Here is a 72,089-nt window from a genome sequence, read left to right as displayed (position 1 = left end):
GAGCTCTTCTTGTTGAAATGAGCACAAGTATTTTTTATGTAGGTTTGATTTTTCTAATTAGTTAATTAATTATTAGGCCAGTCAATAGGGTATGTCATAAGTGAATTTGTTAATTGTGATCATTATTTAGTTGTTAAAGATATGAGCAAAATAGAGCAAAAAAGTTGATGTCAAAAGTATTTAGGTTCAAAAAGTAGAAGAATGGTAATGTCAAAGCATACATACTCTGGATATCATTAACATCTCTTTCCACTTGAAAATCATTATCAAAATTTTCATTAAAATTACTCATTTCGCTTTTTAGTTCATCCTAAAAAAGACATTTCTACATTTAACTTATCGATTCATCGAGGTAAACAGGAAAGAGTGATGTCGGTAGTGAGGAAGTGAAAAGTTATATCTAATTTTGGAGTAAACTTTACTTGTGAGACATGGCCACTACCCTCACAACCAATGCATCAAAAATAACTAGTAATTGTATTTGGCAACACCTTTAATCTAATCCGTCACAAAGACAAAGTTGTGATTTTTTTTTTACGACAAATCCACAATACATGCACTAAAACAAAATGAGAAGGTGAAGCAAAAAATTACGTTCCAGGATGTATATAATACTCGGAAAAACAATAAAACCTGTCAAACCAGAGCAATATGGGAGCTTTGGTGAAAATCTACGTCCCATATGAAAAAATATAGGTTTACAATGACAAAGCCCACAGGATGACTAACTTGGAAGTATTGGATCATAGAAGCAAACAAACATCCTGTTATTTCTATCTCCGACACGGAGATCTACAACCAGTACAGTAGTTATTCTCAATGGAAAAAGTTTCAAGGGATATGAGATTTCTTTAAGGGAGTGTACGCTGATAAAGAGGCAAAGCTCCCAAAGCCTCACGTTCTGCACTCTCCCTTTTAACCTGAAAATTATATAAACCAAGTGCATTAAGCTCACAGTATATAAGTCAGCAAATGAACATGGGGTATAATAGTCCTGAATCTACAGATCATAGAGCCGTAGCAGATGTACAGTATGGACCAAGCGACAAAATGTCTAAACCAAAAAAGGAAAAGAAAAAACTTGGCAGCAAGTCAACGTTTCACATGCATATTTTGCAGTTACTGAAAATGAAACAAATAAGAAAATGCAAAGTGGCTCCACCAAACAAACAACAAGGCCACTTTTACTCTAAGAGCATGCATCACAAGAAAATTCTAGGCACATACAGCGACCAGAAAACTGACCATTGGAAGCAGATACAAATAAAAGTAAGCTTTAAACTAAATTAAGAGATTGATGATCATATGATGCCTCTAGTTGACATGATGAGCAGTGATGTATTCTCATAGAAAGTGGAAACGCAACTGAACCATCCAGAGCTGAAACCAAAAGCAGAAAATGAAACTTACAAGAGTCAGCATTTCCTGAAGATAGCTCCTAAATGGTGTTTGCATTGCCTGCAAGAGTTGGTTAAAACTTTATGAATACTGAACAAGTTAAATACCAACATCAGCATCTAGTTCAGTTAATATTAGATTAAGAAACAATATAATCAACCCTGCTCTCCAAATCCAAACAATCCCCCAAAAAAACAAATGCACTTCTTACGATTGCTCTAGTTTCTTCGGTAACACCCTAACAGAAGGTCGACTGTTCGGTCTTTTCTTCTAGAAAAGATCAATATGAAGGCAAAGATAAACAATCAAGAGTAACAGACCTTCACAATATACAGAGGGGAGATGATCTTTGCCATTAACACCAACATGGCATTTGCATTGCCGGCAAAGTTGGTTAAACTTTAAAGAACATCTAGCTCAATAATATTAGAATGACGAACAATCACAAGTTTCCCAACCCAATGGATGGTTATAATCAACTGCTCCCTGCTCCTCAAATCAAAACAATCCCAAAAAGGACATGGAAGTTGTCTAAGAAGACCTACACTTGAGATGGTTCAATTGCCACAAACCCAAACAAAAACAACTATGCCACAAACCCAAACAAGTTCCACAGATTCCAAAAGATGGGATATATTGAAGAAAAATATCCACAAGGCTATAACAATTAGTCGGGAATATATGTTTCAGTCATGTTAGTACATTTTTTAGGACTGCTTTTTAGGAGTACTTTAGCCTTGTCATAAACCTATATAGCAGTAGAAGATAGAAATTTCTGATACTTACTATTTTTGTATAATTAGCTTGATAAGAGTTTCGACGGCAGATCATGATTAGTAAAGATTTATTATGAACACCATATTGAGGGCTCATCTAAATTAGTTAATTCCTCTGGACACGCAGTAAACCATGATTGCTGATGCTCAATAGTAAGCATATAAGGTAGGTAAATGGGAACTGAAAAGAGAGGCAAGAAAGGGTCAAAGAAGAATTCCAATCTTCATGTTTCCTTTACCTCCCATTTTTTGTCGGTTATCTTTTTTGGGGGGGTTGATTCTTTTCTTTTTTTTTTAACTGTGTCTCTGGTTTGGGGTCTTGTTTAAATGCAGGAAGGTGAACTTTGCAGAAGTGCTTATTTGATGGAAGTCTTGGTCACTAACAAATCGACTAACTAAACTCATGTTTGTCTAGTAGATTCGATCCACATATAAAATCGGGGGCAAACACCTTCCATTCACCCTATTGTTTGGAGTTAATAAATGATTGACACTTCTGAGTCCAAGCCTACGGAGGTGGAAGAAAAACTGCAATATGATTTCACCACCTCTGCTTCCTCCATCTACGAGTTCACCTTAAAAAATAAATTGAAAACACTCGCATTACCCTCCTGCCACCAATCAAACAATGAATTGCTAATAGTTTCTCTCTAATGGAACAGAAGATCTAGAGGATCATTTTCTTACCTTATAATTTAATTATTGCAAATAAAAATAGGGCAGTTAACCAACTCAGAACACCAGATTTTACACTGTTATTTACACCAGTTGAGTGTAAACCAACTCCAATGCACTACACTTTTAAAAGAATATTTGTATAATATTCTTCTCTCCCTTCAATATTATATTATTATTTTTTCAAAAATGTAATATAAACATTTTGTATTATATTCTTCTCTCTCTTCACTATTTTAGTATAAAATTTGGTGTTACGGGTTCGAGATGCTCTGCAACCCATCACTAAATCCTATTTTGACGTAATATTTGATGTTTTTCATCTCCAAGCCAATACTGAGGGATCATTTGGTAGTTGGTTACAGATAATCATGCATTAGTAATGTGGGAATTAGTCATGAGGAAATCTATGAATCATTTTTTGCAGGTATCAATTATGCAAAGATTAGTTATTCATGTGTATACGTGAACGAGTAATTCCCCCTTCTATCCTGCATAAAATAAGATATAGATTCTCTCAAAACTTAAACATGTATTACTTTGCGAATTTCCCCAGAAACATCTACCACCCCCCACCCCACCCAAAAAAAATAAAATAAAAAATTGGTCAAACACATGATTTAAAAATAAGAACATTTTGCCTCCCACAATCTTGGCCAAATGACTGTAGATGCAACATCACCGCCTTCACATGATTCCAAGTAAATGTTTTTGCTTTAGCTTGCTTCGTCAACTCCTAGCCCGCCATTTGTCAGTACATCTCTTTTGGTGACAAGAACAAAATAAGCAAATGAAAGAAGGCAGCAAAGTACAGAAGAGGGGAAAAAAGCACAGAGCCCCCGAAGTGTTCTTCAATTGTTACCATTTACATGACCAGGTGCACCAATTCTTCACATGGGGAAATTACATATAACTAATTTATCTTAGTGCAGCATAAGATGGAATTCTATTAAGTACCTGGAGATCCTCTGGGAGGTACTGGTGCTTCATTGAGAGGTCCATGGCACGCAGAAGGCGCTGGTTTCTGGCATCAACAATCTCCCTTGGAAGGCGATTAAGAGCTTCCTTCACGTCCAAATCATACATTGGATCATATAAATCATCATATCTGAGCCCTTTGTTTCACAAAAAAAAAGATAATGAGAAGTTAACAAGCAGCTCAAAAGCATAAGAACATAGGTGAAATTGTAACTCAAACAGAATAATTAAAATGATGATATTACAAAACACTCATTCTTTCTCTTTTGTCTACTTGCTTTTATTTGTTTTCTTTATTTATCGATTTATGTTGCTGAACAGTGCATCATAAGTCTTTAGAATGAACCTGTAAAATGATTTTTTTTGCAGAAAAAACAACACAAAAAACTCTCTCAACCCCTTGATTCTAAACAGGAATCCTAATAACTTTTGGTTGGAGAAAACAAACGACGAAGATTTTTGCTTTTGCACCAAACTTTATTGCTGTCAAAATAGCTGAAATGGTGATATATTTTTAGAATTCTGACATATGGTACAGATATAATTATTACAAGGTAGTGTTAATTGACAATCTCAAGCACACACATAGCAACACGAATACCATCGTCTACGTTGGACAGAAACCATAGACAGATGGAACTTAAGCATTCAACTTTAACTACTGGGTCAAACTTAAATCAAACACTTGGAATAATGATATAGCCGAGAAAGTTTGTATACAAGAAAGTATAGATCAATAAGTACCAATACCCCCAAATGCTAGAATATGTATTTATGCAGATCAAAAAGAAATTACCATAGAAATTGATAAAGTACATTAATTGAGCAAGTTGGACCAAAGAAAATAAAATCAGAACAAAATAAAGTGGTTATGAACATATGTAGTGAGGGTAAATCCATGGAAAATTTACCAAGATTTCTATTTTGGAAAGTACAAGTCCATCAGTAAAAAGCCCTGATGCTAAAATGCATCATTATGTAGGATCAATAAGCAATTCAAAACACATGATGGCCTTAAAGGGAAAAAAATGTAACTACTTATATTGTAGTAGTAGTAGTTCAGTCCAACTTGCTACCTCCTAGAAGCAAGGGTGTACCAGGAAACTATAACCACCCAAATCAGCAAATGGGAATAAATCCTCTATTTTTAATTTTTTCTTCTTTGATGATCGTGGTGTCCAGGCTAGCTTTCATACGGACTTGCAATAGGTACCAGGTAACTCTGTCCACCAAGACTACAACAGATAGGAAGAAACAAATGTTTTTGTCACCATATTAACCAGAAACCTCATAGTTTTCAACAACTCCATCGACTACCAGGTCACACCCCTTTGGTGCATAATCACCTATTTTATCTGCGTTATTCATAATAGACTTTTGAACAGTTTTAAACGGTGACATACATATGCAAATCGGAAATAAATTCACCTTTCAGTTTGAAAATTTTTATACAAGATCTAATAATCACTATCATTTTTCAGCTAAATCAGTTACATTAGCAATCACTGTGCTGATTAAATTTCAACAAAATATACAACAATCGCTTAAATCCAAACCAATTATATTAGAACATGAATGATTAGATCTGCATGATAACTGTTTTACCGTAATTACGGAGGCGAGAGGAGAGGGTTTTCATGTGGATGGCGGCGAGAGGGTTCTTCTTCGGATCCACGAGCCATCTAGAGAACGACGATGCCATTTTCAATCGCTGACACAAACAAAGTTTTTCTCTTCGATTAAAGATTAGGGATTTTCGTTTTTCTGGTAACTTCTTAGGTCTGGGCCAATATATACTCGGGCGCTCATGGGAGCTTTGACGCTTTTGCCCAAAGAAATACAATACTTATACATACTTTTTTTTATTTTCGAGTCTAAAATTATTTTATGGATTTATTATATATATATATATACACACACGAGATCAAATATATATGTATTTGATTCTAAATATGTCGTGTTCAAAAAAGGGAAAGAGGCGAGCACGAGAGGAGAAAGATGAGCGAGAAATTAATATTCCAAATACATAAGAATTACATTTTGTGTACCATGCCTTTAAAAAAGGGAAAAGGATTTGATTTATCCCTCAATTTTGTCATTTAGAGTTGATATACCCGTTTTATGAAAGTGACTCATATATACCCCTACTTATAAAGAAATGACTCACATGTATCCTTTTCCTTTATCGGATATGAAAAAAAAATTAATCTAAGTTTTTATTTTTTTCTAAAAAATATAATCCCATATGAGTAAATTTAATCCTCGTCAAACATATCTTTTTTGACTTTTTTTTTGTTTCAAAGACTAATTAGTATTTTGATAATCAAATTTATTTATGTTTTACTAATATTCTTGTAAAACTTATTGTAGATGACCAAATTTTTGTCTTTGAATACAAAAATTAAATTACAATATAGACATAAAAAATAGTTTTAAATATTTTTTCTTTACACTAAAGAATGAATGAAAAAAATAAGAATAAAAAACTCAAATAATTATGATAAAAGAAGTCAAAAAATAATTTATCTGTGAAAAAAATTAAAATATACCTTTAACTTTGATTGAAGAATTATATATATCATTAAATAATTTTTAAAAAAAAATAAAAGTAAAAAATATAAACTTAAAACTAACTTTTTCATTTTTGTTAAATGAAGGGTATATGTGAGTTCATTTGTAACAGTGGGGTATATGTGAGTCGTTTGTATAACGTAAGGATTTATATGAGTCACTTTCAGAACGAGGGGTATATCAACTTCAAGTGACAAAGTTGAGGATATATCAGACCTTTTCTCCTACAAAAAATAAGAGAAAATGGTCTGATGAACGTTTGTATATGTAAGCGTTTGTATTGTGAATCCTTTTACTTAAACAATTTATTAGCTAAATTCTTAAACTCAATAAAATATAATATATCAAACCCCTATGAATCCCATTGACCAGACTTATGTGACATTAAGATGATTGAGTTGGTAATGGTTAACTCAATAAAATACAATATACATGTAAAGACAAGTAAACTTTATAATACAAACACACACAAGTATGAGAGTCCACCAAACTATTTCACCTAAAATAAATTACACATAATTTGAATTTCTTATATCTAATCCTTTAGATATATATTGCCGTAACAATTAACAGACAGAAAACGTAATTTTAGAAACTATTGTTTCAGTGAGTATTCATATTTTTAGTACTAATAAGAGAATATTTTGAGTTATTTTTTTCTTCTTTTGTTAACAATATGAAAAAAATTGATATACAATATTATACGCTCAATATATAACATGTGAAAAAGTCTAAAATAATTTTTTATTTTTATTCTTTGGGTTAAATCTCAAAATTATTTCTATGTTTTACTTGAAACATTAATAATAATCCCTTATGTTTGCATTATTAGTGCACTTTTGTCATCCCTCAAACTATTGTTTATTTCTTAACATTATTTGAAAGTATTGATCAAAATAATCTATTATTTCATTCAATTCACCAAAATAATACGAAACTTTGAAATTTTACAAAACTAATATGAACGTTGTTGGTAGTAATGTATTAGGCTGTATTTCATTTTCAAAAAATAAACGGACCAAAAATATTTGACAGACGTTACTGACAGTAAAATTTTAGGCTTAACATTACCGTCAGTAACGTGTCTCTGCAAATCTGCCACTTTCAAATCTTTGTACCAAATTTCATCATTGCGAAGCACATTTTAAAGGGTAAACGTAATTTTTGGTGACGATTTTGTCAAAATAAAATCACAAGTCTGTCACTTGAAAATCGTTGTACGAAATTTGACGTCGAAGTCTTTACTGGGAGTCACATACCTATAAAACGTTACTTGGAGTAACGCTTATATCAAATCAAATCATAAGTCTGCCACCTTGAGAATCTTTGTACGAAATGTGACGTTAAAGTTGTTACTCTGAGACGTTTTAAGACTAAAATGTTACTATGAGTAATGATTCGATTGATCTTTCAATAAAATGTTACTGTACATTACATTTTAACTTTGAAACAAACTACTAAAGTGTTGACCTCAGAACATTATAAGAAATGGTCGTGTGGAATGTTTAGCATATTCAAATAATGTTCTACAAAAACTTCTGCTTATATGCTCTATTGCTGAATCAATACTTACAAAATTTCAATTGGTATGGCTTGTCAACTTATAACATATTTTTAATAACTATTATGCATCTTATTTTTGTGTGTACAATTTTTTGATGGCTAATTTTGAAGATATCGTGATGATAGCTTTGTATTAGGGCGGTGAAATAATTACTGAAATGAATGGATTTCGATATAAGGAATGTGCCAGAATGATTGTTAGCATATCTCTTTTGACCAACTACGTTAAATTAATTAGATTGTTGCATGAGAAAATGGGGACTGATGGAGAAAATATTCAATTGGATATTTCTGGAAAATATCCATGCTCATTTCAAGGTAACATTATAAGATTTATTGAGTTCAAAATTGAGCATGACCAATCTTTGGTACAATTTTTTGTCATTCCTCAGATTTTTTTATCAAGATTGATATAAATCTTTTGGAGATGTATATAAAGATTAGACCAATAAATCAAGATAATCTATTTCGAATGAATGACCAACATGGTTATCATATGAATTTATTGCCTCAAAATTATGGATTTACCACATTCAGTCAGTCTCATTTTACAACACATGGTATATATCAATCATTTGATGAAGTTCGGGTAGTCAAAGACATATTGAGATTAGCCACAATCAATATGAAATCAGGTTATCTTTTCAACTAATTCTATTTAATAGCATGAATCATTAATTATTTTCATTTCATATATTCCATGAATTTTTTTTTATAGAGAAGATGAAGCTACTTTTGATTTGTGTAATGATGCACATGCTCAAAGAAGCGATGAAATTCTGAGGAGGATGAACCTTCAGAAGATGATGGAGAGAGTAAAGTCATTGAAAGTGAACCCGATGAAGGTATTGAAGATTTAACTCAAAATGAAAGTGGGGTAAATTTTCAAAATCAATTAGATGAAATGCAAAATAATGATATACCTTACTTTATAATATTGGATATTAAGGAAGATATTTTTATCTCTACTTCGAAATGACATGTTGATCTGTTTTGGATCGAGGATGCAAAAAAATATTTTAAAAAAACTATGTGTTTTAATAATAAAGCTAAGTTGAAACGGGCTGTGACAATTTGGAGTTTGTGCAAAAATAAAGAACTTAAGGTTGTAATATCAACTAAGAGAGTATGGACTGTAATATGCAGATTTTATGATTCTTTGGCTTGTCCATGGTTTCTTCGAGGTGGGAAGATTGGAGGTAGCCTTTGAAAGATAGAAAAGTATTTTAATAATCATAGATGTTAGGCTGTAGGGCTTACAACATGTCACACTAACTTAGATACCAATTTAATTGCATCTCTATTTTTAAATCAAATAAGTAAAAATCCAAAATTGTTGATAGTGGATGTCATTTCTAAGGTTCATGAAAAATTTGGTCATCAAGTAACATATTGAAAAGCGTGGCTTGGGCGTCAACGCACATTTACATTGGTATATGTTAATTTTAAGAAATTATTTAGTGATTTTCCTAAGTTTTTTGAAGCTTTTCATTACTTTAATCCTGGAACAATTGTGGAATGGAAACACGAAGAGTCAATGAGTTCGCCAGAGGTAAAAACTTTCAAGTTTGTATTTTTGACTTTTAAGTCATGCATTGATGGATTCCAAACTTGTGATCCTGTTATTTTAGTAGATGAAACTCATATTTATGGCAACTACGAGATGAAATTGTTAATTGATGTTGGAGTTAACGAAAATGATAACATTCTTTCTCTTGCGTTTGGTATTGTTGACAAGGAGTCGAAAGAGGCAAGAAAATAGTTTTCCAGGAAATTGAGTGTACATGTGATAAAGAATAGAAAAATATTTGTATCATCTCTGATAGGGCAAAAGGAAGTTTGATTAGTTTATCGAAGTTGTGGCGATTTCAAGAGCCTCACACTTTTCATCGATTCTATTTAAAACATCTTAAAAGTAACGTTAAATCTCAATTTTCAAATAGAGACATCAGTAATCTTATGCAGAGGGCTGCTACAACTCATCAAGTAAGAAAATTTGAAGTTTTAATGTGGGAAATTCAAGAAGAAAATAGAGAAGCATATAAATACCTTATACGAATTTCATTGGACAAATTGATTGTTAGTCATGATAATGGAAAAGATGGGGAGTACTGACAACAATCTTTCAGAGTCTTTCAACGGACTTCTAAAGAAAGCTCGAGGCTTGCCCGTCACTATTGTGGTTAGACTTTCATCGGAGCAAATCGTTGAATGATATACTCGTAGATGTCAAAAAACTCATCAACTTGTAGAGCAAAAGGAATTATGTACAAACAGTTTCAAAAAGAAGTGGGAGAAAAACTATGAAAGTTAAAAAAAAAACACTTTGATTATATAATTGAAATATATCCACAGGGGTGTATGAGGTTAGATCAATACACATTGGTGGTATTGGTGGTAATCATTAAGTAAAAAAAAGTAATTATGAAAAATGGGCTAATTTGCACTTCCGTGTTCAGATGTCATAAAGGTTACTGAAAGAATTGGAGCACTAGCTAGAAATTTTGTCAACGAGCATTTCATAATAGAGAATTATGTTACAACATTGAGTCATTCTCACAGATTAGACACGAAGCATATTAGCCATAACCAGATTTTATAATGAGAAGTAATGAATTCTATCGACATATCAATCAATTAAGGACCATTAGAATTCATAATAAGATGGATCTTGATCCTGCAGCATATGGGCGGGCTTGTGCATTGTGTAAATAGACCAGGCATGACAGGCTTTAATGTCCAACTCGAAATCAAACTTAAGTGGGTAGTCTCATTAAGTATTTTTTTTTACTTTCAAACAACTCTAATTATGTATTTTTTTTTTAATTTTAAACAATTCTAATTATGTGTTTTGCTTCATTTCAATTTGTATTTTTATGAGAAAATTAATATTTCTGCATGTTTCACTCAACAATTACTTCGCCTATATCTGTTCAACTAACCTACCCTCATAAGTTAAATAAAATGGCAACACCTTTTAAAATAGGTAATATAAACTTACATCACCATTCTGAAGCCTTTATACTTTTGAAATTAAAGTAATCTATTCACAAAATAAAAGTAAATACCCAGACCAAAAAGTGTTGTGATTATAATGTTAGGTTCTAAAGAACCAAAAAATTTCAGCAACAAAAAGTTTCAGCAGAACTAGGCAATTTTCAGTAGCACAAAAAAACTTCAGCCTCACCAATTTTTAGCAGTACTAGCTACAATTTTCAGCAGCAACAAAAATTTTCATCTAAATTGGCTGCAATTTTCAGCAACACCAAAGAATTTCAGTAATACTGACACCAATTTTTAGCAATACTGGCTGCAGTTTTCAAGCAGCATCAAAAGATTTTAGCTGAATCAATTTTCATTACTTATTCTTTGCTATTTTTTTAACATGTTGGATAGCATAGTAACCGCCTATAAAGAAAATATAAAAGTTCTATTATTTGAAAAGAGAGTAAAACTAAATAAAAAACGTAAGATGTTAAAGTACCAGTCCCACAAGGCTTAAGTTTAATTTTATGCTTCTCCTTCCTTGATGGTTCACTATCTTGAATAGTCGTACACTAAACAAAATAAATGACACACCAAAATCAATAAAGACAAATGAATCACTTGGTAGCAACAACACTAAGCAATACTAATCAATAAATGACATACCACAATTTCATATGACGTCGAATTAGGCACATAACCTTGTTGATTTTGAGGACGTGAATTAGGATTACCAATAACAAAATGAGTAATGTGCCTGAACCAAATAAGATATTGAAAGAATATTGATTGTATTGAAGTGTTAACCTAATAAGGGAATACATGGGAGATATATATAGGGGATATAGGAAGGAGTACTAATCCTAATAGGACTAGGATTAAGGAGTACTAATCCTAATAGGACTAGGATTAGTACACAGTAAATACTAATATTATTTAATACTATTTATTTAATACTATCTGTTATTATCCCCCCTCAAGCTGAGCTGAGCGGAAGCGAACGGAAGCTTGAAACTGAGGTAATCGTGCTGTCGGCTTGGGAGAGGCTTGGTGAGAATATCAGCCGGTTGTTCTTCAGTGGGTACATACTGCACAGTCATGGTGCCGGCCTGAACTTCATCGCGAACAAAGAGACAATCGGTATCAACATGCTTCATTCTGGTGTGTAGGACGGAATTCTTGGCCACACAGATGGTTGATTTGTTGTCACAATAGAGAGCAGGAACAGTGTGAGTGGCGCTGAGTTCCCAATTATACCAACCTCCGCGTCTTTGGGTGTCTTGCCTACCCTTGGCTACGCCCTCATATTACTCACAAATTACAACCCCGATCCCGTCCTTGTATTTTTTTGGGCTATCATCCTACCTCCAAGGGTTATCGCTGTCTTGACCCACAAACTCATAAAGTCTACATATCTCGTCATGTCAAATTTGTCAAAAATTCGACTGAAGCTGAATACCGCGCCCTTGCTCTGATACCATGAAAGAATATTGATTGTATTGAAGTGTTAACCTAATAAGGGAATACATGGGAGATATATATAGGGGATATAGGAAGGAGTACTAATCCTAATAGGACTAGGATTAAGGAGTACTAATCCTAATAGGACTAGGATTAGTACACAGTAAATACTAATATTATTTAATACTATCTGTTATTAGATATAGATCATCATAGCGAAGTGGTTCATTATTAATCGGTGCATCACAACTATATTGGAGACGTTGGTTCCAAAATGATAACCAATGTGCACGTTCCAACTCCCAATTTGTATTTGGTGTTTCCCGGCGATCATGACAAATGTGGTTGGAATCAAATGGAAACGGAGTTGGTATAGCTCGTTGTAGTCCAAATTGTATCATAACACGATCTGACAAATGAAGCTCGACCACGTCCCAACAAAACATTGGAACTCTAACTCGCCATATGTCTCGTCCTGCATGACAATAGAGAGGAAGACTTCAATTAAGTCATCGGAATACGATTTTCAAATAAACTACATGAAAAAGGAAAAGAGCAAAGTGAGTTTACATTTACAATATTCATAAATAAGTAAAATCATTGTACCTGATCTTCTATCATAGAGTCAAATGCATTCTTATAAACTTCCAACACATGCTTGGTAGTATTCGTCCAACTAAGATGCGCAAACCATCTAGTAACATGTGGATCCCTAGGCAAACCAACAGGAGAAATAGTTCTCGTATTTTTTGGGCTACTATTTGCGGACTCCCACGCTCAAATCTGGGAGAAAAGTTTTAGGATTACATCTCTAAAAAATTTCATCCTCCAATAACACTAGACAGACAAATTAAAAGAAATATAAATAAATTATATATACAATTATTAGGTATACCTGAAGTAGTGGCAAAAATCGACTATCTCATTTTGGGTACTCTGTGAAGCTTTGCAAAGAAAATGACGCATGTATGTCAAGGTCGCACTCCCCCAACTATAAGATCCAATTTTATCGATGTTTTCGATCACAGACAAGTACATAAGCTTCAAATAACCACCACACATATCCGCCATCATCATACCTGCAATCATCTAGAAAATGTAACATCTTGCCTTCTAATTGATCATATCTTATGTTGCCATGTTCGACAATTGTGGTTTGCTTAACATGTGTGAATTAAATGCAGCGACCTTGATGAAATTTGTTTTGAAGCCTTCACGAGAAGGAACAAAACTTAATAGTCTTTGACAAATGTTTTGTCAATCCCCAATGGTTCTTATCATTTCATTACCAAGTATTGGATCACCATTCACAGGTAATCCATACAACACCTTTACATCCTGCAAGGTAATTGTTGCTTCGCCTGTTCTAAAGTGAAAAGTATGAGTTTCGGGACGCCACCGCTCAACTAGTGCAGTGATCAAACTATGGTTAATAGCAGGCTGATTAGATTTGTAAACACCATATAATCCAGATAATCTAATTACTTCAAGAACTCGTGGATGGATGTGATATTTCTCTATTAGTTTCCAAAAATTTCAATCTTTTTTCCTTGTATTAAGAATCATATTAACATTTCCTTCGCATATATATTGTGATTTATGAGTAAGTTGTCCTATTAATACATTCGATTCCAATAGACTGGGATCCAACTTGTATTCAATATTATTAGCCATAAAATTAATACCTACGAAATATACATGAAAGTAAACTTAAATGTTAGCCCGAACTATTATGTAATGTTTTCTTGGCAGCACACTTCAAAAGTGAGATAAAGTTACGAAATCACATTTAAAAGTTTTACACTCATCTCTTTAATTTAGAAGTGTATTGATATAAGACAAACCATCTTAAACTACACTAAGCAACAATAGAACTCGAGTATATTATTTTCTTGATGTATGTTAAGCATTGAAATTTGCAGTGAATTGTTTGGAGAGATGAGGCAAATTTCAGGAATTACAGAAAAGAATATAAATGACTATTATTAGATATTTTCATTGTATGTTTACATATGTACACTAGGCTATTTATATATTGACTAAAGAGATAATTACAATAATCAAAGCTAATCAACTAATGAGCTCACTTAATTTAGGTTAACAAACTAATTATGTTATGTAACTAACTAGCAAACATATAGTAATCTAAAAGACAATGTAACAATGACTATAGCTCTTCTTTACAATGCACTGCTACTCAATTTATCAATTCCTCAATAATATACGATTGTTACGACTTTTAAATAACAAATCTGAGTTTAGTGGCCATAAAATGAATCCTTAAATTGAATTAAACAAAACAAGTAACCATATAACAACTTATGTTGGAATCCAACATGTGTTGGTTGGCGGGTTCTTCAATTTATATAAGATAGAATCTTACTTACAATTTAATTCATTCGTAAAAAAAAATCAAACCTTAAGCAAAGAAATTACCTCTTGAAATACTTATGGCGCTGAAATATCGTGAATATCCTTTTCCGGCAATGCAAATGATGAGAATCGAAACAACAATGTGCATATGCTCTCTTGGCGAGGGAAAGAAGGGGAAGAAGTATGAAATTGGGCTGAGGTTATAAGATGAGGGAAGTACGGCTAATGGGTAAATTGGATTTAAGATAAAAAGATCAAAACGGGTTTTAGTATAATAATTTTAAAACATTACCAGCTGTAACATATTTCGACTTAAACTCTAAACGTTACTTGTAGTAACGTATTTCAACTTTAACACCACTGTCCCCCGTTAGTTTTGGTCCGTTCCTTAGCAGAATTAAAACATGATCTAATACGTTAGTATCAATAATGTTTATACTAATTTTGTAAAGTATTAAAATATATATTACTGTCGTAAATTGATTTAAATAATAAATTATTTTGGTCAAAAATTCAATAATTTTGTCCACAATTTTATATATGAAATGTTTAATAGTTTTTTTAATATATATTTAGTAGAAATAATGACTTTGTGTGAGAGAAGGTGGGGAAAGAAAAACACTTTGTTTTGTTTAGTGTAATTTCTTAATTGGTTGAATTATGGTAGCTTCTCGTCCTTGATTTCTTATTAATTTACTCATGGATTCAAATAGCTTAGGCTTTCTGACTAAATTCAATAGGGAAATATTGATAACCAGTCCTTAATTTTGCCCATAAATTCATCATCAAATGTCCTTCATCACACATACAAACATCAAGACTAACAAAAATAGACATATATAGTAGACAACTAATGATATTGTATATCATATAGAAAATAAATGGTGCAAACCAAAATAATAATAAGCCAAATCTTTTTTCTCAGTCTCTTACTGTAAGTATAGTAGCAACAAAGATCACCTATCTCAATCTATATATATAAAAGGACAAAAAAAACCCAGAAATAATATGAGATATTTAAAAGAAAAGCCTTTTCTTACATGCTAAGAAGGGTAAAGAACGAAAGGAAATTAGTAGATTCATTTCTTTGAGAAGCTCTTCAATTAAGTCCCTGTAAATTTGATCTTGTAATATTAGTCCTATTTTCCCTGCTTCTCTCTTTTCTCCCCATTCATTCTCATTCCACACTTCCTCCACACTTTGAATCATGCCTTTGCTGCATGACTTTGGCTTCATGTGATATAATAATGGTGCATTATTTGTAAATTTATCAATTGGTTCGTATGATTCTAGCCTCTTGATCCTTTGTTGTGTAATATGACCTTCAAAAACAAAGAAAATACAAAAATTACTTTTTGGAGAACAAAAATTTTTTATCATATATTTAAGACATAAAATATCTAGTTTTACAGAAAGATCATGTGTTTACGTGCATCATAGTTTACATATATTGAATTCGCTCTTTTTGTCCCATTGTATATAGAATTTGTCTAAGATGTCGAATGCACCTAGTTTTTAAAAGTTTGTCAGCCTCAAAACATGTCAGTCGATCTTGGGGCACTCTCATTAGCCAGCACATGGCTAATTAGTGGCACTACATACAAACACCCCACTTGGGACTCATCGCTTTACAAAGATTTCCCCGCCATCGTACTAAGGGAATCCCATAAACTTTGATATCATATTTGTCACGATCCAAACATATTTCAATTGTCAAAGATTGAATTTTGCTAACAAACATACAGATTTATCCACAGGGTTTGACCATCATGAGTCCAAAATTGTATGTACCATGCATTCATGTAAACTTAGTACTTTTAACACTTCATTTTTCTTTCTGTTTGTGATATGAAATTTGTCTAAAGTTTCATAAACATATCTTATTCGAAAGTTATCCATAAAAAATCATCCCAATTGTTCACCTCGATCCCTCCCCCCATCATATACATCCCCATTGGGACTCAATATCTTCATTAAGATTTTCTCCCCTATCATAGTATAATCAACTACTCTTATATATTTTAAAAGAATTTACTTGCGCATGTATTTCTCCAAAGATTATACTTTCTTAATTCCACCCTTAATCCGTCTACCTTCACCCTTGTCTAAATCCATCAACAATACGATACAATAAAATTTATCAAATAAATATAACGATCCATGTCTCAAAGAGCAGTTATTATACCCCTAATCTCATCTTATCATAAATCATGTTATTAATAAAAACATGAACAACAAAAAAAGTGTGGGTAGACAGTGCAGAGTGGACCTATAAGACTTTTGCTTTTTTACTTTCATATTTTTGGGTAGAATGTCTTTTTCATATTTTCACTTTTTCATCATTTTCTGACCAAATCATGACTAATTATTATTAATATTATTATGTGGAGGCAAACAAATGAAGCTTTTAGCAAAAGATTCCATGCATAGATCTGGAGACCGTTACCAAAAGATACAATTTTTTCCTGTTTATTGTTTTCATGGTTAATTTTTTGGTAAGTAATATACAATTATATAATAATATAACACATAAATATGTCATTTCATTTATTTTAAATTTATATTTATTTTCTTTAACTTTAGATGTATATAGTAGATACTTAAATTTATACAGAATTGAACAAATAGACACACTCATTATCTAAGTGTCTATTTATCCAAATTCAAAAATTGAAAAATAGAAATGTTAAAACAAGATCAAATTAAATAATACATTAATATATCATATCTTAAATAATTCAACAAAGTTTTCAATAATATACAATAATAAAACAATAGTTAGTTTTAACTTTTATTTTCTTTTTTCTAGTGAAAGTTTTCCTTTAAATGCCAAAAGTAATACTAGTAATGATGAAAATGGTCCATGCTCGTCTTCATATCATTATTCATTCCGTTACTTTAGCACTATAAAATCTACGCCATCGTTAAACATGATAGCAATTAATTGTCTCTACTTTAAAAGTAAATTAAAGAGTTTCTTATTAAAGGTACGTAATTTTATCACCAGTTCTTAAATTCCAAACATTTAAGAATTGATTAAAAATGAATACTTCTCATGCCTATCAATTGCTTAGGTGGTTATTGCTTTTAAGTAAAATAGTTTATACTTCTATATATTTTATTTGTTATAGTTTCTTTTTGAAAATGTTTAAGGTGAGAATATTCCTTTTTCACTTAAAAGTAAAAGGAATACTCATTTTTTCGGGGGTATGTTAAAATTTTCACTTTAGTTACCGATATATATTTTTAACACATATATATGTATAAAAAGATGAAGACTATAACGTCAATTATTAGAAATAGTGAAAATGGACATGTAAAATTAGACTCAAAAATTAAATCAGAAAGAGGAGTATTGTTGGGAAATCACTAATTTCATTTTTGGGCCTCAATATTGGATGAAATGGGTCGTGCTATGATTAGGGTAAAGCCACTAAGGGTTCATCCAAATCCTTTTTGATGAAAAATTATATTATTTATACACGATTAATAAATAATTTTTTTCATATGTATAGTAGATATTGAACCTAATCTGTTTTTTGTGTGTCTATTTCTACATATTTTGAACCTCGAAAATTTTGACTTCACCACAAATGCTATCATACGGATCTAACTAACACTCTCAAAACTAGTTCAAAGAAAGAACAATTGCCGAAATCTGAATAATCATATCATTAACTATTAATATGAGATTTTTGTCGATTCGAAGAAATATGCCAAAAAATAAAACAAATGCAAAATTATTGTAAAAAGTGGATGAAGAAAACTGACCATTATGATTGTGTTTAGGTTTAGCGATTTTGTTGCAGTATGTTAATGGAGTCGGCGGCTTGACTGCATCGCCAATTTGCTTATCCCTTTTTAGTGAGTTTAGAATCTGGCGAACAGACTCTAAATCGTCATTGCACTTGCCCAAGTCTTCTAGAAGCTTCCTTCTCTTTACCTCTTCTGCACTCGCCTTCCTATTAGGACTCGGAAGGCACTTTATCTCCTCCAACCCCATCAGCCGCGCCACTAACGCTACTGGCCGCTCCTTTTTATCTGCTTCGATTTTTGGGCTTCTTACCTTTACTTCATCATTTTTTTCATTTTCCCCAAGTACAACTACTACTTTACCTTGTTTTCTGATTCCAGAAGTAATGCGTTTCGTCTTTTTTTGGTATTTGGAAATTAGTTGAATAATGCCTGACATGCAACCAGTAGACTTCACAACATGCTGATTTTCTCCACTCCGCGGTGTCCTTTGCCGGCGACCTGATGCCGCTAATGTATCTTGCCTCTTTAGCATTATCTCACCTTTATTTCTTTTCTTATTCTGTATGAGAGATCTGAGAATTTTTTTTTTTTTTTAGATGAAAGGAATTGTACAAGGCGTGTGTTGTGTGTATAAAGGGTAGTGGAAGAAGCGTGGCTTAAGTTTTTCTTCTACTTCATTACTTATGGAATTGAGTTCACTTTTTTTTTTTTTTTTTAACTTTGGGTGAGACAAGCAACATGTATAGGTCCCATCAGTAATTTTGCTTTAGACACTTTTATTCATTACATTTTCTAAATTTTCTCTAATATAAATTGTACAGCATATGCTTAAAATTAAATAGAGTGTTATCGATTTTTTATCATTATTGAAATTAATTTATTAAAATAATATATTTTTTTTAAATTTTACAAAATTAGGTAATATTTTGTTTAAAAAAATTTAATAATAAAAAGACATAAAACATTATTGTCAGTAACGTTTTATATTTCGTTACTCTGAGACACTTTTTACAGTTAAAAAAACGTGACTCACCGTAACGTTTCTCTGAAATAAAAAATTAAAATTCAATCTCGTACATTCCTCATTTAATATATATATATATATATATATATAAAGTATACTTTTGCAAGGAAAAAGAGAATGAGGAGGGATTTTCTACAATATCAATTAAATTATTTTTTTGATAGTTGTTTTACTTACTTATTGCATCAATTTAATTCAATAGCTTTTTATTGATAGTCTAGTATTTAATAATCATAAGAAATTGATTGGTCTAACACTTGGAAGAGATGATTATTTAGGCTAGAAGATGATATCTCATATGATTTATTCACAAACATTGAAATTGAAATGATACAAGATAAGCTCCGATTTGTTCGAAGTCTTCCTCATTTTTTTTTTTGTTTAAAAAAGTATTGTCTATGTATAAAATAGAAAGAAAAAAGAAAATCATATATATTTCAAGTGAAGGTATGAAAAAAAATATATCTATCCATTTGAATAGTGGAAATTTAAATAATGAATGAGGCATGTATAAAATTGAATTTCAATTTTCAACCATTCAATAGAAATGTTATTGTGAGTCACATTTTAGCTGTAAAACATGCTTCAGAGTAAGGCTGGCAAACGGATAGGTTTTTGGCCGGTCCGGTTCCCGTACCGATCCGTCCGGTACCGGTTGAACCGGTAAGGAACCGGTCTTTTAGTATACAGGACCGGGTACCGGACCAGTTCCTGGTTTTTCATCTGGTTAAACCGGTTCGGTAAGAACCAGTTCCAGTCCGGTCCAATCCGGTAAGGACCGGTTTAGCCGGGTTTTTTTATTTTTTTTTTATATTTTTAATGTTACCGTTTTATATTTTATATGACCGTTGGGCCCTTCTAGCCGTTGAGCTGGGGCCCAAAACGGTCAAATATGACCCCCCACCCCCTTCTAACCCATTTACACTATAAATATACCATTTTTTTCCATTTTAAATCACAAATTCAATACTTATATAATCTTATACAATCTCTCAAAGTCTCAAACTCTCAATTATAAATCTCTCATAAATTATTAATTATTATATTGTGATATTGAGTTGAAGTTTGAATTTTGGAAGCTATAATCGGCATCTATCAAATCCGGCTTTCGTTAAAACTTTAAATTCAATATAAACTTTAAAGTTTAAATGTAATTTCAAACTTTAAATTCAATATAAAGTTTAAAAAACTTTAAATTTAATATAAAACTTTAAATTCAATTTGAAACTTTAAATTCAATATAAACTTTAAAGTATAAATTTAATTTCAAACTTATATAAACTTTAAAGTTTTCAATTGAATATTTAATATAAATATATAATATTATATAATAATTAAAATAATTTAAAAAAATGGAAAAACCGGTAAGACCCGGTTCCAAACCGGTTACTAACGGACAGGCGGAACAGGGAGACTTTTCCGGTAAAACCGGTCTGGTAAAATCCGGTATCGGTAAGAAAAAACCGGTACCGGTCCGGTTACCGATAAAACCGGTCCTGTTGACCCGGTCCTGTCCGTTTGTCAGTCTTACTTCAGAGTAACGAATTATAAAACATTACTGTCAATAAAGTTTTATGTCTCTTTACTCTATCAGATTTTTGTCTTTTTGTCATTGATTTTATTTGAATAAAATATTACCTAAAATGAGAACTACATTATAAGTTTTATAAAATTTCAAAAAAAATCATATTATCTTGGTAAATTAATTTTATTAATAACTTACTTTGATAAAAAATTGGAGTGTTAAAAATATGAAATTTTTTATTCAAAACAATTTAAATTTCAATTATTACTTAATATAATCATTCGATCATGTTTTGCTAAATATGGCCTTGAACATGTTCAGGGCGTCATTTTTTAGTGAATCCTATAATACAATATTTGAATTTAGTCGCAATTTCAATATTTACGCTAACACTAAATAGAAAATCTAAAGAAAAATAAAAGGTAAGATAAGGAAAGAAGAAGTGCATTTCTGATGTACCTCTTTTTCTTCAGGCATGTTAATTTTGATGTGCTTATGAAAATTTATTTATAAGTTAAAAGTCATAAATAGACGAGACTATACTACTTTTATTTTTGAAAAAATACCCAAGTATTCCCTCAATTTATGCCCGAAATCCCAGAGACACACTTATACTATACTAAGGTCCTATAACCCCCCTGAACTTCTTTTATATGTAATTTTCTACCCCTTTTTAGCCTACGTGGCAATAGTTCAAAAAAAAAGTCAACCATCGTTGGGCCCACAAGATAGTGCCACGTAAGCTAAAAAGGGATAAAAAATTATTAATAATATAAGTTCAGGGGTAATAGGACCTTAGTATAATATAAGTGTGTCTCTGAAATTTCGGGCATAGGTTGAGGGGTACTTGGGCATTATCCCTTTATCTTTAGAGTTGTTTTAAAACTTTTTTGACCTAAAAAATGAGAAACTAATATCTGAAAAGACCACTGAGTTAAGAATTTATCTAATAAAGTCATTAAACTCTATAAATATATAAATAATAACTCCAGAAATAAATATATAAATATTAACTCCAGAAATAATAAAACAAAAAAATTCATCAAAAAGTTTTACTAATAATTTAACAAATATTTACTTATGCAAACTCAAATTTAAAATTTAAGACGTATCATGATGGACGTTATCCTACTAACAAATATTATTGATTATTATCATAGGCTTAATGATTGCAACAATTTTTTTACAAGACGTTAAAATTTTTAATAATAATTCAATGACTTGCAGCAATTTAATACTTCTCGTATTTAAGCCAACGATTATATTATTTTTTTATATGATAAAAATGATGTATTATTTATCATGGCAATCTTTTACGGGTTTTTGACTTTTTTCCATCGCGCTCTTTTTTTTTCCTGGGAAAACGCTCATCATAATGCATTTCATAATTATATAATAATATCGTAATATAATTTTCACTAATTAAATTGTTTATACAAAACGTTGATGTTTTTTTAAATTTTATTTATTTATGTAGGTTCATATTTACATGATATAAAGATAATTTATTTATTTATGTTAACTTTTTTAATGATAAATTAAGTTAAGTGATTTTATTGATACAAATGCTTAATTAAATTGAGTGATTTTATTGATATAAAATAGAGTTTAATGCTTTAGTACATGAATGAACCTAAAAATAAGCTAATATAAATCGCTACTTACATTATAAGAAAACTCTGAATTACATGTGGATTTTTTTGGAATTAGTATGAAATTTTGCAGGAAATAAGTTCCCTGCGACTTTTCATATTGATCTTCAAGAAAATCCTCGTGTAATTCACGGTTTTTTTTTAAAGTGTAATTCTTCCATCTTCCAAATTCCTCAACCAAAATCTTTCTAAAACAAAAGAATCACCCTCTTTTTTAAAATAAAATTATAAATTATAGATTTAAAGAATATCCTTATGATATTTTTCATCTTTACAGAATATTTTAGTTGCTCGTTGAGAAAGATGAAAAGCCTTCGGTTCTAATTAAGATACTATATATATAGTTAAATATGTTTAACTTATTATGAAAATAATTTAATCAAATGATATTACATTTACCAAATAATTCTTTTATTACTTTATTATTTCGTTTGGTGTCAAGAAATAGTAGTGGAAAAGGAAAGGAAGAATATATATTTATGTTTGGTAAAAACCAAACAACTAAATCAAAAGCAAAAGCAGTTAAATAGATAAATATATAATTATATTTAGTTCGATTTTACTAGCTTTAAAATCTACGAATTTGATTGATTTTGATTTAAATTACAATAATAATAATAAGACATAAATTAAAAATAGTAAAAAATATATACAAACTAACATCATCATAATATTATTTGAAAAAAAATAACAAATAGCTACATTTATCAAAATATGACAAGAAAAAGGCAAGTTTAAAGTCTTGACTTGCAAGAAAGTCCTATAGAAGAAGTTTGGCTAATCAATTCTCCAAGAAATAATTATTCAAGGAAAACAACAGATATTAATAACATAAATACAAAATTAACTCTCAAAAAAGACCAAGACAATCTTATTGGTAAAAGATTTTATCTATCTAATATAATACTATAAGGACAAAAAATTGATTATATGTATTCGCATTACTAATAAGCATCAGCTGCAAGTTGGGAAAAAGCTTAAAAATACCTTTAAGATAGTAAAAATAATTTTAAAATATTCACTTCTATTTATTGATTTAAAAATATCATTAATGTTTCATTAAACTCAAAAGTACTATTTGCAATTGCAGAAGCCAAAGCCAAAAACCAAGAGAATAGGACTCCTATAATCTTAATTAGTCAGTGATCATGATATATGCAATTGCATAAGCCAAGAGAATAGGACTCCATAATCTTAAAAGTCATGTTCCAAATATGAGTATTAAATTTGGGTGTTGGGTCTTTTTATTTGATAAAAAAATTATGTGGATCATTTGTTTAGTTAAATTTCATGTCAGATTTCTGTCAACAAAAATATATTTTTGAGATTAAAAACAAATAATAATATATTAAAGGCGTAATACATAAACATAACTCTTAACTTGGTTTCAATTATCAATTATGATCTTTAATTTTGGTAGACACTAGAAATTTAAACTTTTATAACATTGAACAAAAAAACACATTCGTCCTATATGACATTGTCATGCGGAACATATATGTTAAAATTGTTCAATTTTGTATAAATTTAAATATCTGTTTGTGCATATTTAAAATTAAATGACATAATTGATTGCAAAAACCAAGTTTGTGTGTTTGTGAGCTATTTTAAATCTGTTTCTAATAGGTTACAATGAAAGGACATTTTTGAACTTTTTGTCTGACAAACCAATGGTTTAGAGTTATATAGTAACAGAATCTCTGGGACGAAATAAAAATAATATTTCAACTCACATTTTGTAGACAAAAACAAAAAAATTATTTTCTTTCTCTTAATATATATATGGGACATATTTATAGTAGGAATTGAATAATGAATAAAAAATGAGGGGAATATTAATCTATAAGAGAGAGAAGAAGAAGAAGGTGGCAGAGTCCGGCGGCCATTGGTGGTCGGGCAAAATTCATAATGTTGTGTGATGAGAAGGAGATGGAGATGGATAGAGCGTATTCCATGGATGATAAAAGCTCTCACTATAGTATTACTAGTGCCATTCTTCCTTCTCTTGGTGCCCATACTAATTGCAAAACAAAACTCCGTCCCTATATCATCTCCCCTTCAAATCCCCGTTACAGGTATCCATATATATTCGATATATATATATGCTGTTTAGAAGTTTTATGCAGCACAAAATTTGACCTTTTTGGGGTTGGGTTTGGAGGTCTTTTTAAGTTCGAAATCCTTCTGGAATGGGGTTTAGGTTGCGTGGACTCTTCACTTTTCACTTTCATGCATGCTGGGCATCTGTGTGGATGAAGAGTCCGAGCAACATAGCTTTCGGATTCTCTAAAAATACACTACTAATGCCGTTTACTTTTGTTTGTGTGGTTTGGCAGCTATTGGGTTTTAGACTTTTTATTAACAGATTTGGTTATGATGCAGGGCTTGGAATGCTTATTTGGTGCTACTTGTATTCTACACAGCATGGGCGTCACCTTTTCAGTTTGGATTTCTAGACAGACCTAGAGGAATTATTCCCATATTAGACAACATAGCCAATTCATTTTTTGCCATTGACATTGTCCTCACATTCTTTGTTGCTTATCTTGATAAGTCAGCTTGTAGTATGATTGATGACCCAAAGCGAATTGCTTTGAGGTACACAAAATCCGGGTTTTTGTTTGATGTTATATCCACCATCCCTTCTGAACTTATGCGTAAATCAATGCCCTATTTTCTTCAATCATATGAATACTTCAGTATCCTTCGTCTCTGGCGTCTCAGAAGAGTTAGTGCCATGTTTGCAAGGTAACATGCTTTATTAGCAGAACTACTGATCTCATCTTTTAGTATATTCATATAACTCTCTGAATCTAAATGCATATATGTTTTAATTTCTTGAGATGAGGATCAGTAAATGCCAATTAACTGAAATTTCATCTTTGAGAGATTGTCAATATTGTATCGAGGGCGTCTTTAGAGTATATTGAATCAGTATAGCTATCCCTTTTTCTGAAACAGAAATTCAATTTGAATTAGTATCAAAAGCAAGAATAGAATCGTTCTGTTTCAAGTCTACTGGATTATAATAGTTCTCTTACTTTAGTGATATGTTTTGAAATAAATAGTCTGTTCTTTTGCTATAGATTGGAGAAAAACAGGAAGATCAGTTACTTTGGGGTTCGCGTACTGAAGCTTATATGTGTAAGCCTTTCAAGCAATAAATGGTATTTGCTTGTAAATTACCTCAATGGTGATTTACCATAAAACACTTTGGGGTATTTTTTTTCTTTTTTCAGGTGACTCTTTTTGCTGTTCATTGTGCTGGCTGCTTCTACTACTTTCTTGCTGCTCGGAAACAAGACAGAAGTAAAACATGGCTTTCACTTGCCATTGGAGATCACCATGACAGGAGCATCTCGGATCTCTATGTAATGTGTATGTATTGGTCCATTACGACGCTTACAACAACTGGCTATGGGGATTTGCATGCTGTGGCTACAGAGGAAATGATATTCACCATGCTTTACATGTTATTCGACCTCGGGTTGACTGCATATCTTATTGGAAACATGACCAACTTGGTTGTTCATGGAACCAGTAAGACTAGGAAGTTCGTGAGTAGATTCTCTCTTTAACTTTTTGATTGATTTAATTCAAATTACTATGTATTTTTCCTTTCAGGACATTTAGATGCAATTTGCATAATATTTTATCATTTATATTTAACCTATATTTATAGTTCTATCATTTCACCACTGTGCCCATATCTCATCTCGTCATTTACTAATTTTAAGTCTTCAAACCTCATCACAAATGTTGCATCTAGCATAGGATTAGATGATGAAATTGTTATCAGTTCTCTTTCTACAACATATTTAGTTTTTGGTCTAGTATTCTAAATCCCAGCACAAGTATCACAAATGAATTGGGAACCCAAGGGTGTGGCCTAGTGATCAATGAAGTGGTTAAAAACCATAAGGTCTCAAGTTCAATTCCCAACGGAGACAAAAAAACACTAGTTAATCCTTCCCTTTTGTCCTAGCCTTGGTGGATAGAATTACCTGGTACCTGGTGGGATGTGCTAGCTATCCTCTGAAATTAGTCGAGGTGTGCGAAAGCTGGCCCGGACATCAAAAAAAAAGTACCACTAATAAATTGGAAAATCTTTTTAGAATATCAGTGATACTGTCGTGTCTTGCTGAAAAATTCTGATTTTTTTCTAAAGGATTTATCTCTGATGATTGTTTCGCTGCTCAGAGGGATACTATTCAAGCTGCCTCAAGCTTTGCACAAAGGAATAAACTGCCGGTTCGCCTTGAAGAACAGATGATAGCTCACTTGCGTTTGAGGCACAGAACAGATTCAGAAGGTCTTCAGCAGCAAGAAACTCTTGAAACACTACCCAAAGCTATTCGATCTGGCATTTCTCATTATCTATTCTATCCACTGGTGGATAAGGTGTACTTATTCCATGGGGTATCAAATGACTTACTTTTTCAACTGGTAATTCCCAGCTGTGTTTAATTTTGTTGATTGATCTCCTAAGGTTTCATAAAATTTCATATTATTGGTGAATAGACTTTTGTCTATAACAAAATGTTGTTCAGTTGTTTCACTAATTTCCGTAATACAAATAGCTGATTTGATTTCTTCTCGGTCTTTTTATACTATACAGGTTTCTGAGATGAAGGCCGAGTATTTCCCTCCAAAAGAGGATGTTATTTTGCAAAATGAAGCACCGACGGATTTGTACATTCTGGTAGCTGGAGCAGTGGTAAGGAGCTCTTCTCGCTCTCCCACTCTTCTTTTTTTTCTGGGGAAGGAGCGGAAAGCAAAGGAAAAGAATGCTTTGGAAAAGAACTAATGATTCTCTCATTTTTTCCGTATCGCTGTTGATTTATCACAACAACCAAACTCTCAAGTCAAGGAACCGTGATATCTTATGCATTCATAATAATGATTATTTTCTATGAAAAATGATTTTTTTTAACACTACTCACAAAATCTTCAAACTTCTTGCTATTAAATACACGTTAGGATCTATTTTTTCTTCATTGATTTAATTGCTGCAATTGGATCTCTTAATAATCACATCTTTCGTTCATGTAGGATCTTGTATCACACAAGAATGGAATGGATCAGGTAAGTTACTCCAGTGTAGGACTTAAACATTCTGTTATACTGAGCTTAAATGCTTATTAAATGGATCATTTTGTGTAGGTAGTTGGCGAGTTGAAGATGGGGGATGTTTGTGGAGAAGTTGGTGTCCTTTGCTGTAGGCCTCAACTTTTTAATGTTCGAACCAAAAAAGTATCCCAACTGCTACGCTTGGATCGTAGTTCATTCTTCAACATCGTTAAAACAAATATAGGAGACGGGACAATAATCATGAACAATCTCCTTCAGGTGAATAAACTCCTTTGATGTTATTTAGGCACTATCTAAATAATTCCATATTTATAAATGTAGAAATCAGGTAGGTAGTAATTTCCTAAGGCTATAGAAAACATTTGACATCCATTTTTTCTGAACCTTCCATTGTACAGTCCTTTTGATACAGTTATGCTATTATGATGCCGAATTCTATCATAATACTCAGCTATGGATAAAATTCGATGATTTTCATTATTCTTCATTCTGTGTTCGATTCTTTAAAATTTTTTCTTTTGGAATCCCAAGTGTAAAATTTTCCTTCTGGAGTGGTTTGGCGAAGATTTTTTCACCTATATGAGCTTTATTCTCAACTAGAATAAATGACCCTTCAGTAATATTTTTATGTGTGGATGCTATTCTAGCTTTAAACAATGATTTTCTTGGATGCAGCATTTGAAAGAGCGAAGGGACCCGATGATGACAGCAATATTAGCAGATATAGAACATATGCTGACTCAGGGAAGAATGGACATGCCTCTTAGCTTATGTTTTGCAGCAAACAGAGGAGATGATCTTTTGTTGCGCCAATTGCTAAAAAAGGGCATGGATCCTAATGAATCTGATAGCAGTGGACGTACAGTGTTGGTAAGACTCCTCCCTATTTTGCAATTAACACTTGACCTAAATAAGATTTATGTTTGAAGTTGAAAATCATATGGATATTATGATGCAGCATATAGCTGCTTCAAAAGGAAGTGTTGAATGTATTCTTCTACTTCTCGACTTTGGAGCACATCCAAATAGAAAAGGTACTCTTTCCATTTCCATACCTTAGAATATCACATACTGTTCTTTTGGGAAAATCACACATTAGTTAACAAAGTTAAATACAATTAATTTGCGTGTGCTCTCAATTATTCCAATGACCTCGACTAAATATCTATCTAAGAGGCAGTTTCATCCTTAGCGTTTTCAATTTCTTTTTGAACCTTTTAACAAGAATAACTTAGTTTTATCTGCCCCCTTGATAGTAAATATTAACTACTAGCACTAGTTGTGATTAGAACATCAGTCACTCCCAAATTTGCAATCCCAAATTCAAGATTCTGTACTTCTCTGTCTGATAAACAGCTACTTTTGTTATTGCAGATTCTGAAGGAAATGTTCCATTGTGGGATGCAATGGTGGGGAAGCATGAAGCTGTGATAAAATTGCTTGTGGACAATGGTGCAAAAATATCTTCAGGAGACGTAGGTCAGTTTGCTAGCTTTGCAGTGGAGCAAGGCAGCTTAGACTTGCTTAAGGAGATCATCAAGTATGGAGGTGATGTCACCCTTCTTAACAGCCTAGGCACGACAGCATTACATACTGCTATATCTGAGGAGAATGCGGAAATAGTTAAATTCCTGTTGGAACAAGGTGCTGACATTGATAAAGCAGACGTTCACGGTTGGACACCAAGAGCATTGGCTGAATTTCAGGGCCACAAAGAGATAAAGGAGCTTTTCAACTTGATGCAACCAGCTAGTAAAGAAACCAACGTGTGTCCTCCTGAAGCACCTTGTGCTCCCTACCTTATGAAGTATCAAAGCGATCCCGCGATTCCTCTCTTCATTCCTGAAGAAACAGCTAGAGAAACTGGCTCCTCCAACGGCAGATTGAGGAGAAGGGCTAGTTTCTTTCAGAATTCGCTGATAGGATTTGTGGCTGCACGCCAGAGACACCATGAAGGTGAGTTCAGCTTTAAACTTTGAAGCCTCTCTAGTTCTTAAGTACACCTCCAAAGTCACTCTACAATATACATCTATGCTACAAAATAGTCTTTTAGTTATAAAAGTGCACTTTTACCTCCTAGTAGGTCTTGTCTTGATAAAGTATTGGACGATTTATTTGTTAAAAGTTATTGTGAATCTTATAATATTTTGCCAGGAACTAACTGTGCACTTTGTAAACTTGGCAGGGGGAGGTGGCCCGGATTATTCTTCAACTAAAATTGCCAATTCAAGAATTCCAAGCAGAATAACCATCCGTTGTCTAGAGAAAGCTCATATAGGTAAAAGGGCTGTACTTTTGCCAGATTCCATTAAAGAGCTACTTGATATGGGTGCTGAAAAATTTGGCATCTCTCTCGCGAAAGTACTAACGGAAGATGGAGCACTTATTGAGGACATTGAAGTGATAAGAGATGGAGATCATCTAATTCTTGCTACTTCAGAAAATTAAACACCGTTCAATCATATACATATTACTACTTGTAAATTTTTGTGCTCGTCATTTTGGATAGTAGATGATACTTCACTAACAAGGCAATACAGAGAAATTTTAGTCATTGGAAAGTTGGAAGAAAAAGGACCAGAGGGTGTGTGAGAGGGGAGAAAATGTATAAATTTTACTTTCCAGATAATAAAATTTTCTCCTCAAATCATTTAGAATTCTTATGCACCTAATAATACTTTGGGTTGATTTCATATATGCTCGACCAGTGTTTGGTTGTGAATAACCTATTTTCTATAACATCAAAGTTACTCCATTATTTGAAGTGACGGATGAAGATATAGAGTGTTTGGTGTGATACTTAACTCGGGACGCTCTACGTAACTCGACCCCAACACTCGATCGAGGACTCAACTTTCGAATTAAATTTTGTTGTTTTCAACCTGCCCCGCCCTGCCCCATTTCACATATTTTGTAAAAAAAACATTTCAAATAATAGGCTTAGTAAGTTTAACTCAAGAAATTAAAATTTGCTTAGTTGTTAATCGCTAACATTAAACGGAGTCGGGGAATTCTAACTCTTAACTTGCTCCTGCGACTTCCTTTTCATTTGGTAGGGCATGCCAACGAGATCTAGAATATCTATGTCCCAGGACGGACATAAAAGATGAATAATGAAAGATGAGGAAGAGTATACTCTTGTTCGGATGGGTGTTCACCCCAAAGTGTTCCCGGACCGCATGCATACATCCGTAAGTAACTTAGTGCAACATGGAAAATTTCATTGAGAGGAATCAGCAAAGAAAAGAAAGAATTTCTGGTCATAAAAACAGAAAGGCATGAATTGCGCAAGAAGTTCTTTCGGTTAAAACGCCGTGCGACTCGGAGGACATAAGACATGTTATAACATTATTTTAACATTATAATGTTTTATAACTCTTTTTATATGCCAACAACATTTTATTTGGTGGATTTGAATTGGTTACATTTGATATAATAACAAAAAATTAAATCCAAGTACTGAGATAATTTTTTTCTTCTTTCTAGTTTCTTAGCATTCAAAATAGTTTACGTCAAGAAATTATTTTAATAAATAATGTTATATCACTCTTATAACATGAAAAAAGTTAAAATTAAGTTTGAATCCACGTGAAATCACATATACCCACAACCCGCTCCGCCCCACATTAATTTAAAAAGAACCCACTTCAACCCACATCCCACCCGCCCCGCCACATTGACATCCCTATTCGGGACCCAAATTCACACTTGACTTAGGGCACGTCACTCGACTCAGAACCCCCCCCCCCCTCCCCCACCTGAATCGGGATCCAACATCAAAATCAGGATCAGACCCTAACCTGACCTGGAAGTTGTCTCGAATCAAGGTCGGAATTCGGGTCTTAAATCAAGAATCAAGAATCCAATCTCAGATTAGTATCGAGAATGGGTACCCCTAAGTTGAGTTAGGGTGGAAAGTTGAAAAAGAATTTCGAAAATGTTTTAGTTACTTTTTAGACCCAAATCATTTTTCTTTTAAATTAAATTTAAAAAAAAAAAACTGATTTGAAAAAGTAGTTTCCAAAACATTCAATCCAACCAAACATGAAAAGAATTAACTAAAAAATATTTTCCTTCATCTCAAACACACTTAAATCAATTTGCTTTAAAGGATAGTTTGTCTACATATTCATTTTTTAGCTTCTTTTCCCCATTGTTCATTTGACAGCAAGGCCACCAATTTGGTTTCACCTACTTTTTTCCCTAGAGACATGGTTGTTTTTTTCCAGTGAAAACACATCGACAAATGATGCCTCGTATCATCTTACATATATGTAGTACAAGAGAAACTCATAAGATGTACGTGCAGAGAAGTATGATATAAATACCACAACAATACATGCATTAATAGCAAAATCTGCATAAAATTGTATATACAGTTCCATCCCTCGGGTCACCAATTGCCCATGACGAATCTCGTCTAACACTTGATATAACTTACAAATTTGTTCATGATAAGGAATGTCGTTATTTCTTGTACATCTTAACTAATTAAGTTTATCTCGTTCTTGTGGGGCAATTCTTCTTTTCCAAGGCCCTGAACTGCTGGGACTCGATCATCCACCAAGTTACAGTTCTCTCAATTGATTCTCCGTAACATTAAGTCAAACTGGCACTTCTACAACCCCGATGTTTGTCTCTTCGAGTATCACATAATTGCCGAAACAAAAATAGGGGCAAAAAAATGGTGCAAATTATAACTCTTCGGGAAAGATCATATGAACATTCATACTTAATAATCACTTTCCCATGAGTTTGTAGTAGGCATAGAGACCAGAGCCAACAAATCCCAGAAGCTGTCCAAGGACATTCAACTGAAAGAAGATATCCATCCACAACGATTAGTAGACAATAAATAACAGCCAATCACAGGAACAGAAATAATGAACTCACCAAATCAAATGGAAGCCCGCCAAATATGAACCATCCTAGTGAGATTGTGAAAAGATCCTGCATAAAGGAAGAAAAAACTATAGTACTGATAGAGACTCATCAAATACTTAACATGTTTCTCACTCAAGAATACATAACAAGTTAAATGGAAATCTCGGAAGCACTAGACCTTGGTTAGAAAGTGGACTCCACAGACACTTAGCAATGTCCAACTTACCTCTTCTGGGAAAACAGAAGGGTGTTCATCTTATAGAGAACCTATATTTGCAAATGCAGTGAGCAGATTGACAAGCTACCTGCGACTAACACAGCTAACTACCTAAGTACAAATGGGATAAAGATTGACAGTCAAGCCAGTAGAGTGAATAACCCTCCTTTGCTTTTCAATTTCATATGAAGAATTATGCATATTTCCTATAACCGGTGCCATCGGCTGTCTCACAATAAACACAGAAAGTGGATGAAAAATTGAGGGTATGTACAGAATCACTGAGAAAAGAGGTTGTGGGCAGTGAAAGAATAAAGGACTCATGAATCATGTTTATTGGCCCCACAGAGTTTGGATCACTTTTCTTTCTCTTCTTTAGAGGAGGACAGAGGTTGGCAGACCTCCTCTTTAGTTTGCCACTTAACTTTGACTGAAAGTGCAATCTGCCATTTTCGAGTAAAGGTTGTGTTTGCCTCACATATTTCAGCATCCGCAAGGACATCCTATCAAATTTACATCAGCTCATAGTAAAGGTGCATGTTGCTTGATGCTCAACTCCATCCGAATAGAAATGAGAACTTTTGACAAAGAATATGGCTTTTTCTTTCAGTATCTGTGAGAACTATATCTGCAAGCTATCCGTAACTGTAGCCTAGTGATATGTGGCTATTCTATAAGTGGGCACCTGAGTTACAAGGTGATAAGTTAAGTGATTTTTTTCCATAGCAAACTCACTTGAACTTGCAACAGGTTGAGATTATGGCCCTCCCAAATAGTTTCAACAGCACAACACTAAACCCATACATTAGAAGCTTACATCTTTTCTGCTAGGTATTTGGTCTGCATACAATGTGTAAGTCTGCCATTAAAATTCCAAGGATTCAATTCAAATGAGAGTTGTAAGCCACGGTACTCTTTGATTCTTAAACAAGAAATCAACGATTATCGTGAGAATGAGTAGATTTATATGCAACAGCACATCTGAGACAAAACTAGCACTGGATCGCTGGTACTATATCTCAAGATGAAGGTATGATGGACAAAATGCAAAATGAAACAGAGATAAGGAAGTAATTTCTCAGGAAAATCAGAAGGACAAACCAAAATATGAAGGAGGCAAACCAGATGCTCGAGAAAATGCCAAGGAGAAACACGCAAAAGGAAAAACTACAGAGAACATATTGGCACATTAGAAGTTCGAGAAAATGACAAAGTAGGAGAAGAGCATGCAGGGACTTTGAATGTTCAAAAAAAAGCCCTTAAGAAAACAACAGCAAAAGCTACTAGAGAAACTAAACAAGCCTCCACACTAAGAAAGAAGCATGATGATCAATAACAAAGACACGAGGAGCCAGATACGGATCAAGAGAAAGGAGACTGAGAATCAACAGCAGGGAACATAGAATGAAGTAATAGTCATTGAGGATACCACCAAACATAGTGAGCAACAAGACAAGCCCCCAGAAAGCCCTATAACAAATCCAAAGGCTATCGACTATATTCATATACAGATCCATCAACATCAACAGAAACAAGGAACGTTTATATTTAAGAAAGGAAGTAATTATTACACTATAAACTAGATCCATCAACTAAAAAAGATAATGAAGAAAGAGAGTGGGAATGAAGACTCAAAAGACAAAGTGACACAAGACGTTATCACGACATTTAAGAATAAACCATTGAGGTTAGGTTACAATAGGAACATGAGTTGTACTATGTGTGGGAATATATGCAGGATTTAACCATAAAAGGTCATTTATCCCCAAGAGGTGCCTCATAATTAGGGAGAGGGGAATTAGAATCTTCTAACTAGATAACATAAGAAGTCCTTCTCTGACTAGATAACATAAGAAGTCCACACAATTCTATCTAGATCACCTTGGGTGACTAGTGGATTATTTGACAAGGACTTCTGGTGACAAGATAGAGATGTGAACTTTTCCATTTTATAGTTGGCAACGCTTAAGTATTCTGACCATAAACTAGTCTCAATTGTCATTTTGTAAATAGGAGTCCTCCATATACACTATCGGAAAGAATTTAGTATTGCAAAATATATATTCTAGGATCAAGTTATAATGTCCACTCTTAGCTTGCTTAAGGAGGTTAAGCATACTTGTCCTTTTTGCTTACTTATCAAAAGGAAGACATATACTCCCTCTGCTGTAAGCCTTATGAGGGCCCCCAGGTAATTTAAAAATGACTGTTCTCCAGGAACTGAAATGAACGATCACTTGCAATCTTGCACTCTTGCACCTTATTCAACTCCAATGGCAACAAAGCAATGCATTTGACAACCTGAATTATGGACTTGTGTTCCTCCACAAACATTATTTTCCATTTAACAAACTTTGTACTTTCTCCAATTGGAGTTTTGACCTAGTGAGGTGAATCAGAAAGTTTAATAGGATAATCAAATTTATCAGAGAACAAACCTTCAAGTTACCGCATATTGTCTGTGTGACAGCTGAATTCAGGGTTGTGTTGAGAAATATAGAGTAGTTCAAGAAAAATGCCAATATGCAAGACATAAGCATTACAACCTGCTCATTTACAAAGTACCAAGAGTCAAAACACAGCATATAACATCCTGTTCAGAAAATTCTAACTAGCAGTTAAATGTCCAGTACTGAAAAAAAAAAGAGAGTAACATGTCCAGTAACAGTTGGAAGGAACCATGTGACAGCATTTCTTTTTAATCCTTCCCTATGAACCCCCCCTCTTTTTGCTCCCTTGGTGACTCGAGCCCACAACCTTAGGGCTGGAGATGAAGGGTGCTTACCCTCCGAGCAACCTCCTCTTGTCAACCATATGACAGTGTGCTAGTATAAACAGAGTAGGGCATATTTAAATTGAACCAAAATGCTTTGGAGCAGGATTCACTCTCCACTTTTCCTTTTTACCCCAGGGGCAGTAAAAACACTGTCTCATGCTATATTGCTCAGACTCTCCAAAACTGTTGTCGCACCCGTGTCAGATTCTCCAAAATGTATTATTTTTGGAGTATCTAATACACTGTTGATAATTTTGAGGAGTCCGAGCAACATAGGTCTCAGGAAGTGGGGAATGGGAAAGAACACCTTATGAGTTTGAGCTCCTCTGGAAAAATGTGACAGCAAATTTTACTATCACATTATAGGGTGCAGGAAGAGATAACGAGATAGTAAGGTACCATACACTAAGTTAATTATGAAACTTACCAGGAACCCTGGTGAAAATAAGTAAGGGAAATCCATTGTCAGTGCCAGGTCACCACGAATAAGTGACCAAAGAAGTAAGAAAGGTCCACAGACGATTCCTATTGAAGGTAAGAAAAACCAAAAATAATAATAATCAGATAACAAGAACTATAGCTTATTACAAGGATGAGTAGAAGAGAACAAGAGCAATACCATTGCACCACATTAGGCCAAAGCTATTAAGGCCACTTGATTTTCCTGAATTGATGGAAGTATTAGAAAGGTCCAGAAAAGATATCAATGTGAAAAGATTACATGAGAAGGAAAAAACACTACCAATACGCGCTATGGTGGCAAGGTATATTGCCGTTGTGATGTTGGATAGAAAGACGACGGCATAGCCATAAAAATCAAATGACAAGTCCCGAGCTCCAGCAACAAAAGCACCGAACACGATTATCACAACACTGGTAATGTTAGGCAACATTATGTTAAAAGAACGAACAAGAAATATGCTTCACACTGTTACTTAATCTATTTGCTTGGATGATGTGTAGTTAACAAAGCCCTTAACAGAAAGAATAGAACATACAGAAGACAGTCAAACAGTGTATTATCTTCTTATTGTCAATTTAGATGTGTAAAAGGAAAATCTTAGGGTCGTCTGGTCACCAGGATAGCTCCAGCAACAAAAGCACCGAACACGATTATCACCACACTGGTAATGTTAGGCAACATTATGTTAAAAGAACGATCAAGAAATATGCTCACACTATTACCTAATCTATGTGCTTGTATGATGTGTAGTTAACAGAGCCCTTAACAGAAGAAAGAATAGAACATACGGAAGGCAGTCAAACAGTGTATTATCTTCTTATTGATTGATTTAGATGTGTAAAAGGAAAATCTTAGGGTCATCTGGTCACCAGGATAGCTCCATCAACAAAAGCACCGAAAACGATTATCACCACACTGGTAATGCTAGGCAACATTTTGTTAAAAGAACGAACAAGAAATATGCTCACAGTGTTGCTTAATCTATGTGCTTGAATGATGTGTAGTTAACAGAGCCCTTAACAGAAGAAAGAATAGAACATACGGAAGGCAGGCAAACAGTGAATTGTCTTCTTATTGATCGATTTAGATGTGTAAAAGGAAAATCTAAGGATCGTCTGATCACCAGGATTAGGAAAATAATACTGGTATAAAATTCAGGATTATTGTTGATTGTATTAATTGATTAGCATGATTTTACGAGATTTTGCTATATCCTTTTTCTAGCTTAATTATAGGAATAGAGTATTTCCTTTTTATTGTAATTGAGTGCCTTCCCGTAGTCAGTTAGGATTCACTTGTATAAAGTCTCATTGCCATGGGAACTAAAGACATAATGATTTACAAAGAAGCCTTTTCTTCTTTCTCAAATTCTACAATTATTTTACGCCACGTTTTGTTGGCACGTTCTTTCTGATATAAGCAATACCAATATATTTAATACTGGAAAAATCGGTATTCTGTATCAGATCCAACATGGGATAACTTACACCGGTATTAACTTTATGAGGATAAAACATCTACAAGAAAAATAATCTTGATTTTATCTTCTAGTTTTTATTTACTTTAAAATAAGGGTAAATTGTAAGATAATTATATTGTACACCATATATCCCACTTTTAATGCAATGAACAAAACATCTGCTGAAAGACGCATATCCACTACATAATCCAGTGATTATAAATCCATGTACCAGAATCTCGGTACCAAAATCGTAAGGTGGCCCGAATATGGGAATTAGAGACTTGTCAATACATAACAAAAGCATGTTGATGAAATGACTGGAGATACACACAAGTGGATCAAGCCTTGTGGAAAAAGGTTGTGAAAGCAAAACATGGTACTAAGAATCACTGGAGCACCGAGGTTGTTAGTTCTCCGTATGGTGTAGGTCCTTGGAAGTATATTAGCAAGTTAGGGGAGGAATTCTATCTCAATTGTAAGTTCAAGATGGGCAAGGGCAATGGATCGATCAAAGGTTAATTTCTTTGAAGATATATGGCTAGGGGACTCAACATTACAAAATGATCTTCCTATTCTCTATGCATAAACACAAGCAAATCTTCAACCATCTCTCAAAATAGAGCTGACAATACCTGAATCCCTCAATCCAGAAGGAACTTCCAAGAACAGGAACTACTAGACCTTCTCAGCTTAATGACTAATAAGAGACTAGGAGTTGTCCAGATCAATTGATCAATCACCCGGCAGACTCATTTGGAGGGATAAAGCAGTTGGTAAATATTCTGTGAAAGCAGCATACTATTCACTATGTGCTCAAAATGAAATGCTAGTCAATTGGCCATGGAAGTTAATCTGGTCTATGGACAGTAATATTCAACCTTTATGGTATATAGGAACTGATGTACTTGTCACAATTTTACAAGTTATTAAAAATTTAGATGAAGATCTAAAAGAAAAATTTTAAAATAATTATGTTGCATAATAAAAAAGAAGAAAAAAAATATAATATGCAATATAATAATTTCTTTGATAATGATCTATATGATACATCTGATTGGTATTATTCAGATTAATGAGTTTAAAAGAAATATCTGATTTATTAAAAGACCTCATAGAGAGTAATAAACAAATATCATTAAGAATAAGAATGATAGAAATAGAAATAAAATATATCAAAGAAAATATTCCAGGAAACATAACAAATTTTATAGAAAAAACAGAAAAAATTGACAAAAGAATAAGTCAAAAATATATTAAAGAATTATTAAATAAAAAATCGACAAGTGAAAATACTTATCAAAAAGGAAGTATGGATGAAATATTAGTTCAGAAATTCCTCGAAAAACAAAAAGGGAAAGAACAATATATAGAAAATGAAAATGATTTAGAAACAAATCATAGCGATAATCATAGAGATAATGCAGTAATAGAAATTGATTCAAAATTAAATGAACGAAATAATGATGAATGAATTGGATGAGCTGGTTTATTCTTTAGAAGACCTAAGTCTTTCTGAAGACTCTGAAAAAATAAATGTACTTATGAATAGAGGGAAAACAGAAGGACCTCAAGGAAAGTTCGAAGCTTCAACTTCAATGAAAAATGAATGGCAAGAACCAGAAAACGAAAATAAAAACTTTACAAATAAAACAAAAAGAAATGATGATTTTACAAAAAATTATCATAATAATGATAAATCAAGATTTATGCCTAATAGACTACCAACAGGAGATATAAGTATACAATTCTTAGATCTTGAATGTAAAAGAAATTCAGAAAATAGCCTAGACCTTTGGTCTCAAAATATGCTATTGTATTTTCTACTAGGTAAAGAAAATTATACAAATGAAGAAAAATACTTCATATTGATAAATACCTTTATGGGAAAGGTAAATGATTGGTTTTCAGGATTAACTGAAGATGCGGAAAATATAATTAAAAATGATACCTTAGAAGGATAAAAAAATTCTCTACAAGAAGGTATAAGTAATCTTAAGCAATATATTGCAAATGAATTCTTTGGAGGACAAGGAAATGAAAAAGAAAACAAAGAAATGATAAAAAATATAGCAAAAGAAAAGTTAGAAAAATTACAAATATGTAAAATGAGTTATATTCGAGAATACACTTGTGAATTCGAAGAATATTATTATAAAATATTTGATAGCGGTAAAGAAATGTTACCTTATTTAGAAAATACTATCAAAAATTACCAGGCTTTTGGGCCAAATACTTTAGAGAAGAATATGAAAAAGAAAATATGAAAGGAGATACACTTGGACAGAGAATAAGTTTCCTAAATAATAGATTAGGGCAATTATGTATGTCACATAATATGCAAAGAAAAGCTAAAAGAATTAATACACAAATTTATTGTAAAGATACACAGGCATCTACTCAATGGGGATGTGAAGATAGACCATATAAAAGAAAAAAACAACTCAAGAAAGGGTTAATTAAAAAGAAAAATTTCACTAAACAAAAATATATACCAAGAAAGAGGTATTATAAAAAGAAAAGAGAATTTATAAAAACTAAAAGTAAATGCAAATGTTACAATTGTGGAGAAGAAGGACACAAAAGTTATGAATGTAACAAGAAAAGAGTAAAAATCTCAAAAATAGATAGATTAGAAATAGATTCAGACTTAGAGTCTATAAAATCTATAAAAAGTGATGATTTCTTTGAAGAAATCTATGAAGAATATTCAACTAGTTCAGAATCTGATTAAATGGATAAAGAAATACAAGAAAAGGAAGATTCTGTACAGATATTAAATACAGAAGAAGATCAACATGGATATGCTTTAAAAGCAACCTTCGATGGAGAAACATTTAAGAAAATCCAAGGATTAAAATTAAATCTTAAAATAGAAGACAACCTATTAAGCAGAATGCAAAGGCTTTTTACAAGAGATAAAATCTCTTATCATGAATATCAAGAAGTAGAAAAGGTAATAGAGATTACCCAAACAACAGGAAAACATAAGTTAAATTTATTAACAAAAGCAATGATAAATCAAATCTTAAGAAAAATTCCTGAAAGAAAAAGAAAGAAAATGAATTACGTTCATTTAGGCAGAATTCAAATATTAGTTAAATCAACATTTAAAGAAGGAATAAATTGTCCAATAGTGATAAATTTATCAAACGAAAGATTTATGAACGCAAGAGAAAGAAATCTTGGTATAGTGGAAGGAAATCTAACTTATACTAAGCTTTTATTCACTTATTACCCAAGATATTGTATATCACTAAAACATGCATTAAGTCTACATTTTCAGATCAAAAAGAATGATCTATTTAAACCAGGTAATCATATAATGAGTATATATTACCAAGCATTATACACAGTTACAAATTCAAATTATGGAAATGTGTATAAAAATAAAGAATCAATTGAAATAGATCAACAATGTGCAGGAATTGCTAGAATTATTGAAGCAGAAGTTCAACAAACACAAATACCAGACGAATATGAAAATCGATTTGGAAAAACAAGTGAAATAGGAAGTACTAGTAATCCTAGGCTTTCATTAGAATACGGAAGAAATACCATTAGAAAAAGTATATCAAATAGATATTCTTTAAAAAATGAACATTCAAATATATTGAAAATAAGAGGAAGAATTTTCAATGGATTAGAATGGAAAAATCAGGATATACTGATACAAACAGGAGCAACTGCTAACCACATAAAAGAATATCTTATAAATGGATTAACAGTTTACGAAGGAGAACAATATATATATAAAACCTTTGAAGGTAATAACTTTAGTTGTAAAAATATGGTAGACTTACCTATACAACTAGACATAATACGAATAACAGTCCCCTGTTATATTATAAATCATGAAAGTAATCAAGAAATAATCTTAGGAAATTTATTTCTAAATGATTTAGAAGACTATAACATCGGGAAAGATGGAATAGAAATGATATATAAAAATGAAACTTGTTTCTTATCAAAGATATAAATGCCAAAAGAAACAATCTTTAAAGTTTTAGTTTTTATAGAAATAACAATATATGATACAAAATTGACAACTTGTTGTCAAATAGATAATGGATCAGAAGCAAGTCTAGCAAAATCTTTTTTAATAAAAGATTGGGACTTAAATAAAAATAATATCTCTATGATAGGAATCACAGGAGATAAAGAAAAATTAACAAAATCAAAAGAAAAAGTAGAAATAATTTTAGGATCAAAAATTGTTTCTATAAATAAATTGTTTGCCTATGATAAACTGGAAACAGATTTATTATTAGGAAATGATTTTATTCAACAATTTCAAAATTATCAACAAACGTTGTATATGATAAATTTAAAAACACCTTGTGGACATTACATCAAAGTCCCGAGAATACAAAATGTTTATAATCTTGAAAAGGATAAAGAAAAATATAAAAGAAAAAATTTAGATAATTTAAGAAAAATTACTTGTAAATGTCTTAATTTAGAAAAAATTAAGGAAAATTTACAAAAATCATATGGAGAAAATCCATTAGAAAAATGGAAACAAAGCCATGAAAGAGCAATTTTAGCTTTAAAAGATCCAAACATAATAATTAGAGTAAGACCTATGTTATACAACGAAGAAGATAAATTGGAATTTAAAGTCCAAATTAAAGAGTTACTCAATTTAAAACTCATAAGAATGAGTAAAAGTCCTCATAGTAGTCCAGCATTTATGGTAAGAAATCACTAATTAAAAAGAGGAAAAGCATGAATGGTAATAAAGTATAAAGAATTAAATAAGATGGATATTTTATTCCGAATAAAAACAATTTAATTAACCTTGCAAAAGGAAAAACATATTTTTCAAAATTTGACTGTAAAAGTGGATTTTGGAAAATAAAATTAGAAGAAAATTCAGTTAAATTAACTGCATTCAACACTCCTAATGGACATTACGAGTGATTAGTAATGCCTTTTGGATTAAAAAACGCACCACAAATATTCCAAAGAAGAATGGATAAAATCTTCTCAGAAGACAACTATTTAATAGTATATATTGATGATATATTAATATGTTCAAAGACATATGAAGACCATTTAAAACATTTGAAAAAATTTTCAGAAAAATGTTTAAAAAATGGAATAATTCTAAGTCAAAAAAAGGCAGAAATAAATAAAAACGAAATAGAATTCTTAGGAATGATTATTTCAAAAAATGGAATTGAACTCCAATCACACATTGCTAAAAAGATCATAAAATTCCCTGATAAACTAACAACAAAACAAGAAATCCAAAGATTTCTGGGATGTTTGAATTATGCAGGAGAATTTATACAAGATTTAGCAAAGAAAAGAAATATACTTCAAAAGTTAATAAGAAAAACCAACAGACTTGGTTGGACGGAAGAACACACTAAGTGTATAAAAAACTTAAAAGAAGAATGTGCAAAATTACCCAAATTTAGACTACCAGATAAAAATGATAATCTAATTCTACAAACAGATGCATCAAATTATCATTGGGGAGCAATTTTGCAAACAGATCTAAATGAAATCTGCAGGTACACGAGCGGTACATTCAACGATGCAGAAACAAGATATTCGACTAACGAAAAAGAATTATTAGCGATTGTTAAGGGAATTAGAAAATTTTCTACATTTCTCTTACCAAAAAAATTTATTATTAGAACTGATAATACACAAGTTGCAGGTCTAATAAACAATAGATTGCCTGAACCTCAATACAGAAGACCCCATAGATGGCAAGTATTATTATCGTTTTATACCTTTTCAATTGAATATATAAAAGGAAATGACAATTTTCTTGCAGATTTCCTATCAAGAAATGTCCAATATGGACAATCAGACAAAGATCCTGGTAACCAGGATATATGAAAAAATGAAAAAGATAGACGAGTCCATCGATGAGAAGGGATAAAAACTATTCAAGATAAGAGATGAACTCTCAAAATTATCTGAATAATCTCGAATGTTGCAATTCGAAATAAACCAACTCAGCACAGATCAAGCTGATAATATGAGAGAGTTTCTAATTCTCTGCGAACGTTTGGATTCGCATCCAATACAGAATTCAAATCTGAAAGAGAGTATTAATCTCAATAAAGTGGCAGGAGATGTCCCACTAGCACCTAGTGTCAAAAACATCTCAAAGGTATGCACGGATATGTCAACTTCATCTTCAAAAGATGAAAAAAGCCGCGCAAATGAAGCTTCAAGCTCATCATCAGTCAAGGCTGAAAAAATAATATCTGGGAAACCAGAAAATAAGACTAACCCAGTATCATCTGGAGCAAAAGTTTTTTCTTCTACGCAGGGAAAACAACATCCGAAAGAGGAAGAGTATCTAAATTTCACTAGATACATTTACAATCTACCAGAACAAAGTGGAGAAACATATGGAGTTTTAGGGACAACTAGCTTGTTTCCTAGAATATCTATATTTCCAAATGGAATACCGAGCTTTACAGCTCAATTGTTCGAGTTCGGATATTTGGATCGAGTATATACAGGTCCAGATCTGAAAGAAATATCTCAACTACCAACAAGATTGTTCAAAGCAATCAAAGATTTCAGCCAAGGCGATGGAGGAGTATATTGCAGATTCTACAACATTTCAATAGAGTGCCAAGATTCGCAAGCATACTATCCTACACTCAACTACATTTCTATTGAAAAAATAAAAGATTTTAATGTTAAGGCTAGGGGAGTAGACAAAAAAATTCCTTACCTTAACAAGAAATGGATACAAACTAGAAGAGCATTAGGGATAAAAGCCTTATATGCTATTCTAAATAGATTTTACAAAGATGATTTCAGGGTGATAGATCAAGACACTGATTGGGTTCTTATCACCAAAGGAAGATCAAAATCAGAAATACTCAAAGAAAGAATCCTGGATATTGAGCTCCACAGATTAGGAGCAACAGAAGAGACTTGGAAATTAGCATGCAAAATGCTCGAACACAACCATGATCGATGAAGGAGAAGATCGATGAAGAACGTAAGCACTTACGTAATCATACACAAAACGTAAGCACTTACGTTAACAAAAGAAGAAAAAGACCAAAAAAAAAAAGATACTTTTCTTTATAAAAGAAAAATCATATCCTGTCAGCCAGTGACAGAAAGCAGCACATGTGACATAAAGTAAAGTTATCAGCAAGGAATCTTTGGGTTCGAAAGAGCTAATAGATAAAAATGTAATATTTAAAGGAAGTCCTTTAAATAAAAGTTGATTGTAAATAAACCCCGAGGGGATATCTATATAAGGAGTGAAGTTTTATATGTATAGTGTGGAGGATTAGAGAGTCTTAGAGAAGAAAGGTTAAGAATATTTTATGAGTTAAAGAAAAGTATAAAGAAAAGTATCTCTTTTTTTTTGTCTTTCTCTTCTTCTGTTAACGTAAGTGCTTACGTTTTGTGTATGATTACGTAAGTGCTTACGTTCATCATCTTCTTCATCGATCTTCTCCTTCATCGATCATGGTTGTGTTCTAGCATTTTGCATGCTAATTTCCAAGTCTCTTCTGTTGCTCTTAATCTGTGGAGCTCAATATCCAGGATTCTTTCTTTGAGTATTTTTGATTTTGATCTTACTTTGGTGATAAGAACCCAATCAGTGTCTTGATCTATCACCCTGAAATCATCTTTGTAAAATCTATTTAGAATAGCATATAAGGCTTTTATCCCTAATGCTCTTCTAGTTTGTATCCATTTCTTGTTAAGGTAAGGAATTTTTTTGTCTACTCCCGTAGCCTTAACATTAAAATCTTTTATTTTTTCAACAGAAATGTAGTTGAGTGTTGGATAGTATGCTTGTGAATCTTGGCACTCCATTGAAATGCTGTAGAATCTGCAATATACTCCTCCATCGCCTTGGCTGAAATCTTTGATTGCTTTGAACAATCTTGTTGGTACAATTATTTTACGCCACGTTTTGTTGGCACGTTGTTTCTGATATAAGCAATACCAATATATTTAATACTGGAAAAATCGGTATTCTGTATCAGATCCAACATGGGATAACTTACACCGGTATTAACTTTATGAGGATAAAACATCTGCAAGAAAAATAATCTTGATTTCATCTTCTAGTTTTTATTTACTTCAAAATAAGGGTAAATTGTAAGATAATTATATTGTACACCATATATCCCACTTTTAATGCAATGAACAAAACATCTGCTGAAAGACGCATATCCACTACATAATCCAGTGATTATAAATCCATGTACCAGAATCTCGGTACCAAAATCGTAAGGTGGCCCGGGAAATGGGAATTAGAGACTTGTCAATACATAACAAAAGCATGTTGATGAAATGACTGGAGATACACACAAGTGGATCAAGCCTTGTGGAAAAAGGTTGTGAAAGCAAAACATGGTACTAAGAATCACTGGAGCACCGAGGTTGTTAGTTCTCCGTATGGTGTAGGTCCTTGGAAGTATATTAGCAAGTTAGGGGAGGAATTCTATCTCAATTGTAAGTTCAAGATGGGCAAGGGCAATGGATCGATCAAAGGTTAATTTCTTGGAAGATATATGGCTAGGGGACTCAACATTACAAAATGATCTTCCTAGTCTCTATGCATAAGCACAAGCAAATCTTCAACCATCTCTCAAAATAGAGCTGACAATACCTGAATCCCTCAATCCAGAAGGAACTTCCAAGAACAGGAACTACTAGACCTTCTCAGCTTAATGACTAATAAGAGACTAGGAGTTGTCCAGATCAATTGATCAATCACCCGGCAGACTCATTTGGAGGGATAAAGCAGTTGGTAAATATTCTGTGAAAGCAGCATACTATTCACTATGTGCTCAAAATGAAATGCTAGTCAATTGGCCATGGAAGTTAATCTGGAAAACCAAATTTACCCCCAAGGTGATTTGTTTTAGCTGACTAGCCCTCCATGAAGCCTCCCTCACCCAAGACAACCTCATCAGGAGAAAAATCACATCGTCAACAGACGCTTCATGTGTCACCGGGCCCTACAAACCAACAAACATCTTTTTCTTCATTGTACAGCAGCCACAGGCGTATGGAACATGTTCATCCCAGTTTTTAGTCTAAAATGGGTTATGCCAAGTAGTATTAAAGATGCACTTGTTAGCTGGAGCTCATGAGAGGCCGGTAAATCCATCAGGAAAGTATGGAAGATGATCCCAGCTTGCATTTTTGGGTGTGTATTGACAGAGAGAAACAATAGATGCAGGCACCTCTTCCCCGAGCTACATTCTTAAGTCTATATTTTTAAGTTTAAACAACCCTCTGTAGCTCCCCTAAAAGTTTCTTGGACATTGTTAGCTCCTTAACTTAAGATTAGCCTTTTGCAATAGAGCTAACAATGTCTTGTTATTTTCTATGCTTTGCAAGTGATGCATCTTCTTGATACCTTCTATCGAATCTATTATCTTATCAAAAAAATCTGGATTATAAGCACCCAAGGGTGTGGCCTAGTAGTCAATGAAGTGGTTGAAAACCCTGAGTCTCAGGTTCATAATTCAGTGGAGACAAAAAAAACAGTACGTGATATTAGTTGTGGTGTGCGAAAGTTGGCCTGGACACCATGGTCATCAAAAGGAAAAAAAAACAATCTCTGGATTATAATAGTGCATAACTTTGCCTGTGAACCAAAAGACCTTTTTGTTTAAAATTATAAACCCCTTAATAGCCTCTTAACTAATTACTAGAAATATAACAGAACCGAAACAAATGGAAAAAAAAACTTTCCTTTCTTGTAGCTTTCAGACTCACACAAATGAAGCAACAGAAAAAAGCCATGTATTTGCCTATTTGGCTCTCATATATCCGTACAATTAGAATATGAATAGAAACAAAAAGAGTACATAGAATCCTAATTGGAAAAGGATTGTAATATATTGTCTATAAATAGGATTTTAGTATTATAATGTAGATGTAATTCCATAATATTTCTCTTATGTTTCTTCACACATGCCATTAAGATATTTCAGGCTGTTAGGTTAACCAATCAGTTTAAACTTTATGCATTTTGTCAGATCTCATTTACTTCTTTTTGAGAAGGAAAAGAAATAGTCCTAGAGCAATAACCCTTGTTTCAACTTAAGCAATTTAAGCTGAAGAAACTTCTATTTTCCCAGAGTTATAACTCTTGTTTCCATAACCAGAATGTAGGAACAAGTGAAACATTAATCCAGTTCTTCTAGGTACTATTTCCATATGAAAATTTCTTCTTTATGGAAAATTATTTAGTTCATACAAAAGTCAACCATTGTTGAACTAGAAGATTTAATAAGATAATTTGGAAAGCAATTTTAATTCATAAATTGAGAATACGAGTGAGAATGGAATGAATAGGTAGGGAAACATTTTAATTCATAAATTGAGAATACGAGTGAGAATGGAATGAATAGGTAGGGAAACATTTTAGTCCAAACTCCATATATTCTCTATTGTACAAACTTTGAGAAGTTATTTCAAATATTATTTCCTAATATTCTGATTCCCGCTAAGGAACTTTTCTTTGTGTCTATCTCAAGATCGCATAAAATTTGTAGACATAGCTTCTGCAACAGAACAAACTAAGATAAAAAGGAAATATTTACCTTCCAATAATAGGACGACTATACTTCTGACCTGCAAGAATGGATTCCACAATCATTGTAAATACAACAGTTGTCCTCCTAAGGGTTGTGTACATGGGTACATTGACTCCCCGAACAGACTCCATCGTGACTAGCTTTCAAGGAGAACCAGAGACCACATAAAATCTTTTGATGAGATGCGAACTCCTGACCTTTGAGGAAATAAAAGGCATAAAAGTGCAATACTAAATGAAGCAATTACCATGTAGAGAAGATAGGTCACAGCAACAGGTAAAGTATCAATTACTGTCTTCAGTGGCACAAACGTTTTAAAATTGTCAGGCGTAGCCAGCGATTCACTCAAATGAAAAGAAATCAGCTTCAGCCGTCTTAAGAGATAAAGAAAACAACACGAGCATATTATCTGCAGATGACAAGACATTAAATATATCAATTCAGTGATGCCAACTGATACAAAGAACTGCTTTAGAAAAGCACAGGAGCAAATAACTCCTGTCAAGCACGAGTTCCTAAACTCATTTTAGAAATATAAACACGTTATCTGGAGATACTAATAACTTAAAATACTACAGTTGGTAACTAAGTAAAACTTGAGAAAAAAGCCAGAGGTTTTGCATGACGAATTGACAGTCTATTTAGAGGTTGGAAATAGCCTCTCTACCCTCACAAGGTAAGGTTTGTGTAAACTCAAGAAATAAGCCAGACCACACCGTGGGATTATAAAAGGTAAGTAGTTGTTGTTGAAGACAAATTGCTTTAGGACAAATGTCTGGAACCAGCCCAGGAAAATGAACATATAACTTGTGGTACAATGTTAAGAGCACCAGGCCTCCCTGCTAAAAATGGAGTCTCTAGGTTTTTGATGGTGGCCAGCATTCCCTCAATGTGGAAGAATACTACTTACCAATTGTCAAAGAAATAGAGTCTCTAGGTACCTGACAGAGTGTGATGACATTTGCAGATGGGAAGTTGTATGAAGAAAGAGCCGCTTTATTGAACAATACCAAGAGAACTGCAAGTCAATATCAGGTAAGTTTGTAAGCATCAAGCAGTTTATAAAAAGCTCTAAGGTCCGTTGGCTTTAAGCACAAAGCAAAAACAAGTGTTTCCTTTAATGAAAAAAGGAACAAACTGGAGAAAACAAATACAAATATATATGTTTAGTCCAAAGACAAATAATTATAAGCATGAATGACAAATATAGGAACAATGAAATTTTTTTTAGGATAAAATGAAATATCAATTGTTTAGTGCTGCCTCTTCAGAAAAGACTGATTGGCAAGGAAAAGTATAACACTGAAGTGCACATTAAGCGAGGCAAAGCGCTCAACACATTTTGATTCGCTTTATGGTTAACGTTGACAAAGAGCCTTTGACAACACTATTATGGAGAACCAAAGGTCTTTTATAAACAATAGGAAAAGATCAACAGGACTATGATTCTTAGAAAGGTGAAGCAAAGGGTTAAAGAAAGAAAAAGGGAAGTTCCAATATTCCTCCCAAATGACCTGACAGAATCAAAATTGAATATGGGCAACTATGCTTCAGTACTTGACTTTAAATTTGAGGTTCTTCTATATTCGCTGATGCTTAATGGAACCATGCATCATCCCTAGTCATCAATGGCTATGCCTTAAGTTCTTGTCGTTTGGGTCACATAATTAAGTGTTGATTCTCAACTAGATGTCCTTAAATATAGACTAATTTACGGGTTTTTTTAGAATTGAGTGGAGTCCGCAGACCCCAATGAACATGAATAAACATTGAAAGTGCATGATATGGACAAAGAATATCATCTAGAAATGGACATTAAGCACAAAGCAATGATGTGCAATGGGGTCTCATTGAGTCTTTATCTGCATTCTAATATTTTCATTCAAAAATCAAAGTCAAAGGTATCCCCTAATTTCTGGGTGTTGTACAATGGAGCGACTAGCCCAAACTGAAACTATCTGGTTTTTCTTTTTTAAGTGCATGATAAAGAACAGAGAATATTAGTTTGTTTGCAGTAAGTTCTAGAGTATCATTAATATAATGGCATTTACACATGAATTTACCAACAAAGAAAAAGAAAACGAAAAACATGTTAATTTCCCACTACGTTAGAGTAGCATATATGAACAATAGCCATATCCACAAAGACAGAAATGCAGTCTATTTGTCTGAATCAGATAGCATAACATGCGGCAAAAATACAACACAGTACTTTAATACATTTACTACTAATTAATTGCTTATAGTGTAAACAAAGACAACTCCAATGGACATAAATGCAATGATTTCCAAATAATACAAATGTCCATCTTAAGCTAATAATATAAGAGTAAGTTTGCCCTTCCTTATCCACTTACTTTTATCCCTTTGAATTCATCCATTTATAACACGGGCGACCTTGGAGACTTGGACTTGGCTAAAAGCAAAGCAAAAGAAAAGTAGAGTCTTCAAACTTGTCTATCATTAAAGACGTCAATGGGGCAGAGCAATTGCAGGGTGGGGCGACTTATAGTGTTGCGGGCAGTGCAGGTTAGAGCTTTTGCAGGGCGGGGCGGGGCAGGGAGGGTATGCGGGTTGCCAAGACTTTCGCAATATTAACTACTTTCACATTCCTTTTGGGTAATAAACACACTAGTCAAAAAATAAGGCAGTACTCTATACATTCTTGCATAATTCAATCTTATCCCAGGTAATTATGAAGAGGATAAAACATCAACAAAATACTATTAATATCACTAAAAGTTTTTAAAAAAGTCTTTTCTCTGTTTAGAATGAATTGATTGTGTTGTGTAGTACATAAACTAACAAACAATTATTTCATATGCGAAGAAAGTAAAACACAGCCACTGTGTCCTTCTCAAAGTGCAGGGATATATGCGGTGCTTTAATGAATTTATGTGGGGTGGACGGGGCGGGGCAAAAAAAAAAGAAATTGCTATGTGGGGCGGAGCAGGGCAGGGCAAAATCTTTGCTGGTTTATGCGGGTTTGCACCCCACCCCACTCCATTGCCATCCCTATCTATCATCTGACAAGATGAGACATTTTAAGGATGCATAAGTAGGCACGAACATGTAAAAAATATCCAACATACAACAATCTTTGTGAGCAAAAATGCTAAATAACCAAAGAGAAATAGAAAAGAGTTTAAAACCAACAGTGCCAAGATTATGTTAACATGTTAATGAACAATTGGTGCAATATAAAGATAGTGGCATTTTAGATAGTATAAACAAATTGTGTAAAAATCTTTTTTTGTATCCAATTCCCAAACAATCCCCACTACGTAATGTAGGGTACATTCATCCAAAAGAACATTTAATCATGTCATTAAAAGCTGAGCAATTCAAGTATGATGAATTTAGATACATAAGGGGAAAGGAAAAATACTCCCTTTATTTTAGATATGTCGTACTTTCCTTTTAGTATGTTTAAGAAGAATGTCGCTTTTAGTAACTCTTTAATTCCAACATCTCACATGGCATATTTAAGAGCACAAGATTCAAAAGACATTTTGGTACGCTATATACATCTTTAGTTCAAGATGACAAGATCCAAAAATCTTGTTACTTTCTTGAACACTATGTCCAGTTAAAACTAAGATGCATAATTAAATGGAGGAAGTACCTGAAAAGAATCTAAATGAATGGCAGTACTTTATTATTGTGTTAGCCAGTAACCAAGGCATTTGATGTGTAAGACACATAAAGCTTGATATTTCAAAGATCTTGCTCTACTAATCCTACTTAATAACAGCAATGTATTTTAACATTGAGTACATGGACGAATACTTTTCTCTTGAAGATTGAAGCATGGCACCCAAGCCTTCAGATGTGAAAATGGATTGCACACCATAAGAATATTTATAGACTGATAAGGCATGAAATGATCATTCTACAATAAACTTTTTATGTGCACGAAACTCCATTTGCATATGATTAATTTTTATTTTTTTTGTCTTCTTTAAAACATGAAAGAAGAGACAAAAAAAATTGTTATAGAGACAGCAGAATAGGTGAACATTCCTTTTTAAAAAAAAAAATTACATCGCACATCCTTGTTTAATTGAACACAGATCTGCATATTAAGGAGCAGAAAGTATGATTTATGGGGCTACAACCAACTACCAAAGTTGCCATGATTAGCTTCAACATGAGTCAACCATTATCAGATTCAATCTAACCAAATCTAAGTGCCACCAATAGTAGTTAATTCAGCAAACGTTAATCTCATTCAGCTGGCAAACCACAGACGGTGAAACACGGCTGAGCAATAATCACTAAATATGAAGAGAACTTCCTGTCAATAACACCAAACATAAATCAAGAGCACAACTTTTAATACAATTAGGAAAGGCTACAACATCTTATAATACATCATTTCCATCAACCAAAAATAAACTTTTATTTGAATTGTACAGATCGAAGCAACTCCCATGCTAGCTTTAATGATTGCAATAGTAGCTTATTTGAAAGTGACGGAGAAGGTCAAATTTCAACCGTTACACAGCATAACACTTCATTCCATGATAAATCACTCAACTCCCGATCAACAAATAACCTCTCAATTTGAATCAAACGTAATGAGCATATACAAATTTCTAGCTCTAAAATTTGCAATTTCAACAAGTTCCAAAAATGCAAACCCTATTCCTGACGGAAAACGCAAATTGGCAATTCAACAGAGAACAGCTACATAAATCAGGTGAAACAATAGGAAGGAGGAAGAGGAAACATCTATACCAGCACATGACATGTAAGAGATAGCAGCATAAGCACCGCGTTTGGTCATGGCCGATCCTTTGAAGAGCTTCTCCTCCATCCGCGGCGGTGATGGATCGATCGCCGTCGTCGTTGGTAGTAGCGGATTGTTCTTCGTTGAACTTGAAGCCATGATTAACAGTATCACAAAACTCAGATCTCTCTTCTTCTTCTTCTTTGTGAATCACTATCGTTTCAACAACTTCTCAAACTGCAAGTTGAAGAGCTTATTGATTTTAAACAAAGTCTTTTAAACTGTGTAATAAATTTCTTTTTTGAATTTTCCACAGATTCATAAACAGCCTTTTATCCTAAGAAGCTTCCTTTTTCCTAATTATGGGAATTTTTTTATTTTTGAGAAAAATAAGTTCTCTTTTCTAGAAAGAAAAAAAAAAAGCAAATGGCTTGTTGCTTATATACTTCATTATTTTGCAAAAAAAAAAAAAAAATCAAAACTTTATATTAAACATAAATTAATAGACATAGTGCCGTAAAATTGTTATGTCAATTCTAATTTTCTTAATAAACATGTTAAATTCAAATATAATAAGTAAAAATAAATGAGGAAATAGTATATTATTTGTAGAGAATATTTTTTTCACAATTTAATTATGTTCCGTGGTATTTTTTATCTTCTATCTTTAAATATTATAAGCTTTTTATTTAAAAAAAGATGATCGTTTATTAATGAAAATTTACTGATCAAAGTATTCATCTATTCAAAACTAATTTGCTCGACAAGCATTTTATAAAAATTAAGTTCTACAACATAATTGACCAAAATTTCTTTCACATAATAAAAAATTCAATTATTTGAGTCGATTAATATTTTTCTATAATAGGATCTGATCGAACTTTGTGAAGTATTTTTCATAAATTATCGTAATGTTCAAACATTAAAGCTTATACCCTTTGGAGCATATGTTTTTATCATTGTTAGAGAATGAAAAATTAATAGCTGGACAAGGAATGATAAAACTTATGCGGAATTTTAATTGAAACTATTCATAAAAAAATCGCTTAGTGTGTATGTTTAATATAGTTTTTATGGGAATTTTTTTTCAAAATGTTAATATTTTAGTATTTAATAGAACCATAGTCACACTTTCACTATTTATTAAAAATGTCAATATTTTAACTTGTTATATTGTTGATTTATGCATTTTTTTATTTAATTTAATAAAATACAACTAAGAAAATAACTAATTAGAAAAAAAATAGGGGAGAGAATCTTTTAAATTAAGTAAATAGTGTTAAAAATATATTACTTTATAGATTAGGAGATTAAAATAGATACAAATTCTCTCGTCTTCCTCATAATCCATTAATGACTTTCTAAGACCGTTGATAAAGGTTTTTGCTAAAAAAAAAAAGGAAATCGATACTGATTAAGAGACTAAGGCGACAAATTCTCTCGTCTTCCTCATTTTTTATTAACGACTTTCAATTCTTTATTGAGGATTCTCCTTCTCCGTAGAAGACAAGACAATTGATTTAAAAAAAAAATTACCGGAAAAAAGGAGATTGGTACAAACAAATAAGCATACAAATTGACATTGGGCTTCAAGCTATTGAATTAGTGCTGAACAACGCCGAGGTTGTTGGGTGCGTTGCTGCTGTCCAAAATTCGATATTTCTTTGAAAGATTTATTTCGAATTCAAAGTGTTTTAGATACAACAACAAAATTTTAATCAAATACATTTTGGCTATGATACAACAATTAAAAGATCAAAATTTGTATGTTATTTGTTTCGAATTTGTGTATTTGTTGATACAAAATTTGTACTTGTCTGTTTCGAATACTTATTTGCATCTAAATACAATTTAAATTATGTAATACAAATTGTGTATTCAAGATACTACAATTTATAATACAATTAAGTTCAAAATATATTTTTTACTTTGTAATTTATTTGGGATACAAACAGTGAATGATTGAATGGTTTTGATCTTTTTTATGTTGGATGCTTGGAATACATAATAATTTGGAATTTTATATTTAGTTGATGTTCTATAAATTAGATATTGGATATAATATATTTTTGATATATATAATAGATAAGAAATACATTTTTTGTCATGAAATACAATTTTTTATTGTTAATATGATTGTAAATTTGTGTATTTAGATGACTAGAATACAAATTTTACAGGAAATTTAAGAAAAACTATACGTTTTTGAAAAATATACAACCCAATGTTGTATCCTTTCTTAATGAACACGAATTTACATAAGTTTATGGATAAAAACATGCTTCTTAAATAACTACAAAGTCATTTGACATATCTATTGGAATGAGTACAAACTAATAAAGAAATGCAAATTTCATTATACAAACACAAACATGAAAATATTAATGAATACAAATACACTCATACATATTCGAATGAGTACAATTTAAGAAAGGATACAAAATTCTAAAAAAAAATACAATTACATTGTGAAAGAAATAATTAAATGGATACAAATATGGTTCTTAAAGAACTACAGATCAATTTGTAATAAAGAAATACAAATGTAATTATACAAACACAAACATGAACCCTAGAATATGTAACAAGAACCTAGAATATATCGTTCCAAAGAAAGCCCGGGCTCATTTCGTTGCAAGAAGAAGTGTGTAAACATGTTGGCGGACAGGCAAAATTGTGAATTAATTGAAAAGAAATGCAGGTACAATGAGACTTGTTGTAAAGGAAAGTGTATTAACACTTTGTTTCAAAGAGATATTGTGATGGTTACAGAAATAAGTGTCAGCTATGCAAATCAATTAAGGTTTGAGTTATGTAAGGAGAGGGAATAAAGGGTAAAAAATTGTGTGAGAGAGAAATGATACTAAAAAGTTTAAAGAGAGAACTTTTTTTCTCAATTACTGAAAAAAAATGACGGAAGAGAAAAAAGTCAGAATTTTGAAAATGATGGATAATTGAAAGAGTAAAATCTGAGAGAGAGAGAAAGTAACTTTTTTTTAATATGAGAGATAAATAATTGGAAAAAGTATAATCAATATGAGATAAAATAGGAAGTAAATTGAAATACACAGTGTCTTTAAAAATAATGACATTTTGACATTTTTACTAATATTTTAAACTATATAGGTTTTTACTAGTTATGTTTTTTTTTTACTAGCTTGCTAATTTTCCAATTTATACTACATTTGGCCATCTCGAAATACAAACATAACTTGTTATGTCTTGTAGAATAATTTGTGTGGGATATTATGTTCAGTGTTGGAAGCAAAACCTCTCATGCCTTTTATGACATAACTTGTGCAATATTATAATACGATCTTAAAATTGTTTGTTACTTTGGTGTCGAATGTATTTTTTTTGTGTCTTATTTATTTTTATTAAGATTAGAACGTTTAAATTTGAAATAAAGGTTGGTTGGGAAGGAAAAGAAGATAGAAGTAAAAAAGCCGTTTTTAATTTTCTAATTTTTGTTTTTATAAAAACAAAAGCTATTTTTAGTCTAAATTGTAATGTTCACGCTCCTTCAACGCGTGATATCATGTATTTGTGTCAACTCAATAATTAAGTTGTCACATAAGCTTGATCAATGCCAGAAGGACTTAAAATATTAAGTTTTATTAAGTTTATGAGTTCATTTAACATAAAATCAAATAGAAAGATTCAGAATATAAACTCGTACAAATATAAAGATTTATAAAATCAATCTGTCAAAAATTAAAAATATATTTGAAGAACAATAATTAGACATCACCCAAAACAAAATATTTATACAAATGACTTTTGCAGATGTAATAAAACTAACTCACGAAAATATAACTCACTCAAGTTTGAGTTTGTTATTGACTCATCATTCATTAACTCAATTGGACAGACATCCCAATTGTATAAGTTGAAAAGGTTGAGCCACGCAAATTAATAAGTACACATTAAGCTAACATTTTGACTTCTAAGTTCTCTAAATATTCTTGACAAATTATATTTGGGTAAAATTTTACTATGTGTTTACCTCATTTTATTTGAAAATATTTAACTATTTCAAAGAATATAATTTATACTCATAGTTCTAAAAATTATTTTAAAATACTCATAAATTTATATCATCATTTTATTAAAAAAATATTTCGTTAAAAAGTAACCTTATAATATAATTGATAACAATCAATAATAACAAATAACAATATAGGCAAGACATCAACATGAGTTGTGGTGCACTGGTGGAAGTGTTTCATCCTTGACTAGAGGTCTCAAGTACAAGCTCTGGGTATGAAGAAAATTGGAAAACCAAAAAAAAAAAACAATATAGACAAGACAATACATTAATGACATATTTAAATTTGTTATTGATTCAATTATATTTATAACTTTTTAAACACATTAATAAATAATTGATATTTTTTATAAAATATAAAAATTTAGGGTAATTTTTAATTTTTTAAAAAATTTCCAATTATTACAACTTGACCCAAATACTAATATTTTCTAGTATTTGGAATTTCGGGATACTTGTAAAATATATTTGCTAAGTTTTTCTCAAGTATTCTTGGGGTTGTCATATATATATATACTGATTCATTAGCCTTTTATTGTTCAATATATTTTCAATTGTCTTAAGACTATCAAAAGTAGTTTTACAAGCAAAGTTACCGTATTTCACAGTGACTCATTTGTATAATACAAACATCATCCAGTCCACACCTTCAGCCTTTGCCAAAAAATGAAACAATAACACAAAAAGAAAAGCATTCAGAATTATACAAATTTTTCAACCAGCATCAAACTTCTATATTACTTAGCTTCATTACTATGAAAGAAAATTATAAGTTTGTACAAAATATCTCGTGCTTTTTTTCCTTCTTTTTTTTCTTTTGTTATATCTTCATCTCCCGCTCTTATCTACTCACATCTTTCTTTTTATGTATTCTTTCTATTACACATTTTCCACAACTGAAAAGATTTGTCAAAATTATAATGACCTCCCTGGAAGTACTTTGATTGAGAGTCGCAATGAGTTGTATCATTTACGTTGATGCATCAGGTGCCATTACATTCCAGATGTGTCGTGTGGATACACCTGACATAAATGAAATGAGGTCATTATCAATATCTTCCAACGTAATAAAAATGGAAGCTGCTAATGTTGGACGATGTGACAAAGCCAATTTACCTGATGCTGCCTTTCGGTGAGGCTGACAGATCTATGTTTTAGTTCACCTCTGTGTGTTGTCATCTCATCCAATATCTCAGAATCAGAGAAATCATCATCATTTTCTTCATCAGCTATCTCTCTCTCCTGCAGATAGGTTCATAAACAATTGTGAGAACGGGTATCCTAAGGGATCCTCAAAGTTCTCATCAAGAAGACACTTCACTTGTTTGTATTACATAGAAGAAGTGGTAAGAAAAATTGAATGCAACCGAAAAATGTAGCAGCTGAATGATCCAGGGGGTTATCAAGTTTTTCATAAAAGGCTGATATAAATCTAATTACACAAAGTCACAATTCTGTAAGATGATTAAGCTTGGGCTCGTTGGAAATTGAAATTGTGAGAGTGGTGGAGAAGTTTGTTCTAGTCTTGTTTGGGGCATGAAAGGAAATAAAGTAGAATTGGATGTCAAGTAATGGAAGGAGACAATAGTAGTTTGAGATGGTTGGGATCTCTCATCGCCTTTTGCCAACTAGACATCTTGGGTTTATAACTGTAACGGTAACTTCTTGGTAGGAAGTCCTTTACCTACCCCGCATGAATCCAGATTACTCGGGATAGTGGGTTTTGAATGCCGAATGTGTAGAACAAAATAAATAGAGCTGGAATAATGAAAAAAGAACAGAAGGTGCCTTGTCTATTATTTCCAGAATCGACATACTGGAAAAACTCATACTAAGAAAATGAGAAATATTGGTGTTTGTTGTATTTATAATTTATTTGTGAGCTTATTGGTATATTCTTTCATATATTTGTCTCTTCTTTTAAGGCTTTTAACTTACTAAAACGAAAACAAGAAAAATAAACCTGTGAAGGAAATGGTGGTTCGCTTTTAGCAGTTCGGAAAGTTAAAAAGGGAATATTTCTGTAAAATCTTGTATGGACTTTTGAGTTTTGAGGGTTATCAAGGACATGCTATCTAGAAGGAAGATTTTCAGTGATCTGGATTGAAGAGGGAGATTTTAAGTGAAAAGGTGTTTAGAATTTGAAGACCAATTTCCTCCACCAAATTATGGGTTTTTGTATCAGTAAATGGTTCTGTAGTTGGCCTATGTGGTAGCAAGAGTGCATCTTGAGATCATCAGTCCTATCTCTTAGTAAGTTCAATGAATTATGGTAAAAACTGTCTTTTTATTTATTTTATCTAGTCACATAATTAGCCAATCTTATCTCTTGGGTGTAATTAATAAGTTTTATTGTCTGGTTTAGTTACCTCCCTGTTGCCAACTTATATTTTGGTTGTTAATTAACACAAGCTTGTATTTGCTTGATCTAATTCCTACCATTACTACTATTTGTAGTCTCTAGAAAATCAGTGAAGGATCCTTTCTTTCAGTTATATCCAAAGCAAAACTTCAGTGAGGTACAAAGCTACAGCATATGGCCAGGGAACAAGTTATATTGCAGTTGAATGCAACAAAGATGGACATGAGAACTCAAAAAATGTCGATTGTTTGTGTGCAGTGCACTCAAGTTAATCGCACAGAATACCATGAAGCATCCAGTATTAAGAAGAATGCAATTAGCGCAAAAATAATAAACTAAAATGTGCACAGAAGCCCACCTATAACATTTGCACTTACACAGGAGGGTGCAGTAAAGGTAGGAAAAATAATTTACCTTAGGAACACCAGCAATTTCTTCGTACTCAGCTGCATCTAATTCCTTAAGATACTCAGATGGGAAAAACTTGGGAAGAACATGCTCTCTTATAGCTATGAGAAGGAAGAAAAGCACAGGGAATAGTATTCCAGCAATAGGTATCCATGTTACTCCAAAGCAAATTAAGAAATACACCAACTGGAGCATCGTAAACTTGACAATGTATTTGAATGGGACCGACGCAATATAGGAGGCATGGAGCCCTTCAAATACCCTGTCAAAAGAACCATCACAAAAATAGCACTTAGAAGATGCTACTGTTTAACCAATCAATTACTACCACTCGAATAATCTAATGTATATAACTATGGCATGGTCATCCATAAAAGTGAAACAGAAAAGTAGTTTATGACCGATAACAAAGATTCTAATGCCAAAATACATGTCACTTTTCCTCTAGTTCTCAGTTCGAATAAGAACTAGGCTAGCATAATTACGTAACAACACAAAAATCCTACAATTTAAGATATCCAGGTGTTAATGTGAACATGACCAGAAGTTTTGAGGGATTTTCCAAGACTTAGTTATGAGGAATAGTTTTTCGTAACTTACTTGAATCTTCTACCCGAAGGAATGAAAAGCAACAGCAGCCTCTCCCAGAATTGATTACCAGGGAGACTGTCAATGGCCATGTAGGCAAAATATCCCCAAAGAACTGAGGTGGGTATCCTACGGATCACAGGTATAGCAAACACACTACATCCCACAAGTAGAGATTGCAAAAAGTTGCTGACTCTTTGCTCATTTACTCGGACAGGCAAGTGTGCATCAATGTGCTTCTCAAGGTCAAATTTTCCTTCTGTTCCATTTTCTCCATCTTCATGTTTCATTACAGCTGCCTTCAAGTTCTCCAAATCCCTATCTGCAGTGCGCTGCATAAGATAAAGGAATTTCTTATAATCCAACAACTATGTCTCAACCCAAACTAGTTAGAGGTATTGAAAATAAATAAACACATTTTTTTTGGAAATGAATAGGCCGTATGGACATTGACCTATGCATCCCTGATTGGCAACATTTATACTTGGTTCCAGCACTTACCTTTGATGTAGCATCCATCTCAACGAAAACGGCATGCATCTTTCCATATATCTCTGATTTTGTTGCATTCTGCTTAATACCTTCCTTCGCACTCTTCACCATTTTCTTCCGAATTAGCTGCTCATGAGGGACCAAGTAGTGTTAGTACGACAATTAATCACGCATATGAGAATAAATAGAGAACATATTATTGCATTAGCTACCTGTCTCTTGAGTACCGCAAGGCTCTTTGTATGCATTGGTGATTGTGGAAGTACCCCATTTGAAGGGGGAATCCCAAGTAATCCGCATATCAAAGTCTGCAACCATAAATTCAGGATGAAGAATGAGCCGAGTGGAAGACCTGAAGTGAACTAAAGCTTATCTCTCTACATAGAAAAAATTCTGAAAATCTATACCATGACTCCTAGCAAAAACAGATCATAATGGTAAGCAGATGGGTTTTTAAGATTGAACTCGCTCTGTTGTGCCATCTGTGCAGCAACACTATGATCGAAAAAGTATAAACCAGCTATCATCAGAGCTGGAATGATGGCAGCAAAGATATACAACACCGGGACCCTTACCATATCCTGCAATGAAGTGCATAAACTAAATTACACAGGATAGGAATGTTTCCAACTTATCTGACATAGAGTTAATCCATAAATTTACAAAAAAAAAATTCCAGAAAATACCCAAAGAGGGAGCTAACAATATCTTGATATGTATCACACTGACTTCCGAATTACTATAGCCTATAGGAGAAAGTTCATGTGCCACAAGCCATTTGTATGGCCCACTTTCAAAAGTTTTTTGTTGAAGAATATCATGTCTGTCAATCCTATATAAGAACATATATAAAAACAAAGGATGTTGATGATGAATTGTAATGTCTCTGTTTGTTTTACGACATCCCCTTTTATGAAACCTAACTGAAGGAGCAAAATATGCTCAGAACAGAATATAGAAGCACTCCAGATCTTATGGGCCACTCCAGCTGGAGAACTCAAGAAGCCTAGGTGAATAAGGGTGTCATTGTGAAGTTTAGAGTACCTTGATCACAGTCCAGTGGTATAATGATTTAGCCTCCCAAGGGAGAGGACAAAAGAGCCTTCGAGGAACTTCAGAAGGAATTTTTCCAGGCACACCGAAAGACATTGCTGTCCATAACACAACCATAAGGGGAACCCCATAGTCGGCTATAAAACTTCGCATCCAACCTGTTTATAATAGTCGATTGTATGAGAGATTCTGACTTTTAACAGAATAATATAACCAAAATCCAAATTCACCCTTCAGTAAAGCAGATATTGTCACATACCTGTACCATAACGCCATGATCTAGCTCCTCTACTTTTAAGAGAAGCTAAAAGCACACCAAACGAGAAAATAACTGCCAATAACCCATTGGTGTAGAGCCATTCAAAGTGGAACTCCTCTCGTTCTGGATTTTCACCTTTTGGAATTGAAAATTCACTCACTACTCCCTATGACTCGAAGAACAAAAAGTTATGAGGAGCATGATATATCTTCTAGTTTTAAATGAAAATTATTTCTAGTCCTTTTTGTTTTAGACTCTTTAAGAGTACATTCTCAAAATGAGGGACAACAACAAGTACCTTTATAGCCTCTTGGAGGAAAAGAACTGTGATTAACATGCCAAAGAGTTCCCCTGCAAGCCTCGTAAACCTAGGGATGATATTGCAAGCGTTGAATATAGCAAGAAGAAACAACATCAACGCGGTCCACACACAAACCCTGTCAAACATATGGTTAGCAACATTTAAGCATTTGGTAACCCCAAGAAGCTCTTGCTACACTATTTGGAGAAAACAAAGGAAAAAGTAGATTCCACACCATCCTGCCCAGGCGACAAACAACTTCGGCCCCATTTCTGGTCTGCCCTTCACAAAATTGTACAAGTAGGTGTACATGATGATGGTAGGCTCTGCAACTCCTAAGATCAAGAGAGGCTGTCCACCGAAAATTGAATGGATGATTCCACATATAGCAGTAGAAGCAAGAGTTTCAACTGTGCTCATAGCTCCATCTGTCAATTCAATATATCAACAAATGAATCCAACTTACATTACATGATTATCGCATATATGGAAAAAAAAATATTAGCGCGGACCTGTTTCTCTACTCAATTGCTCCCCGAAAGCAATAACAGGAAGAGCAGAAGCAAAGAAAATGTATGCTGTTGGAGCCAATATCCTAAAATTCATTTACACAATAAACCCAACATTTTCATCAAATATGTAGTAATAATACATTAATGTCCCAGTTCATATTCAGCTCAAACATAACATAAAATACCTCACGCCTGTACCACATGAGTCGAGCCAATCGCGTTTATAGCATGTTATCCTTCCTTTAACATCATCAATGACTCCCTTGAAGGGAGTTTTTGGTTGCTCCATCGATTAAACTGCAAAATGTAATAAATTTAACTGGTTAAACACATAACAAATAGCATACTACAAATTATAACCATGAAAACTATTACTAGCTCCTTTCATTCTCCATCAAAAGAATATCCATTAAAATAAACTTTCCTTCAAATCATGCAATGCCAACTTGCATGAAAACAACAAATGCAAAATCCGCACCCACCCACTACAAATCATATATGGTGTTCCTCATTTTAAATTTTTTATCCAAAAAAAACACACACACAATCCCCTTTTTCTTCAGTTATTTCACAGAACGGCGAAATACCCACCAAATGGAAGAGAAATTTGGCGATACCCATTTAATAAAAAACACGAAATAACATGTTTACGTCACACCCAACATAACACAACACAGAATATGATTAATGTTGAAGAATAGTAGTATTACCAAATCAATGATAATGCAGGAAAGGGCTAGAGGAGAAATTAAAAAGGAATGGGAAATGGTGATGATTTGATTAATCAGTGAAGAATGGTATAATTTATTTTTTTTAATTTTTTTCAATCCGGCGGCAAAACTTGCCGCCTGGAGATGAAGATGGGAAGAGTCTAATAATAATAAATGATATAAGAGGAGAAATAAAGCAAGCAAAAACTCTTTGGTTCTCCTTTCTCTCTCTATATCCGTCCTTCTCTTCCTATTTTCTCGACATCCGTTAATGGTGGATGAATGAAGAGGAACACGGTTTTTTTTTTTATAATTTTTTCTTTTTTTCTGAAATACTCTGTAATCTGTTATATGCTCATGGTAAGCGCGCGGTTCGTGTAATGCCTTTCTTTTTGTTTCATCTTTTTTTTTGTTTTGCCTTATTATCAGACATAACAATTTTAGAATAATATTTACTAGAAATTTTCTTGGTACATTTTTATTTTATTTTGAATTTTGTGTATTTAACAAGAAATAATAATCGAAATGAGTATTTTATTAATAAATATTAATTGGTGTATAATGTTGGATTTTTAAAAAAAGTAAATTAGAGTAATGTAGAGATAAAATAAAAAAGGTGATTGGTTTTTTTGATATGTTAAAAATGAAAATATAGTTTTAGGACTATGGGTCTGTTATTTGTATTATAATGATGAATAAGTTATCCAGATAATTTTGTTTGACCTATTCCAAGCAATCCCCGAGAATATGTTAAATATGGTAGGAAAACAAGTTATGTTTTTTACTTCTTCTTTTTTTTTTTACATAAATATTAAATATTATTTTACTTTTTCTTAAAAGTTAATCTAGATAAATTTATTGACGGCGAAGACGAGGGTAATAATGGGGGCTAAAAGGTAGGGTGAAGATTAAATGTGAAGGATGAGAAAGACTAAGATCATGTGGAATATCACTTGTGAAACTTGTATTCTTAATGTTTAGTTGGGAGTTTTCATTTTAAGGAACTTATTTATCCGAAGAAAATATTTTTCAAAAAAATTGATTAACTAAAACTTTATCATACGAAACACACCCAAAAAGTCATTTAATACGTTAGGAATAGTTTGATTGATTGTTACTTGTTAGGTAGTGAATTATACATGTACTAAAATCAAGCTAACTAGTAGCATGTTTGGTGGCATTTTATATATATCAAATTAAACATATCAAGTATAACATTGAATTCGATAGAGCAGATCAGTCCTACGATTTAGGGACCAAGTAGTTTGATAATTTGTTACTTGTACTAAAATCAAGCTAACAAGTAGCATATTTGGTAGCATTTTTTTTCTTCCTATATATCAAATTTAACATATCAAGTACAACACTAAAATTCACAAGAGCGGATCCGTCCTGTGATTTATGGACTAAGTCCAATCAATCCACCTTTTAAAAACTTTATTTTTAAAATAAATTTTTAGGCTTGAATTTTAATATAAAAATAAAAACTTAAACATAAAGATTCACATGATCGATATTATATGGTGTTGGTACCTGTTAATCAAGTACAAAAAGTAAAATAAAATAATCTTGATAGTATTTATAAGTATTAATTATCCAAAACTTTCCCTAAAAATGCCTATTAGGAAATATTAGATTTAAAATTGCATTAAATAAAGATTCGATTATATAACTTTAATATAAAATTTTAGAATTATCCTACGAAAACATCTTGGGTACAAATTGTAAAAAAAATGTCGAACATAAAGTTTCTGCAAACTGAATAACTTTTAATATCATCAACATATTAATAATTAGTATCATTAGAGTCCACTATATATTATTAGTAAGAAAATTAAACAATTAATGAGTAATAATACAACTAGTTAACTAAGAATAGTAACCTCCTTTTGCTTCGATTTTACAATAAAACACACAAAAAAGGATTTCATCTTCTTTATGAATTCATTTTTGAAGAATTATTTATTACATTAAAAATTAACAAAATAAAATAATTACGCGCCAGGTAGGGGTCGAACCTACGACCTTCTGCTTAGGAAACAGACGCTCTATCCACTGAGCTACAGGCGCTATTATTACATAATGCATATTTACATTAATTTAACTAACAATGATAGAATCTAAAGCGAGTAGGTGAAACAAAGTTCCATTGTGAAATTTGAAAATAAAAGAAGTAATTTTTATCATCATTGATATTTTAAAATCAGAGCTATGAATGCAAATTGGAGTTGTTTTTACTTTTATGAGTTATTAGGAGTGAAAAATATTTTTTGTTATCTTTCAAATTCTAAAATTTTTGTAGTTAAACTTCAAATTGAATTTTGAATTTCTTAAGACCAAACGTATTTTTCATAATTTAACACTTAAAAAAGCGATTTTTTTTTATGATCAATGATAGATGATATATATATATATATATATATATATATATATACGGAGATGGTACTCCACCAATAACCCCACCCTTTTGTTCTTCGAACCCACTACCCGCACCCCTCTTTCTCCTATTTCGGACCTTGCCAAATAACCCCACCCTTTTGTTCTTCGAACCCATTACCCGCACCCCTCTTTCTCCTATTTCAGACCTTGCCGCCATCCATATTTGTCTTTTCTTCTTCTTCAAGCTTCCCTCCCCGCCACCTTCGTTCTTTTTCTTCGGAACACCCCCACCTATTCCTTCATTTCAAATTATTCTAGCTTATTCTTAGACGTGATGAATAAGAAAAATTGAAAAAAAATCAACAACTTATTGTTACTTCAAGATCTTACTCACGGAAAGGTTTGTTGATTATGATGAACTTGAAGTTTATTTTTATAATCTTGGATTAACTTCTCAATTTTTTTTCTATTTTTACCTTTTAAAAATTGTATAAATAAAAAGAAACAAAAGTAATTTTAAAAAACTCAAAATTTAAATAACTTTCAATGTGGTGTTGACGTGTCAATGACATGACACTAATGTGGAGCGTGTGTAATACACTTGCCACTATGAGACTGGTATTGTAGTATTAGGGTTGAAAAAAATTCACTTTAAAGATGTTAGGAGATATTTAAACGCTCGTGTGATTTAAGTGCTAAAATAAATTGTGCTGCCAAATACAATAAATTTTTTTAATGTATTTTCTCAAAATATTATGATAGAAGAATTATCATCAAAGTAAACATTAAGTATTATAGAACAAATATAAGACAACCAACATATCCACATGATGATTGTTTCAGAGATGTGAATGCTAAAATGTGTGCGGTCATATCAAATTAGATAAAATTAAAAAATGAGTATATTCACTAAAAAGTACAAGTATATATGTATATATAATGTTGAGTATTACTCTTATTTCTTGATATATTTCCTTAATCATATTTTATTCTCTTAGATAAAAATTTAGCTCTTATTTATTTATTTTTGGTTTAGATATTTATTTTTTTGCTAAATAATTACTTTCCTTTTGAGATGCACCAAACAAACATAGCCAACTCAAGGAAATAAATCCGCTAGCTAGTTCAACTCACTTTAACACCTAATTACAGTCCATATATCCTATCAAAAAAAATTCATTATTAATTGCTGCTTTGGGTACTTTATAAGAAGGTTCATGAATGAAAAAATTAATGATTTTCTTGGAAAGGGAAGTGATTTAATTGATTTTAGCTTCATTTATTATTAATTGATTTTAGCTTCATTTATTAGGAGTATGATAATTGATATGCATAATGGATGTAGGGAGGTCAACAAGTTGCATTCATTGGGACATGGAGTGTGAATTTCTTCTATTTATTTCTACTTATGTATGTAATTTTTTTATAGCCTATTACAAAATAATAAAAAAGAAAATTTTGGTGGTAATAAATATAATTATTGTTTCCGTAATTATATTTCATAATCATAGTTTTATTTGTTTTGAAAGCAGTGATTTGTATACTATTGCCCGTATAATTTGATATTTCGTTTGCGAATATATAAATTCTATATTTATACATTTAAGAGTTTTTCGGAACTCTGTTTGTATATTTCGCTTGTCAATATACAAACAGAGTAATTTATTAAGATATTTTTTTATAAATTGTATACAAAGAAATATGATAGACATATACAAAATTTTGAATTTATAAAATCAAGAAGAGAACTATACATGAATACAAATCAGACGAATAACAAGAATTGAAAAAACTATAACCGCAAATTACAATTTCATTAAACTATAGATATAAAATAGTACTAATATAGGTTACATGTTTGCGAGTTTGCATCATTTTTCCTAATAGAATTATCTGCATATTTTAATGTATTTGAGAAATAGTTTAAAATAAATAGGTAATACTTGGGATAAATAATAATAACTTTTTTAATATATTAAAAAGTAAATAAATATATATATTTAAAATATAATGAATAAATAAAATTGACGGAGGAATTTATTACTTTCCCCCAAAGAGGAAAAGAAATCAAATTCCTTTCAAAGATATGTTTATCATGGTTCCTTTATTAATGATAGTTTTGAATTTTGATGGTAATAAAATAGGGAAAATTGTATATAATAGCAAATTAATAATTTAAAATAAATGGAGTAGCTAGGGTTTGATTTAATTGTGCTCCATAGCAAACGTTTGCAAAAAATTGCCAGGCGCCTCTCTCCCAAATATCTCGCCCGCCACTCTCCTCTAATCTCTCGCTCGCTTCCTCACTTTTTATACAAACACAAGTGTATAAAAATTGTTTCTAATTCTATAAAGCAGAGAAAATTATATAAATACATATATTTTTGTTCCCCTCTCTCCCCTCTTCCAGATTTCGCTCGCCACTCTTCCAAATCTCGCTCGCCACCCTCGCCTTTCTCACTTATACAAACAGAAGCGAAATGTATAAATTGTGTTTATGTTTGTATAAAGCGTGAGAAAATTGTATATACACATGCAAGTACATATATTTTCGTCCTATACACTTATAATTATACAATAAAAATACTCCCCTGCCTAGTTTCTTTTGCCTTTCTCTCTTTCTCGTTTTATACAATTTTCAAATTGTATCTAATTTCTCTCTTTCTCGTTTTATACAATTCGATTCAATTGTATATTCCTTGTCAAATCTCTTTTGTCTTTCTCTCTTTTTCATTTTATACAAATTCAAATTGTATATAATCGTTCTATACACTTATAATAATACAATTCGTTTTATACACTTCATTTATATACAATTCTCTGCCCAAGTGTCTTACTCTTTTTTGTTTTATACAATTTGCTTCAACTGTATATCTATAGCGAATTATACAGTTTCTATGTTTGCTATGAAGCGCAACTATACAAATTTTGCTATAACATACAAATATGAAATTTTTATTTGCTATATGTGAAAGTTGCCCAATAAAATAACCACGCCCCAAATAGTGACCCATACTAATTACTTTTGAGTTGATTTTACAAATTCTTCATATTAAAAAGATTAATTTTTTTTCTTGTTTATTATATTAAAATTAAGTGAGATTTATTTTTATTTTTAATATTTCTCATATATATATATATATATATAGATAGATAGATAGATAGATAGATCGATATAAAAAATTTTATCCGTCCCGCATAATAATTTATTTCACTTTCAACTAACCTCATTTATCCCGCATAATTTTCTTTTAATATATTCTTTTCTGATTAAGTTTGATATTAAAAATTCATAAAAATAAATTCATTTTTTCATTAAGTTGTAATAATCTAATAGGATAGTTGTTGGGTATGTAGCAAGAATTGATGGGAAATAGAGGGAAGGAGAGGAATTTGAAAAGTTGAGAACTTGAAAAGTCCTCTAATGCTTTATTGAAAAAGGCAATAGTCCCTCATCGATAATGGAAAGGAAAATAGGAGAGTTTAAATAAATAAACACTCCTATTAATTGTTAAAAGGGTTGGAAAGAGGGACCCCCTCGCGCCGTCGTCGCTCGCTTTGGCTTTGGTTTTGGCAAATGATCGAGAGATAATTTTTTGGACAAAATTTATTTTAATTATTTATTAATTAATTTTAAATGGCCAAAAATTATTTTCAATAAATTAGTTGATAACAGAATTTAACCGAAATGTTTTCAACTTTTTAGTTAACCCGACCCGACTCGGATCCGCGCGAGTGACCCGTTTTAAATTCTGTTAAATTCAAAATTTCCCGCCATGACTGTTCTGAAAGGTTGCAACTTTCAGAAACAGTCAATACCATTTGAAAGTTTGCAACTTTTCATTAATGGTCGTGTTAATTCTGAAAGGGTTGCAACCTTTCAGAATATATTCTTCTTGCCTATAAATACCATTCAGTCTTCAGAATATTTTGAATAAATTTTTCTTGATCTTCCTTCTTCTTAAAAACATATATTTCTTTGTGTACTTTCCTGCTGTGGATTGATTCGCTGACAGTAGAGTTTTTGGTATCTATACTCTACTGATTAAAATCATTTTACCCTGGGAGGTTATATTCCAAATCAAACCTCGGATACTAGAGGGGAATAATTTCCTTAAGGGGACACTGTGAATTCAGTGGACTTGATTTTCTTCCTAAATTTTCAATAAGAGTATTCCAGATTCTGGTACGTTTTTACAGATTAAATTATTTTTTTACAAATAAATTTTTGTTCATCTTATTTACTGGTTATAAAAAAAAAATCTCAGTTACTTTGTGTTTCTGAATGATTTATTAGAACCAGTAATTTCTGATTTTATAACACAGGTTGGAAACAATAGTAACTCCAAAAAGATATTTTTTTAGAGGTCAATTAAGAAACAAGTGAAAATTATATTTTTTTTATTGAATCATTTTCATTTACTATATATCTTAAATATTTTTGTAGTTTAACATAATTATCTTCGTAAAAATATTGTTTCTTGTTTGGGATGCAATATCACTCAACGTCTCGATATATCTGTGTCTTAATTTCGGCTACATCACTCAACGTCTCAATACATCATGTATATCTTTTACATTGCATAAAGTGATGTATTCGAATTTTTTTTAATTTAACTAATAAGAATTTTTGAAAATTATGATAAAATCAATTGTGTATTTGAAATATCTTTTTAAGGAAAAAGACTCAAATATGTCATCGAACTTTCAAAAAAGGTTCATTTATGTCATTCGTTAAAAGTTTGGCTCATCTATGTTATTACTTTTCAAGAAAAGGCTCATTCATGCCATTATTTTTTAACAGTGTTTTTGCAAAACCATTTTTGACACGTGACCAACTGTAATTCGGACTTGTCATCATTTTTTTAAATTAAAAAAAATCATAATTCTAAAAAAAATTGATTTTTTTTATTTTTTATTAAATAAATTGATGACATAGCCGAATTATAATTGGCCACGTCATCAATTTATTTAATAAAAAAATCAAATTCGAAATAAAAATTGAATCTTTCTTTTTTGATTTTTTTTATTTAAAAAACTGATGATGTGGTCGAATAATAATTGACCACGTATTAAAAATGATTTTGCAAAACCACTTAAAAAATAATAGCATAAATAAATCTTTTCTTTAACGATAATAATATAAATAAGTTAAATTTTTACTGATGACATAAATAATTTTTTTAAAATAATTTTTTTTAAAAAAATTTAATGACATATTTGAGTTTTTTTCTATATTAATCATTATGACATCCTTGGGCGCTACGCTGAGTTGAGGTGAAAACATGACCTTATTCAATTAAAATTACTAAAAGGAAAAATAAAAGAGAAACAAATTAAATGTTGGATCATATGAATCATTTTTATGTCTCCGACAAACCAAACATTCTCCAACATCTGTTATAAAGTGTAAATTCACGCATATTTTACTGTGTTAGGTCAACGAATTCACTTTTATTAAAAAAATAAAAAATATTGTGTACATAAAGTGTTGCTAGAATATAAATAATAATGTGTCTCATAGTTTTAATATAAAATTATAATTTATTCCTAATAAGTTTTTAATTATATTAATCTCTTAAAAATTAAAAAAATCAGATACAATAATTGAAGCCCGAAAACATTAATATATATCTCAAAATACATTAAATACTGTTTCAAATACATGATAAACTAGCTCAAATATATTACATACGAGCTCGAATACATTAATTAAATAAAAAATTTAAGAGATTTTTTTAAAGTAATAGGAAATTATAGAATTAAGTGAAACAAAAGACGTGTATCTTTGTAATTTGTTCAATAATTAAAGATTGGCAATAGTTAGATAAAATTGAACACTATTTTTTTTTCTTTTTCTCTTTTAACAACTTCTTAACTCATTTATACTTGATCCAATGTTACACCTCAGACGTTTAGTAATAGTTGTTCACTAAATTATTTTTGTCATTAATTATAGTCATTTTCCTATTATATTCTCTAGGACATTGTATTTATTATGTTTAAAAAGTAATATAACAAAATTATTCTTTTATTATAATATCTTAAAAATTATG

General features: G+C 31.9%; 4 protein-coding genes, 1 long non-coding RNA gene and 1 other non-coding gene across 6 annotated transcripts; 1 reads left to right on the top strand and 5 right to left on the bottom strand.

Annotated features, from left to right (window-relative positions):
- Positions 1-578: 578 nt before the first annotated feature.
- LOC101262441 (cytochrome b-c1 complex subunit 7) lies at positions 579-5,703 on the bottom strand. The gene is made up of 4 exons (XM_004245143.5): positions 5,433-5,703; positions 3,807-3,964; positions 1,411-1,458; positions 579-920 (listed from the first exon to the last, which is right to left on the bottom strand). The coding sequence occupies exons 1-4, from the start codon at positions 5,527-5,529 to the stop codon at positions 852-854; spliced, it is 372 nt and encodes a 123-aa protein (XP_004245191.1). The 5' UTR covers positions 5,530-5,703; the 3' UTR covers positions 579-851.
- Positions 5,704-15,620: 9,917 nt separating this feature from the next.
- Positions 15,621-19,226, bottom strand: LOC101262136 (uncharacterized). Its single transcript, XR_011211200.1, has 2 exons — positions 18,552-19,226; positions 15,621-16,102 (listed from the first exon to the last, which is right to left on the bottom strand). It is a non-coding gene; the product is annotated as an uncharacterized lncRNA (long non-coding RNA).
- A 5,265-nt stretch (positions 19,227-24,491) lies between these two features.
- Positions 24,492-30,523, top strand: LOC101261839 (potassium channel AKT1-like). Its single transcript, XM_010326811.4, has 12 exons — positions 24,492-24,812; positions 25,120-25,485; positions 25,824-25,881; positions 25,977-26,294; positions 26,938-27,183; positions 27,356-27,454; positions 27,790-27,822; positions 27,901-28,086; positions 28,504-28,698; positions 28,787-28,862; positions 29,203-29,784; positions 30,014-30,523. Exons 1-12 carry the CDS (start codon positions 24,646-24,648, stop codon positions 30,274-30,276), a joined length of 2,589 nt encoding a protein of 862 aa, XP_010325113.1. The 5' UTR covers positions 24,492-24,645; the 3' UTR covers positions 30,277-30,523.
- A 1,626-nt stretch (positions 30,524-32,149) lies between these two features.
- On the bottom strand, positions 32,150-53,328 carry LOC101261540 (UDP-N-acetylglucosamine transporter UGNT1). Its single transcript, XM_004245140.5, has 10 exons — positions 52,930-53,328; positions 49,131-49,207; positions 48,437-48,598; positions 48,196-48,329; positions 36,448-36,578; positions 36,325-36,369; positions 36,133-36,230; positions 35,368-35,475; positions 32,722-32,778; positions 32,150-32,642 (listed from the first exon to the last, which is right to left on the bottom strand). Exons 1-10 carry the CDS (start codon positions 53,078-53,080, stop codon positions 32,568-32,570), a joined length of 1,038 nt encoding a protein of 345 aa, XP_004245188.1. The 5' UTR covers positions 53,081-53,328; the 3' UTR covers positions 32,150-32,567.
- Positions 53,329-57,624: 4,296 nt separating this feature from the next.
- On the bottom strand, positions 57,625-63,974 carry LOC101261254 (probable boron transporter 7). Its single transcript, XM_004245139.5, has 14 exons — positions 63,655-63,974; positions 63,130-63,241; positions 62,945-63,027; positions 62,668-62,860; positions 62,430-62,568; positions 62,132-62,297; positions 61,864-62,030; positions 61,227-61,400; positions 61,032-61,127; positions 60,829-60,945; positions 60,340-60,659; positions 59,746-60,001; positions 58,086-58,211; positions 57,625-57,992 (listed from the first exon to the last, which is right to left on the bottom strand). The coding sequence occupies exons 2-14, from the start codon at positions 63,231-63,233 to the stop codon at positions 57,963-57,965; spliced, it is 1,971 nt and encodes a 656-aa protein (XP_004245187.1). The 5' UTR covers positions 63,234-63,241; positions 63,655-63,974; the 3' UTR covers positions 57,625-57,962.
- A 1,677-nt stretch (positions 63,975-65,651) lies between these two features.
- TRNAR-CCU (transfer RNA arginine (anticodon CCU)) lies at positions 65,652-65,724 on the bottom strand. Its single transcript has one exon. It is a non-coding gene; the product is annotated as a tRNA-Arg (tRNA).
- Positions 65,725-72,089: the final 6,365 nt, after the last annotated feature.

The sequence above is a fragment of the Solanum lycopersicum genome, chromosome 8 (assembly GCF_036512215.1).
Source record: "Solanum lycopersicum chromosome 8, SLM_r2.1".
NCBI classification, from domain to species: domain Eukaryota; kingdom Viridiplantae; phylum Streptophyta; class Magnoliopsida; order Solanales; family Solanaceae; genus Solanum; species Solanum lycopersicum.
This window is presented reverse-complemented; position numbering and strand designations above follow the sequence as displayed.

Coding starts and splice junctions, on each gene's coding strand:
- LOC101262441 (XM_004245143.5), bottom strand. CDS start 5,529: ATGGCATCGTCGTTCTCTAGATGGCTCGTGGATCCGAAGAAGAACCCT. Junction 1,459..3,806: donor ACCTCCCAGAGGATCTCCAG/GTACTTAATAGA, acceptor CAACTCTTGCAG/GCAATGCAAACACCATTTAG. Junction 921..1,410: donor TTCAGGAAATGCTGACTCTT/GTAAGTTTCATT, acceptor TATAATTTTCAG/GTTAAAAGGGAGAGTGCAGA.
- LOC101261839 (XM_010326811.4), top strand. CDS start 24,646: ATGTTGTGTGATGAGAAGGAGATGGAGATGGATAGAGCGTATTCCATG. Junction 27,823..27,900: donor ACAAGAATGGAATGGATCAG/GTAAGTTACTCC, acceptor CATTTTGTGTAG/GTAGTTGGCGAGTTGAAGAT. Junction 28,087..28,503: donor TCATGAACAATCTCCTTCAG/GTGAATAAACTC, acceptor TCTTGGATGCAG/CATTTGAAAGAGCGAAGGGA.
- LOC101261540 (XM_004245140.5), bottom strand. CDS start 53,080: ATGGCTTCAAGTTCAACGAAGAACAATCCGCTACTACCAACGACGACG. Junction 35,476..36,132: donor TATTTTCACCAGGGTTCCTG/GTAAGTTTCATA, acceptor GTAAATGAGCAG/GTTGTAATGCTTATGTCTTG. Junction 32,643..32,721: donor GCGGGCTTCCATTTGATTTG/GTGAGTTCATTA, acceptor ATCTTCTTTCAG/TTGAATGTCCTTGGACAGCT.
- LOC101261254 (XM_004245139.5), bottom strand. CDS start 63,233: ATGGAGCAACCAAAAACTCCCTTCAAGGGAGTCATTGATGATGTTAAA. Junction 62,031..62,131: donor ATCATGGCGTTATGGTACAG/GTATGTGACAAT, acceptor TATTATAAACAG/GTTGGATGCGAAGTTTTATA. Junction 60,660..60,828: donor AGATGGATGCTACATCAAAG/GTAAGTGCTGGA, acceptor TATCTTATGCAG/CGCACTGCAGATAGGGATTT.